General features: G+C 32.0%; 5 protein-coding genes and 1 pseudogene across 8 annotated transcripts in view; 4 read left to right on the top strand and 2 right to left on the bottom strand.

The window, feature by feature from the left end:
• The window catches only part of LOC137813518 (amino acid permease 3-like), an 8,898-nt gene extending 2,727 nt beyond the window's left edge, over nucleotides 1-6,171 (top strand). For 2 of the 4 annotated variants that reach the window (XM_068615831.1, XM_068615832.1), the window contains exons 2-8: nucleotides 490-565; nucleotides 3,596-3,800; nucleotides 3,984-4,217; nucleotides 4,479-4,572; nucleotides 4,663-4,877; nucleotides 4,982-5,121; nucleotides 5,316-6,171. In XM_068615831.1, coding sequence (XP_068471932.1) covers nucleotides 3,686-3,800; nucleotides 3,984-4,217; nucleotides 4,479-4,572; nucleotides 4,663-4,877; nucleotides 4,982-5,121; nucleotides 5,316-5,969 — 1,452 coding nt within the window. In that variant the 5' untranslated portion in view covers nucleotides 490-565; nucleotides 3,596-3,685 and the 3' untranslated portion in view covers nucleotides 5,970-6,171. Of the gene's footprint in view, nucleotides 1-489; nucleotides 566-3,245; nucleotides 3,801-3,983; nucleotides 4,218-4,478; nucleotides 4,573-4,662; nucleotides 4,878-4,981; nucleotides 5,122-5,315 lie in introns of those variants that run through there. The other 2 variants (XM_068615830.1, XM_068615829.1) reach the window with 2 other exon arrangements.
• Nucleotides 6,172-17,792: 11,621 nt separating this feature from the next.
• LOC137813515 (probable receptor-like protein kinase At1g11050) lies at nucleotides 17,793-20,225 on the top strand. Its single transcript, XM_068615825.1, has one exon. It carries the CDS (start codon nucleotides 17,991-17,993, stop codon nucleotides 19,914-19,916), a length of 1,926 nt encoding a protein of 641 aa, XP_068471926.1. The 5' UTR covers nucleotides 17,793-17,990; the 3' UTR covers nucleotides 19,917-20,225.
• Nucleotides 20,226-27,522: 7,297 nt separating this feature from the next.
• LOC137813514 (probable receptor-like protein kinase At1g11050) lies at nucleotides 27,523-29,573 on the top strand. Its single transcript, XM_068615824.1, has one exon. The coding sequence runs from the start codon at nucleotides 27,556-27,558 to the stop codon at nucleotides 29,338-29,340; it is 1,785 nt and encodes a 594-aa protein (XP_068471925.1). The 5' UTR covers nucleotides 27,523-27,555; the 3' UTR covers nucleotides 29,341-29,573.
• Nucleotides 29,574-43,471: 13,898 nt separating this feature from the next.
• Nucleotides 43,472-45,680, top strand: LOC137813512 (probable receptor-like protein kinase At1g11050). The gene has a single exon (XM_068615823.1). It carries the CDS (start codon nucleotides 43,530-43,532, stop codon nucleotides 45,354-45,356), a length of 1,827 nt encoding a protein of 608 aa, XP_068471924.1. The 5' UTR covers nucleotides 43,472-43,529; the 3' UTR covers nucleotides 45,357-45,680.
• A 12,774-nt stretch (nucleotides 45,681-58,454) lies between these two features.
• LOC137816783 (small nucleolar RNA R71) lies at nucleotides 58,455-58,560 on the bottom strand (annotated as a pseudogene).
• Nucleotides 58,561-69,172: 10,612 nt separating this feature from the next.
• Nucleotides 69,173-71,403, bottom strand: LOC137813511 (probable receptor-like protein kinase At1g11050). Its single transcript, XM_068615822.1, has one exon. The coding sequence runs from the start codon at nucleotides 71,353-71,355 to the stop codon at nucleotides 69,463-69,465; it is 1,893 nt and encodes a 630-aa protein (XP_068471923.1). The 5' UTR covers nucleotides 71,356-71,403; the 3' UTR covers nucleotides 69,173-69,462.
• Between the last annotated feature and the right edge of the window lie 686 nt (nucleotides 71,404-72,089).

Here is a 72,089-nt window from a genome sequence, read left to right as displayed (position 1 = left end):
ATAAAATGTCGTAGAATCTTTAACTCATTTTTTTTTATATCGAGACTAGTTTGTTGGTGATCTCACATCGACTAGAGATAAGGATAATTCATTGTATATAATTGGGTGCAAATTTCACCTCATGAGCCGGTTTTATGAAGTTGAATTAGACTTAAAGTTCACTCTGTAATATACTATCATAGTCATTTCGAATCTGTCCTAACAAGTGTTTGTTGGGCTTAAAGTCTACTTTATAATATAGTCAAGTTTCTGCCATTAATGTTAAAAAAATTATTTTTGTAAAGTGTTTCTTAAAAGTGAAGTTATTATAATGATATTTTGTAGGTATATAATGCATTTTGGTCCACTATATAAGGTTGATAGAGTAGTTGAAGAGAGGCACGATAGCCACTTTTGAATAAACAGTGGAGCTTCTTCTATTCTCTATATATACTATATGCGATAGGTCTCTTTCTGATTATTATTTTTATTATATTGTTTTTTATATAGCTGCTGTTTAAAGTAGAGTGGTACTGAAAAAAGACAAGGAAGCATACAGAGAGAGACAAGGCCCTTGTAGCTGAAGGTACCACAACATAAATATACTTTCAATTCATTTGTTAAGAAATTTTATTCTTGTTAATTGTTTTCTTTTCAAATACATAACTGTTGCATTGTCTTTGAAACATTTCAGAAAAAGGAAAAGGTGTTACTGTCTTTTTTATTATTATTATTATTAATATTTCTTGACTTATATTCTAATAGACAATATAGTTGAAGATAACCCAAACTAACATTAACAAAAAATAATATCTTATCATGATTAAAAAAATCATGTTTGATATTAATTGAAAAATATATTACAAATTGAATTTAACCCTAACCCAATCCCATAAAACTAGTTATGGGATGAAGTTTACACTCACTTATATACAATGAAATATTTTCATTTCTAATCGATGTGGAATCTCTAACAAAATATTATTAGTATTAAGAGAAGAAAAAAACTCTATCAGTTAAAAAATAATATCAATTTTTATTTTATTTTAAGTAATTTCTATCCATAAATTCTTAAAGTTTATTTATTTTTTAAAATTTGTTCGACTAAATAACCTATTTTGTTATAAAATGAGTTACTTCCATTCGAACATAAAATATTTAGGTAATAATATTAATGTAAAAAAATATGTATTTACCCCAAAGTTATTCATGGTTAGATAAATCAAAAGTCTGAAATATAATTAATGAAAAATGAAATGATAATAGGTTGCCTAAATGAAAGCATTTTTATAAAAAAAATGATAATAGGTTAAAAATATTCCATTACATTTGATCAAATAAATTTCTCTTACATTTCATTTTACTCTGAAGGTATGTGATTTCATCAATCTTAGGTATGAGATTCCATCAATCTTTTTCCTTCCTATATAGTCCCTTTCCATTCTACTTCATTCCTTATAATCTGTTATTTTGAAGATACTTTGCGTCTAATCTTCTTATATTTTATTTTTCTTAATAAATCCATATTCAAATATTGCAAAGTTTTCTTACAATATTACTTTCAAGTGTCGATAATTCTAAACTTTCTTAATAAATCTAATACTTTAGTTTCCAATGTACTAAAAAAAATATTTCGTAGTAATTAGTATTTTCATTTTCAAGAATGTTATGGATATATTTTCATAATATGTGATAGTGCTAATTAATTTTATAAAAGTTACCATCTTCTTAGCCACAAGTACAATTATGACTTGTAACTTACAGTGTTTAATTGCGTAACATATTGTTAATACCTAGTTTCTATAAAAAACAATAATGTTCAAATTAGGTATTGCTTTTACAATTTGTGTTTGGCAATAGCCTAAGAATGGCCAAATCATGTTGATTTAGAAGATGTTTCTCATTGAACAATGTTTATTTGACAATCATAATAGTAGAAAATATCACTAAAAAAAATGAAAATCATAAAATAAAAATCAATTTTAGAGACTAAAAATAATTAGTTGTTATAATAACTAAATTAGAGATATTTTATAGACTAATTTTTTTTTTCTAAATTAGTTTATATTATTGTCAAGTAGTTTCTAAATTGGTATCTAATTATTTAGATTCTAAATTTGGTAGCAAAAATCTTGGTACATAATTAGATACCAATTTAAAAATCATTTAACATTAATAGAAATTAATTTAGAAATCATTTTTTTTTAAAATATCTCTAATTTAGTCACCTAACACCTAATTAGTCGTTAAAATTGATTTTTATTTCATGATTTTTTTTATTACATCCCTCCATAACTACTTATAATAGTATTTTAAATTAAAAAATAAATTAAATATTAATTTATTAAGATGATAAGGAGATGTTTTTCACTGTAGAGAAAATTAATGTTGTCCAAAAGAAAAAAAATTCCTGAAGAATAAAGGGAAAAAGGAAAGTAAAAACGAAATGAGAAGGAAAAAACGAGAAAGTGGGAGAGATTTTCACATATAAATTAATAACAATAGTACAGTGGCAGGTGCCCAAAGGATTCAGTCAAAGCTGCAATAGTTGAACCTAAAGTTTACACACATCATTACACTTCTAGAATTCAGAAATCCCCTTTTTCTCTTCAATTTTAGGGATTAATTTAATAAAAAAATAGATCCATTATTATAGGTAAGATTTATATTGTTTTTCAATTAGATTTGAAGTTATCCTCAAGTAAAATTCCAACTCTAACTAAAAAAACAACACAAAACAACATTTATTATATTATATATAAGAGCATTTTTAATTAAAGTTTTTGTAAATAATCCTCCTTTTGTTACTTTAAATAGTTACATGAAATTAAACAATTCACTCTTAATTAAGCACCCAACAACAGTAATTAAATTTAAGCAATTCGTCCTACTGTGTATAGCTCTACTTTAATGGACATTTTCTTGTAAGAAGTTTATTGCCTATAATTTAATTTAAAAAGTATGTACAAACTTATGGTTAAGAGTTAACTTAATTTTTTTATGGATTAATTTAATTTTAGTTGTATCCATATGAGCATGTGTTTTGAAAATGGTCAAATTTGACTCTCATGTTTCATGACTTTTTGAACTCATAGTGCCTTGTGGGGCTGTAACTGCACTCATTGCCCAAAATATTTTTTTCAAGTTGTTAGACTCTTTTCCTTCCAACACTTCATATATATATATATATATATATATATATATATATATATATATATATATATATATATATATATATATATATATATATATATATATATATATATACCCCCACACACCTCTTGTTCCATGCACAAGTACAACCCTTCTAAACCAAATTATTCAGAACTTGGAGCATTTTCTGAATTTTGAAGATCATCACATAAGCACACACAGATACTTCCTAGCTCTTTCAAGCCCAAACACCATTTTCTCCTTTCAGAAGCTCTTGTGAGAGCTAGAGGTGTGTGTGTGTGTGGAGAACACTTGAAATTTGTTAAACTCTCACAAAATCCACCACCTCATAACAATGCTTAAATCCATGTTTGAGTGACACACATCTTTGCATTTTTATTTTCTTTAAGTTGACTGGTAACTATTTGATTATAATCATACATAACTCAATCCTACTGAACAGTGATTGCAATCTCTGAGGTTGCATATTAGACTCTGAGTCTTGACTCTGAAGCCTAATTTGGGTTGGTGTCTCTCTCTCTCTCAAAGCAAGATGATGGAAAACAGTGGAAGCAGAACTTATGAACAGGCATTTGATGTCTCCTATGACACGACTCAACCAGCAGGTTCCAAGTTCTTTGATGATGATGGGCATCCCAAAAGAACTGGTAATCAAATAACCTCCAAAATCCAAGTATTTTGAAGTTCACTACAATTTCACTTCATCTCATGGACTTGTTATTTTGCAAATAACTCTCTTCTTTTTTTCTCTAAAACAAGCAGAACCAATTGTGTTGGTTATTGGTAATTAGTCATTTGAAAAGCACTGACTTTTGTGTTTTACAAAACAGGAACTCTTTGGACTGCAAGTGCCCACATAATAACTGCTGTTATTGGTTCTGGGGTTCTATCTTTGGCTTGGGCTATTGCTCAGCTTGGTTGGGTTGCTGGTCCTGCTGTGATGATTGTCTTCTCTGGCGTAACTTATTACACCTCAATTCTTCTATCTGCTTGTTACCGCACTGGTGACCAAGTCACTGGCAAGAGAAACTACACCTACACGCAAGCTGTTAGCTCCTACCTAGGTATGCATGCACCCCAACTCAATTATGGTATTTTTGGAAACTTTTTTCATAACATTTCAACAAAATTATTAAGAGATACGAAATAGTTTATGTATAAACTAATATGAACTTAACCGAACTCATTTTATATTGTCTCTCCCAAAAATACCTACTTATAAGTTTGTCCAAAAGGACCATAAAATCAAAACCAGAGTCTTTTCATCAAGAAAAGAATTTTGGGTGCTTCATGTTTCTAAATAAAATCATTCTTGGGTTTTGCAGGTGGTGCGAATGTGAAGTTTTGTGCGTGGGTTCAGTATCTGAACCTTTTTGGTGTGGCAATTGGATACACCATAGCAGCTTCCATAAGCATGATGTGAGTTTTGAAAAATGCAATTGTTGTTGTGTGCATGAAAGTGTAAGAAGAAATGTGCTAATTGGGTGTTTTGGGTTGTTGATGAAACAGGGCAGTTAAAAGGTCTAATTGTTATCACAGTAGCGGAGGAAAAGATCCATGCAAAATGAACAGCAATGTTTACATGATTTCATTTGCAATTGCGGAAATTGTTTTATCCCAGATTCCAGATTTCAACGACTTATGGTGGCTCTCTATTCTGGCTGCGGTCATGTCCTTCACATACTCAATAATTGGACTTGGTCTTGGAATTGCTAAAACTATAGGTATGATTCTATTCATGTTATGTTATAGAATTGTTATCATCATTATGAGTTCTGGATTGGACTACTACAGGGTAGAAATTTGACTTGAATTGCTCATGTATCAGGAAATGGAGTAGTTAAAGGAAGCTTAACTGGTGTAACTATTGGTACTGTCACAGCAACACAAAAGATTTGGAGGACCTTCCAAGCTCTTGGTAACATAGCCTTTGCCTACTCCTACTCAATGATCCTTATAGAAATTCAGGTACATCTACTTTTGCTGAATTTTGTCACACTCAAATGAGCTGCACTGTTCAAAACATAATTGTATATGTAGTTTCTTAGGTATTATTTGTATGGTTTTGGAATCAGAATTGATATTTTACATCAACAATCTGTGTAATTCTTAATGTGAACATTTATTATATGGTTTATGTTTTTGTCTATATTATGAAACAGGACACAGTCAAATCCCCTCCTCAAGAGTCAAAGACAATGTCCAAGGCTACTTTAGTCAGTGTCTTAGTGACAAGCATTTTCTATGTACTATGTGGTGGCTTTGGCTATGCTGGTTTTGGAGATGCAAGCCCTGGAAACCTGCTCACTGGTTTTGGCTTCTTTAACCCATATTGGCTCCTTGACATAGCCAATGTTGCCATTGTTGTCCACCTAGTTGGTGCATACCAAGTTTACTGCCAACCCCTTTTCCAATTTATTGAAAACAATGCATCAAAAAAATTCCCAGAAAGTGACTTTATGAGCAAGGAATTTGAAGTACCATTCCCTGGCTGCAAACCCTTCAAGCTCAACCTCTTCAGGTTGGTGTGGAGGACAATGTTTGTGATCTTCTGTACAGTGATGGCTATGCTGCTACCATTCTTCAATGACATTGTGGGGCTTATTGGAGCCATTGGATTTTGGCCCCTCACTGTGTATTTCCCAGTGGAGATGTATATAGTTCAAACCAAAATGCCAAAGTGGAGCAAAAAATGGATTTGGTTGCAGATTCTTAGTGGTTCATGCTGCATCATTACTGTGATAGCTGCAGTAGGTTCCATTGCTGGGATTGTTGATGATCTTAAAGTTTACAAGCCATTCCAGACCAGTTACTAGTTGGGTAGATTTACTCAGTTAATTAACATCATTGTAATTGTAAGAGATTCCATTAGCAATTTACAAAAAAAAATAATGTAAATTTGTGCTAATTTGAAATCTGTAGGAGGTGGTCTTGTTTATTCCTTACTGTGATCATACTTTGTAATTTCAGTTCTGCTTCCTAATTTCCAATGAGAAAAAAGGAGTACATGATTTCAAACTATCGGTTTTAAGAACTTTCTTTCTCCTCATAATATCCAGTTTTTTTTTACTTAAAATAACCTATTTTTGAATTAATTTACCAAGGTAACCTCTATCTTCCAAAGGTCAGAAATCGATTATTTCCAAATAAATTTCACAGCATCACGAATCTCATTTTTTTTAATTGCACATAAGAAATCGGTAAGAGTTGATTAATTAATTTTTTTTAAGAATATGTTTTGATTTAATTTTCAGGGTTTTTAATTTTTTAAAATATTTTAGTTAAAATTAAAATTTTAATTATTTTTAAAATCTGCTTTTAACATTTTTTATTCTTAAATAAAAAGAAATGTTTTAATATGTGTAATTAGCTTCATTATTTAATTTCTATTTAATAAGTATGGATATTTTAATATTCTTAATTATTTTATTTTTATATTTGTAAGTAATATTATTTTATTTTATTTTTGAAAATTATTTTTAAAATAATGATTATTTTCTTTTTTGAATTATTTTTGTCTTAATTTCATTTTTAAGTATCTATATTTTATATTTTTAATTAATTCAATCATTTAAAATAAATACATATATTTTAATATTTCTAATTAATTTAATTAATTAATTTCTATTCAATAAATATAGGTATTTTTGTTTTTTAATTATTTAATTTAAAAATATATATTTTATTTCAATTTTAGAAAAAAATATTAAATAGTATTCAAAATGGTTATTATTAATTTTAAATAATGATAATTTTAAGTTAATAATATTGAGTTGTAATTAATTTAAATATTTTATGTTAGAAATGAAATCTTAAAAAACTTATAATTTACATATTGAAATATAATAAAATAGTTAAAATAATTAAAATTTATAACAAACATACATAATTGATATTAAAAGAAAACACACTATAACAAAAAGTATAGAGAAGACTTAGGTCTCAACGAGAACATAGATATATAGTCAAATAGTGCAATAATTATCACTCATGTCCATCTTGGTAACCTAAAGCAAAAGTCATTTAAGTGTGATATTTGCAAAATATTAAAACCTCATGTCAAATTAATCTATGATTAACTATGATATTCATACTAATTTAGGCTCATCGGCGCAAGGTCCTAACAAATCTCTATAAATGAGTTGGTCAATGCCAATGTCAAGTTAAATTACGTATTTAATAGCATTTATTACTCTCAGTTATCAAATATCGAATATTGACTTGAGCGTCGAAAGATCTTTTGCCAAACACCAACACCGAGTAGTAGAAGTAACATAAGAGAGACATGACCTTTTCGACCTATACAAGATCAGGAACCCATCATTAAATATTGTTAATTTAAACTTTCAGTTAGATTTACTTAGTTTGAACTCATGATAAGGTAAAAACATTTATTATTCAAATGACACGGTGTTCGATTTAATGGGTTGAGTTCAAGATGAGAGTCGTCTAAAATTTTAGTAAAACTTAGAAGACATCCTTAGTAAACCATTCAGTTGCTTTCAATTTTATACACATAACTAAAATAATAATAATAATATATATATATATATATATATATATATATAGAGAGAGAGAGAGAGAGAGAGAGAGAGAGAGAGAGAGAGAGAGAGAGAGAGAGAGAGAGAGAGAGAGAGAGAGAGAGAGAGAGAGAGAGAGAGAGAGAGAGAGAGAGAGAGAGAGAGAGAGAGAGAGGAGAGAGAGAGAGATGTATATTCAAGCAAAAAACAGATTTAAATAGATAAGGGATAGAAAGATTCACACAATAGATTTATACTGGTTCACTCTTAGCCAAGAGCTACATCTAGTCCCCTGAAAACCTATGAGTATTGCACTAAGCAATCAAAACACCTTGATTACAACACACACACCAAAGTGGTGATCTTGAACCCTTCAAGAACACACACCACCTTTCGCAATCACACCACAAAATTCAGAACATCCTCTAAATCTGCACACCAACAATTCTTACAAAAATACAATTGTTAAGAGAGAAAAAGAATAATAACACCTGATACAATCACAAATTGAAAAGAAGAAATACAATGCAATCCTATTCGACTCTTAGAAAGAAAAGCTTGAAGCAATCTTGGAAAAAAATTGATTTGAAAGCAATAATCTGAATCAATAACAACCAGGAGTGTAAAAACAGATTATATATACTTCAATCAGTTGTTAAAAACATTTATCCCCTGTTTGCTTCTACGGATGTACAACTATTTGGATATGTGGTTGTGTGGGGAAGAGAGGGGGAGGATATACCTGTGAACGCCATGTTCCTCTCCTCTCAAAATGAAGAGATGTAGAGGGAAAACCATGTCAACATCCCTTATTTCCAAATTTATCCTCATTTAAATGTGTCACAGTGCTTCATTTGAATGTATTAGTATTTAAAAAAATTTATTGTACAATGTTTAATATATATATATATATATATATGTGTGTGTGTGTGTGTAATATTTAAAATGAAGAAACAAATTATCATAAATTTTAAGGAAGTTTTAAGTTTGTTTATTATTTTCTAAAATATAAATTATGTAAATAATGATAAACTAATGTAAAAAAATATAGTTAAATAAAATCTTCCATTTATATATTAGTTATTAGAGTAAATCAGGTTATACCTATTTTTCAAGTTCTAATAAGATATTTTATTAAATGTGGTTGAATTTAGTTTTGTTTATAAAAAAGAATATACTATATCTAATTAACATTGAAAATATTACTTGGGTTGGATCATGGGCATCACCAATACTAAACATTTTCCATTTTATTTTATCCTTATTTTTTATTATAATTTTTTATGAAATTCTTTTCTATGGTTAATTAAGTTATATTTTTGTTGATGTAGTATTTTTTAGATTGCTTTATTGTGAGGTTTTTTAATATTAAAAAATAGTAATTTTCTATTTATATAAAATGTGATTTATTTTCTAATTTTATAGTATATGTTTAATATTTAAAGAAATTATTTGAAGTTATGTTTTTATTTAATTTGTTGTTGTGTTTATATTAATATATTTCTATGTATAGTTATTATGTTTATGAGTTATAATTTATTTATTATGACTTTTTTTCTATTAATATATTTTTTTTAGTATTTTTTATTTTTCATACTACAGGGTTTATAATATTTTTTTATTTATATAAGATTTGATTTATTTTTCAATTTTATAGCACATAGCACATGTTTAATATTTTAAATAAATTACTTGAAGTTCTGTTTTTATTTAATTTGGTGAATACATATTATTTCTTAATTATAATTTTTATATTTATTACAAAGTAACACTAACTTATATACAATGAAAGACTCTAATCTCTAGTCGATGTGAGATCTCCAACAATATTATACATATTTACATTTAACATATATTTTTTTCTATTTATAATTTTTAAATCTACAAAATATGTGAAAATTGTTCATTTTCAAACAAAAACAACTCATTTTATTATTAATTTTTTTAATAGGCTAGGGTAAATCTGTAAAGTAACATTTCATACCTTTAAAAAAAATTAAAATTCTCTCACAACTATCACATCACTCACAAACTCCCATAAACTTTCCTCACACATCCACCCTAACATACCCCAATCTAAACAACATCACTTTCTTCACACTTTCCTCACACATCCACTCCCTCAAATCCCCACACATCTTCTCCCTAATCCAAACAAAGTCTTAATGCAAGAGCCAAATCAGTTTTAAAACAATTAAAACAGATTGAACTAACTTAACAGAATTCTGTTAAGAAATTCAAAAATCAATCGATTGAATTTCCAAAACAACCGATTGAATTGATTTGAAAGCAAACTCTACCAAACACAAGCTATCTCAAATCCTTTTCAAAAACCTCTAAGTGTAACACAATCGGTTGAAACGACAATTCAACAGGTTGATTTTCCACTTCTTTGAATACACATTTTTTTCAAAAGGATTAAAATCAAGCAATCTTGGATCAAATCTATGAGTGCATTACAAATTCAAACTACCAAAAACCTACACACACAAGTAGCAGAAAAGTCTTCAAGCAATCTTCACAAATTTGGAGACATCAAAGCCTATGTTATTATATAGTAACCAGATCTGATCTGATCTTGAACCCTACAATATTGATTTACATAACCTGTTATTATATAGTAACACCTTGTTATTATATTATAAGAACTCAAAAACTAATATAGAGAATGAAAAAATATCACTTGAAACATGGTAACCACAAAATAAAAGAATGAACTAGGTGATTTTTTTTTCTCTTCAAACACATATTGATATCATATTTTGCATAAAAAAAGCTTCAAGAATAGTTTTCATAAACTTTTCTTTTGATTTCATCTAAAATTATTTCGAAACGAGAGACTTATATAGATATAAAATTATTTGTTTCAATGGATTAAAATTGCATTTTAATCCGTTAACTTCAAAATTAATTTATCATTGTAACATATTAAAATATAAGAGTTCAAAGTCTTTAGAGAGCTTAAGAGATTTCAATCTATTAAAGAAACATTTTAACATATTAAAACAAAGAATTTGTAACTACTCATGTTTCTAAGGAATTTAATCGATTAAAACGATTATCTAATCAATTAAAATGTTTCTTGCAGGCATTTTAGACAAGCTAAGAATATTTTAATATATTAAAAACATCTTTTAATCAATTAAAACATATCCTATCACCAAGACAAGCTCTAATACATTTTTGAAAAACTTTCAAACTGAAATTTTAAGATCAAATCATAAAAGAGAAACTCACAATCGATCCTAGACAGTCTAACTCTATAAGCCACACTAGAAATTCTAACACTAGCAGACCATTCATGAATTTTGGTGATAACAAACACTCTAAGTGTATTTATTTGAATGTAAATTAATTATTTGAACATTCTAACATGTGTTTTTTTTTTATAATTAAAGGATACATTAGTCAATCTAGTGCTTATATTCAAATCTCACAATATATGATCTAATAAACCACATGAATTCTTAACTTGAATTTAACTTTCTAGATAAACATTAAGTGTTTGAAACATTATTCTCGATGTCTATAATAATCATGTTTGAAAATATCTTATTACAAATGGTCTTATAATCAACTACTTATGGAAACAAAGAAAAACCTATGTGTTTATGGTTAAATGTGATTAACTCTTATATATGCAAATTTTTTTTGAAATAACGTTTGAATTATTTCTATAAATAGAATAGAGGCAGAAGCCCTTTGAATATTCAAATCAAAACTTTCCTTATCAAATTTTTAAACCAAGAAAGATATAGATTCTTCTTATCAACAAAGATCAATTGTTATATAATCAAAGTTGTAATGATCATCTTCCAAGTTTATGTAAAGAGTTCAAGTTGAATATGAAGAACACAACAACGACAATATACAATTCTTCCAATATTATAAGTGATCTTATAATATTCTTTGTGGGAGATCAATAACCTTTATAATTCTTCATATTGTGAAGTAAACCTAATGAGCTTTATATCTGAGAGTATTATTTTCTTTTGAGAGGCCTCAATATTAAATTTAATAGAAAAGATTAAAAGAAACATGGAATAAAAACTCTAAAGTTGAAAATAACATTTGTTTGCATCATATTATTTATTTATTTTATTAAATAAATATTTTATAAAAAAATGCATTTATCATTTTACTTAATTGGGGATATAATCTCTTTTGGTACAAATTATTATTTAAAATAACTACAACCATAACAACAATATAAATTTTATGAAAAAAAAAATCATTGAGAACTTTAAGCAAATGTAAAAATGTATTAAGATTAAAAAAAATTATTAATGTTCTCAGATTGGCCAAAGTGTAGGCTAAGATATAGGCCGACATCATAGGTTAAGAGGTATAATCGATGCCTTGCATAGTCAGTCCCCGAACACATTTGCCTGAAATCAAAATGAACATTAATAACATAAAAAAGCTTATTAAAGAATTTAATCAATCTGCATTGTAAGTAATTAACCTAAAAAGAAGAGATAATTTGGGCCCAAAATGAACAATGTTCTCAAAAGACTATAAATATATGAACATCATCTGATCAAATATATGTTTTCGCTTTTCAATGCTTATTAGTCTGAATATCGAACACCGACTTAAGCATTGAAGAACCTTTTGCACATATACTCTCCACTTTCATTGAAGACATTATAGAACACCGAGAGTCCGAGGAGTATCATATCAATATTTGAAGATTATACAAGAGTTCCACATTTAATAATTGTACATCTTTGTTGACTACACCTTGGGTTTACTTTTCTTTTTCAAGAATTTGCCAAATTTCTTGGTCAATAAATTTAGTGTCTCAGCGTCGCTGTAATCACTTTATTCTCCCTCACTTTTCAGAACTAGGGATTTTAATGCTATCCCTTTGACCTTATTGTCTCCCTTTTCATTCCCACTCAGTCTATTAATTTCAATTTCATGTTCCCTCAAATTGCCAAACAAAGCAACTGTAGTTAGGATGGTTAGATCTCTTGATTTTGAAATAACTGACTTTGGGTTGCCATGACCTGTCCAAACACTTCAAGACATTGATGTTCAATTATTCCTTTTCAAAGATCTTCTAAAGGCCAATGACATGCTTTACAATATGTGTAACCCATTTTTGCACCTTTGCGATTGTCTGTCCCTCTGCATTCTAAAGAGTTCATATTCTTATAAAAGAGCATGTTTCATGACATGTTTAATATCTGAAGTTCCATCATGAGTAACTTCCAAAATGTCTCACATTTCTTTAGTCGATAAACATTGTGATACCCTAAAAAACTCATCAAGATTCAATGCATAGGTTATAATGTTCTTTGTCATACAATCATATCGAGTTTTTTTAATTTTCAGAATCTGACCAATCAGCCCAAGGTTTTTCAACAAGTTCATTTTTATAACATGTTTAGGAACAAAAGGACCATTGATAATAGCATCCCAAATACCCCAATCAATTGATTATATAAAAAATCTTCATTTTAACTTTCCAGAATAATTTTAAAAAACCATCTTTAGATACTAATTTTTTGAAATAATAGGCCGAGTTTAAGAGGTGGTGGATTGAACTTTAAAAAAAATTCTTTGCAATCTGGATTAGAATGAAGTTTTTTTAAGAAAAATCAATCGATTAGAATATAGAGCAAATGATTAAAAATTTTGTTAACTAGCAGAAATTATAAAAAATTAACCAGTTGAATTTTATCAAGTTAGACAATTAATCAGTTGAATTTATGAAGACACAAGAATCACTTCAAATTATAAATACATAAATGTAAGAAGAGTGAAAGAGAATCACACACACAATTTTATATTGGTTCACTCTTTCTCAAGAGTTACATTCAGTTTCTCAGCCACACCAACTAAGATTACACTAAATACATAATATTTACAACACAAGACTCTAAAGAATACCACTCTTGCACTACAAGAAAAAAAGGTTTTAGTGGAGGTTAACATAACCTTAGGATTGATTTAATTAATGGAGGTTTTTTTCTAAAACCTCAACAAAATAACAGAGGTTTTTTAACCTTATTTAAATTCCAAAAGTTTATTCTAAAACCTCGGCAAAATGACGGAGGTTTTTTTAACCTTCATTAATTTCCATAGGTTTATTTCAAAACCTCTACAAAATAACGGAGGTTTTTTAACCTTAGTTAATTTTCAAAGGTTTACTTTAAAACCTCTGCAAAATAGTTGAGGCTTTTTAACCTTTGTTAAGTTTCATTAATTTATTCTAAAATCTCATCAAAATAATGGAGTTTTTTAATTTTCATTAAGTTTGAAATGTTTATTGTAAAACATCAATAAAATATTTTAAATTTTCTCAAATTTCAATAAATAAATATAATTAAACTTTTTAAAAAAAATAATTTTAATATATTTGATAACTAAATTCTTAAACTTTTTGAAAGTGTAAGTTTAAACATATAATTTTTTTAAAAAATATTCTTAATTTTAAATATTTATTTAATTAAAATTAATTAATTTTTTATTTATTTTATATAAATATTTTTAATAAAAAAAGAAAAATTATCTTTTTTTTTAACTTTTCCAAAGATGTATTTTCAAACCTCAGGAAAATACTCACACTTTTTCCAACTTTTGACTAAAAAACTCATTATTGTTCTCCTCCTCCACCGTAGAGCTATTGTCCTCTTCCATCAGAGAGCTACTTCTCATCCTCTACCACAGAGCTTCTCCTCCTCCGCCACGGACCTGCTTCTGCTGCTCCACCACGGACCTGTTTTTACTGCTTCACCACGGTAATTGGTTTCTTCTTCCTCTTCTCAGTACATATTCTCTCTCTCACGGCCCTATACGCTCCACCACCATTGTTCTCTCCGGCGAACGCAACACCACCGTCATCACCATCGATTTTGCTCTTTTTTTCATTATCCTTTCTCTGTTTCCATTGTTGATTTCTTCAGTTGACATTGATTTTCTGAGTTGCTCATGTCGCAAATGCTTATTTGAATCAATAGTTGAAGCATAATCCCTAACGCTTGACCGAAATAAAAATGTTGAGGATTTTGTTAAATCTAGGGTCTAGTAACTTCGTTTGGATTGTGACATTTTACGCTTTCGATACTATCAACTTTATTTTTAGATATGTGCTTCTTGGCTCATTGTGTTTTCTCTGGATGAAGTGTACGCATTGACAAAATTATTGTAGGGTAGAATTATACATATAGAATGGGTAAAATAATGAAAAATGAATTGAATAGTATGAGAGGGATGGTCTGGGTGGATTGGAAGAAGTAAGGCTGGGGAAAGGGCTCTTTTTATGTTGACACCAATTCAGACTGAAGGGGGCGGTGTGGCCTTTGTAGGTGCAGTATGTGGCTCTCCTATCTTTGGTGGTACTAAAGTTCAAAGCTTTGGCCAAAGGGTGAGGAAAGGTGGATGGTCTGGTTGTTATGCAGGCTATTTTGGAATAGATTGGAGGTTCCTGGTGCGGTCCGGAAGTTGGTGATGGGAGTAGGGTGTTGGCAGGAGAGGTAAGGCTTAATTGGAGTGGTGGTTCTGCTGGTGTGTTGTTGTCCTACTTGTAAGGTTGCCTTTGTTGGAGGAACAAAAGTTTGGTATGTCAAGTTCTGGTGGCTTGAAAGAGGGGAGTGCAGGGTCAAAGGTGAGTTAAGTTTATGTTAGCATGGAGCTGGTTTATGGTACTTGGAATAAGAGAGGCTTGGAGATGTTAGAATCTGAGTCCAAATAGTACATGTGTAAGAAAGGGTCTGCTTGCTGCTCATGACGCTATGGTGGCTTGAGTCCAAAAGTTGCTAGATTTCTAGTAACTTTATACTGCAGGTTCAAGTCCTTTAGAGCAACATTTATGTAGGAAGTAATTCTAACCTATTGATCATAGGCTACAGTAAAGGATGGTTTATGTGTGGAGGCCCGGGAGCTTTGAAAAGCTTATAGCCAGTACGGTTATTAGCTTTATAATCTGTTTGGTTTTAGCTGTTGAATAGGCAGCCCTGTAGGCTCCTTTTGATGGTCTTTGTTTGATCTATGGTTAGCTATGTGTACAAGGGTTGCTATAGGTTCATAGTTAAATCTGCTCCAGCTAAAAAAAAAGAAAAAAGGATCCCAACCATTTGTTTTCATTCACTGTTTTTGATCCAGTTTTTCCAGTCATTATGTTATCACATTTGTTTTCAATTATGCACTATTTGCTTCAGTCTTCTCAGGATTCCAATTCAAGTTCCAGTTAAATTTTACTTTCAAAATTTTGTATTTTCTGATTTTGTTTCTCATTTCTGCAGTTAATATACGGTTTTCAATATAATCCATTTCATTTTCTGATTTACTTGCTTTTCAATTTTTGTTTTCTTAAATCTTTCTATTAGATTCAATTTCTTCATGTTTTCAATTCTATTTTCAATGCATTCGTGCCATTCAAGATTTTTATTTCTTAGCATTCATTTCCTTTCATATATGCATTCAGATTCTCTTATGCTTTAGCCTTTCTGTCTTAATTTTCTTACGTTCATTTCACTGTTTCTGGTTTCTTAAATTCCGATATCTCCAATTCAATTTCATGGTGATTCTGATTCAATTGCAACTCAAATTTCAAATTGATAAAATTCTGCTTTGGTTGTGACGGATAATATGGTTTTTCTAGTCGATGATGATTTCAATACTTGATTTTCTTTAATGCTCTTCATTTCTGATTACATTTACTATTCGAATTTTCAATTTAGATTACTGTAAATTCAATTGTGTTTACATTTTATATTAGTTTTAAAGTGTAATTTAATGTTCTTTATAGAAAAAGAAAGGAATATATTTTCTCATAAACCTTATATAAACCTCTGAAAGTTGAAGCATCTTCAATTCATCCAAACTTGGGTTCTGTTAGAGAATCAGTGATCGCAAAGTTATTTTACGGAGGTTTTGAAACCCATGGTATTTTACGGAGGTTTTGAAACCTGTGGTATTTTACGGAGGTTTTGAAACCTGTGGTATTTTACGGAGGTTTTGAAACCTATGGTATTTTACGGAGGTTTTGAAACCCATGGTATTTTACGGAGGTTCTTAAACCCATGGTATTTAACAAGAGTTTTGAAAGGCTTTTCCTGAGGTTTAAAAAAACCCTGGGGAACACATTCCCTAAAGATGGTTTAGCGGGGGAAACTACAACCCTGGGTAAATGACTTAATGGAGGTTTTAACCCTGGATAATGTAAAAATAAACCCTCGTTAAAACAATTTTTTCTTGTAGTGTTGAAATTAGAAACACTATCTAATTTCAATACAAGAACTCATAAACAAAAGAATAAAGGAATAACTACACCTCAATTACAACAAAAGTAATCAGGTTCTAGAAATTCAGGAAAAAAAAATTCTTTAATCAAAATATGTAATCCAAGAATACCAGAAGAAAGCTCGAAGAATAAAAACTTTCGCTCAAAGTAAAATGTGGTCTCAAAAATCAATAAGCTCTCTCTTTGAAAATGTTAAAATTGCTTGTTGAATGATTTTCAAAAAGATATGTTTATAAATCTAATAGAAAAAACTGTTATGTTATTTTTAATGGATTCCAAAATTCATTTCAACTTATTGATTTCACTTACATCAAAAGTAGTGGATTAATTTGAATCTCTAATTTATTAAAAACATAATTAAAGAGATTTCAACATGTTAAATTACAAATTTTAACACAATAAAATTCACTGAAATTTCAATCCATTGAAATTTCTTTAATACCAATAATAAGTTCTATTCGACTAAAACATTTTTAAAACATTATTCTTGGATCTTCATGAATTATTTATCTTAATATGAAAAAACATACACACCATATATAATACAATACACTAGTACACATTTGTTATCTCCTTCGGATGATAAGATCTTTCATTTACAAAAGTGGATTAGATTCATCAAATACAAGTTTCATCTCCAACATATTGAAGACATTATTTTTTGTCAAAATTGCAAATCCAAATTTGGTAAAGGTATACCCTTTTATTTCTCACTTCCATTGTTGATTTCACTAGTTCGAACTTAATATACTATATTTTATTTATTTTCTTTTTCATTTTCCTTGTTTGTTTACAAATTCTTCTTCTCTAACAAACTAGGCTTTTGGAGTATAGAGCATTGAAAAGTTTACAAAATTTGGTTAGAGTTCGCTTTCCCATGATAATAATAGCTTAACACGCTTACAGTTTGAACCCACCGCCCACCACACTTCATCCGCTTTTACAATTCTATTGGAAAACAAACCTGATACGTTCCTTACCCAAAGATTACTCCATGTTTCATCTATACAGTAAACACATGACTTTTGAGTGAAGCACACATTTTGTAACGCGGCTTTTGATTAATGCAAGAAGCACGCGCCTGCATAGAAAAAAAAAAAAAAAAAACTCTGCATCAAAAAAATTTCTACCTTCTATTAAGGTTCCAATGGGTCCAAAATCAGTGTTTGTTCTCCACCACAAACTCAACTAAGGATAAGCAAGTGATGCTATTCCTTCCTCATTTGCTGTTCCTCTTCACCATGTTGACACATGAAGCAGCATCTTCCACATGTCCCATGGATCTCTCTTACGTTGGTTCCATTCCCTGGAACACTGAGATCTGCAAAGACCCTATTGACAAGGATCACTGTTGCGACACACTATTGAGTGTCTTTGCCATTGCCCTCGCTGAGCGCCTCAAAGATACTCACATATTTTACCTTCCCGATGCAAACACTTCCTCCACTTGCTTACATGACTTCACACTCAGGCTTTCAGCCTTGTCCATCAACCAAAACATGGTCCCTCTTTGCTTCCCTAACCCAACACGCTTTGTTTTCAACTCTTCGGCTTGTGCAGGTATCAGAACCATCCAAGATTGGATTAACAAGGTGGGCCCAGATACCCCTTTGAACTCAACTTGCAATAGGGACCTCAAAGACAATACTCGCTGCAGACTTTGCTCTGATGCTGCCTCCACACTCAATTCCACGCTCTCAACTATTTACCCAGATGCTGACCCCACAAAGTGTTTTTACTACATAGTGTTGTATGCTGCAGCTGCTGTTAACCCGTACGGTACAACCGATTTAAGCACCACGAGTTGCATACTGGACCTGGAGCATAGTGTTGTAATACAAGGGTCAAGTCATAGAGAAAAAGTGTGGAAGCTGGGTTTTGCGTTGTTGGGTGCTGTTATTGGTGTTGTGCTTGCTTTTGTTATGATAGTTGCGTACAGGAAGTGGGATAAGAGAAGGAGGCAGAGTGTTTATCACAGGGAGATTGAGAACAAGGTCAGGGCATGTGTTTTGCCTAATGCTGGTGTAAAATGGTTTCACGTAGCGGAGCTTGAGCGTGCCACTGAGCGATTTTCAAGGACGAATGTGGTTGGTCAAGGTGGTCATGGAGTTGTGTATAAAGGTACTCTTTCTGATGGTGCTGTGGTTGCTGTTAAGGACATTTTTTATTTGGAGGGTAAAGGAGATGAAGAGTTCTGCTATGAAGTGGAGATCATAAGCAAAATAAAGCACAGGAATCTTCTTGCTCTTCGGGGCTGTTGCATTTCAAGTGATGATTTGGAAGGTAAGAGGAGGTTTTTGGTTTATGATTTTATGCCTAATGGAAGTCTCAGTGACCAATTGTGTTCTGATGGTGCTAACAGGCTAACATGGCCACAAAGGAAGAACATAATCCTTGATGTGGCTAAGGGGCTTGCTTATTTGCATTATGAAATCAAACCTCCAATTTATCATCGTGACATAAAGGCTACCAACATACTTTTGGACTCTAAAATGAATGCTAAATTGGCTGATTTTGGGTTGGCCATGCAAGGTTGTGAGGATCAGTCTCATCTCACCACAAGGGTGGCTGGCACATATGGTTATGTAGCACCAGAGTATGCTCTGTATGGACAGCTAACTGAGAAAACTGATGTCTATAGTTTCGGTATTGTTATTCTTGAAATCATGAGTGGAAGGAAAGTGCTTGATACTTTGGATTCATCTGCTGGTTCAATTACGGATTGGGCATGGACAATGACAGAATCTGGAAAGATTGAGGAAGTTTTTGATGAGTCAATAAGAGAAGGGCAAGAAAAAATTATGGAAAGGTTTGTTCATGTTGGAATGCTATGTGCTCATGTGGCAGTGGCGTTAAGGCCTACTATTGTTGAGGCCCTCAAGATGTTAGAAGGTGCCATTGACATTCCCCAATTACCTGACAGACCAGTGCCACTGGGTCATGAGTCCTTCCAATCTTCTTTGTTGCATGGTTTACCCAGAAGTGGTTGAACATGTAAGCCACTTGTTTACCTTATTTGAGTATGGGCAAAATGTAAATACAGGTTTGTTTCTTTATGAATTAGGTAGCACTGTTACTAGTAAAGTTCAAAGAAAAAATCATATTGAAAAATATTTGTATATTTAAGAGTAGGAAAATTAGTTATAAGGACTAAATATATTTTAGGTTCCTCAAACCTTGCTTTATTTTAGTCTTCCAAAATTAGTTCTCAGAATTTCAAAATGCTACCAGAAGTATCTGTCGAATCTATAGAAGGCTTGCTTATGGTATACAATATGTGATTGTTTTTTAGCATCAAATTCTGGTTTCAGAATTTAATTTGTACATATGATGCTTTGTTATGTAAAACCGCCAGAATATATAAATAGAAACCAAAATTGATTCTTCAAAAAAGTGAAATACCATAATTTGTTAGTGTATGTTATCTGTCATGATATGGTAATGGCTTTTCATGATAATTGAAGCTTCCAAGTTGTAGCATGTCCAAATAAGTAAAACAAAACGTCAAACATTTTAGTTTAGCAGTGATTTAGAAACAGAAATGGATAACTTTTCACCTCAACTCGATTTAGCATTCTGGAATTGACGATTATTTAAGTATTTTTATTTTGTACACTAGCTCTATTCATTCCTGAGAATTAGAATGCTGTCCATATTCAAAGATTTTATATGAAATAGTAAAAATTCCTCATGAAATTTCATTACCCTGTGTGTGACTTTCCTTGCTTTCCATTGTTCATCTCCTTTGAAGAGCTCGTTACTCTGCGAGTTTGGTTTCTTTCCTTGATTACTCATTCATAAAAAGATTATTGGCAGTTTCAGACCAAAATTTCTTTTACATAAAAATGTAGTGTTTCGATGTTGACAAAGAACTAGTGATGGAATGGAAGATTATTTCAATCTCAAACAAGTCAAAACTTTTGATTTCATGTGTGTGAGGTGTTAGTTAGGATCCATCTCTACAGTTGTGGTGGTGTCACTGACACTGTCATTGGTATGACTCAAAGAAGGATCTTAATCACCCTTTCCCACTTAAATTGTAAAGCCTGCTAGTGAACAAGTTGCAATGATCATCTCAATTGTGTCCTCCTATTTTATATACATAGCAAATAGGCTATTATAGTTTGTTTTAATTGTGCTAATTCTGTTGACCCCTTGATTGCAATTAGTATTGATCAATACTATTATAGCATTAGTTTATGAATGTACCTAATAATACAACTTGGTTGTGCAAGTTTTTTACTAGCCAAGTTATGTTGGTGGGAACTGGATGAAGTTGAAGAAAGGAGGTGCAGATTGGCAAGACTTCACTGCTTTTGCCATCTGCTTTACCAATAAGCACTTCCCACGTAGATTATTTGATACTTATTTGCTATTAATTATTTGATATACATAGCTGATTCTGCATCCTACTCATGTCATGCCCTGGATCTCGGCTATGTTCAAACCATTCCATGGAACACTTCAGTCTGCAAAGACTCAATAGATAAGAAGCCTAATACGGATCCCTGTTGCTTAATTCTCCTTTCTATATTCATGATAGGCCTTGCTAAACGCCTCAAATACACTCCCTACACTTGCTTATCTGACTTCAAACATAACCTTGCAGCCTTGTCCATCTAGTTACATGTCATCCAGACACAACAAAAACCTACTGTAATAGGTATAATGGTTTGAACTCAGTCTATTATAACCAAGGCTAATAATGAAATAATCAAATCCCTTGTACCCACATTTGGGCCCTTGCTTTAAACCGTATAGAGATTTGGTCAACTTGCAAATCAAGTTTTCTTGTTCTTAAAGCCTTCTGGTTGGAACATATATATTTTCCCTTAAAGTTCTCTATGAAGAAAAGCAATGTTTACATTTAATTTCTAAAGATGTTAATCAAATGCAGTACACAAGGTCAAAATAACTATAGTTGTTGTCAATCTAACATTTGACGAGAATATCGTGAAGTCAGTGTCTTCTTTTTTAGCATATCCCTTTACTATTAATCTAGCATGATATTGTTTCACTTGATCATTGTCATGTTATTTGATCTTACATAGATCCATTTGCAACCAATAGATTTCTAATCTTTTGGAAGTTCAACAAGCTTTCATGTCTTGTTTATGTGAAGAGGCTCTATTTCTTCTTGCATCATTGTTGTCCAAATGAAGCATTTAAACCACTCATAACCTTTTGAAAAGTTGAAGGCTTTCCTTCTTGATTTAGAAGACAACACACATCATGGCTTATCATAGCATATTCTAAGTGTCAAGATGGTTTAACCTTTTCTTATGTTGATCATCAGAGTCCTCCATTACTAACCTCATTTGGCTATTGTTCTTCATGCTCCTATTCTGCCTCAAAAGAATCATCCACATGCTTCTTTTCTATCTATATTATGGCAATGTTCTTTGTAAAATTATCATTTTTTTGCTTATTTTTCAGTTCATTTTTTGCAAAAATTATATCCCTGCTTACAACATCCTTGTGGGTAGTGGGATCCCACAGTCGATACCCGTTCACATTATCAGCAAAGTCCAAGAATATACATATCCTAGATTTTGGATCCAACTTTGTTCTTTCTTGGGAGTTTTACATTGCATAACAAGACAACCAAACACATGTAAGAAAGAATAATTAGGTGGTTTTCCATTCCACATCTCCATTGGTGTCTTTAAACTTATTGTTGTTGACAATGATCGTTTTATCACACAATAAGCAATTTTAACTGCTTTTGCTTTGAATGACTTGGTCACTCCCACTGTTCTCAACATAGCTCTTGTTTTATCAAGAGAGTTTTATTTATCCACTTTGCCACACCATTCTGTTGAGGTGTATGTGGAATAAAAAAGTGTTTCATAATATCCTTTTGTTTGTAAAAGGCTAAAAAATCTCCATCTACGTATTCTCCTCCATTATTTATCCTCAAACACTTAATTCTTTTTGTAGATTCAAGTTCTACTCGTGCTTTGAATTTCTTGAATACTAAAAACACATCGGACTTCCTCTTTTAATAGGGTACACCACATTCTCCTGGAGTAATCATTAATGATTGATATAAAATATTTTGCTCCTCCGAGGGATAATACTAGTGATTCCCACACATAAGAATAAATCAAATCTAATATATGTTTGCTTCTATTAGCTACTCTAGCAAACTTCAACTATGTTGCTTTCTTATCACATAATGCTCGTAGAAAAGTAAAACAACCTTTTTGGGCTTGGGTAAGAAATTATGTTTTTCAATAATTTTTAGACCTTTCTCTAACATATGCCAAAATCTACAAGACCACATCATCACCACTTCTTCTTAACTTGTTAATGCAATATTGTTGAACATGCTTTTGCAACGCATCCCCCAAAATGCCATGATCTTCTTTGCTTTCATCACTACCAAATTACCTCTCACCACCTTTAAGATTCCAACTTCAATATGGATCTTACATCCGATGTCAACTAATTGTTCAATAGATTTTTTTTCAAGTCATTTACATTTCACCCCCTTTGAAATACCAACATTTTTTTATTTTATTTTGATAATACTGACAACAACAATCTTTATGGTATGATCATTTTCCATTAAAACGGATCCAACTATGATAGGTTCATAAGTGTAGAACCAATCCCTGTGTGAACTTCCCAACTTGCTTGCTTTGAACTTTTCACCATATCTGATGGTAGAGGCCTTAACTCAAGACCAACCATTAGAGCTATGGCAAGAAGAAGATAATAAGATTGAAACTCTACTACTGATGGTAGAGATACCCTTTTATACATGTTTAAAGGTGCCATAACCTAGTGTAATTTCTAGAGTAGGACTTTAATTTTCTTACTTAAAAGTATAGTAGGATTTTGGCTTGTGTTTGGCCTTGAGTAGATTAGGGAAAGGGTTAGGTTTCTAAAACCTACCTAGAGTATAATTGGACTTAATTGCAACCCACATTAAAACCTAGGTTGGTCATTAGACCTAATTAGGTCACATGGTGCACACCTTACTCATGCTTGCCTTGTGACTTGATTTAGGCGCCTAATTCAAACCTTTTTGCATATGAATTTTCCCACCAATTGCTTGTAGCTTGGTCGATCCTCTCATTTATAAATTGAGGTGCTTGGATCATGAATTGGTAGATCAAATATATGAGTGTTATGCTGTCAAATTTCAAGCTTATGCACTCTCTTGTCTAGCCTCTCTAGGATAGACATCTTTTGGTCTCTTCTCTCATTCTCCCAGTGATTTGGCCGAACCAATCACTCTCCCCACACATCACGAAAACTCCAAGGAATCCATGGCTCCAATGGAGCTCTCCTAGACTCATCTACTTCATTTGGTTCCGCCAACTCCAACCTATGTCCAAGAAAACTCCAACTGGATAAAGAGGATGTTATCACTATCCACCTTACTTTCTTCCTGGATTCTTCTTCAAGAATAACTCTAGCAACATCCTCAAAGTGTAGGTATCCATCAATATTGTTATTTGTAGTATTAATGATGAGTTCACCACATGAATTACGTAAACTCTAAACTAGAAGTTGTGCATGTTGATTTTTAACTATGTTGAAATTTACTAGTAAAAGTTGGGCAAATATCGTATTCAGATTATTGTACTCAGTCATTTGAAGAGTATAGAGTTTCTTCTTCAAGAATATTCTTATGGGAAGTGACTTAGCCTCATATATTTGATGAGAGTGTCCCAAATTTCTTTTGCAATAGCATTCTGCGCAACGATAAATAAAACTGAATTTTTCATTGCTAAGTACAAATTTGTGATAGCATTCTCGTTAATTTCTTTCCACCTTTGATCTATGATGTCCACAAGTATTTCTTCAATTGCATCTGCACAATTCCTTTTCTCTCAAACTTGTCTTTATCTTTAGTTTTCACAACAAGAAATTATTCTCATTGAACTTCTCTATCTCATACTATTGTCATGACTTTAAAATCGACTTATGCACATTTTACTATAAATACTACTATTTACTAGAACTGTGAAAATAAATCGTGAACTAGTAAACCATGTAAATTCCAAGAGAGGTGGGTTATTAATGGACACACTTAAATACTAAGTCTTTCATTCGTCAAACCTTTCCTTGACATGTACTTTCAGACTACCACACTCTATATCGAGTAACAATAGTAATTATTTTTTGATGTGGAAATCGCACTAGCTGCATTCACAAAGCATACTCAATTTTTTTTCTACAAGATTATTCTAGTGACAATAGCAATGGAATGCAATCATGAAAACACACAAATAAAACAAGATGAGAAAAAATGAGCAAAACATACAATAGGCAATAATATAATTTGACTAAAGGAAAGAAAATTACAACACCTTTTTTCTAAGTTCAAAGAGAAAAATAATCTCTTTTAGAAATAGGAAAAACAACTACTAAGTTGACCTTAAAAGAGAAACTCTTTTTCCTCTTTTCATTTTTTCTTTTAAGTACTAAAGCAGTAGAAAAACAAACAAATTTTGGTAGGTCTTAGTCTTCTTATCACAGATAAAATACTTTTTAAAGTAAGTTTTCTCTAATACAAAAATTCAATTCTCACACTCCAGATGATACAAAAAGAAATGCAACGGTTAAGTCTGATGTGGAGACCTCTCTGTTTCACGAGCTTAACCAAGTCTGCAGGTAAATTTAAAAGCACCTTTGAAGATCTGATGATGTTTTCATTCGTGAAGGATTCTAAATGTAAATAAGATACTTTAATGAAAGGATTAAAATCATCTCATCAAACTTAAAAAATATCGTTAAAGAAAGAAAGCAAAACACCATTGCTTCACGGAATAGAATATCTACCACCCTTTAATTCTGATACATACAAAAAATAAAGGATTAGAAAAAAGAAATATTTTTTGCATTCCATTAATCAACCCCAAAGAAAAGTAGTAATCAGAATTGACGTTAGTATCTTTACATTGACTTTTCAGCATTTTCTAAACCAGCTGAAAAGCTAATTCTCACATTGTTGCTAGGAAATAAAGTTATAGAAAAAAGTGAAAAAGAAAAAAAAAAACAAATATGTGAAAAATGTACAGAAAATATTTTATTATGATATTGTTTATTTGATATTTTGTTAAAACTTAAATTCATTTTAGAAACCTATATAAGCAGTTGCATTCATCCATCCAAATCATCAAATATACATCAATTTTATATTGAAAGTACTATACTACAATATTAACTTGAGTTTCGGAGAATATTTTATATATGTATTTCTTAGTTTAAATTGAAGATTAAATACCAAAAATTAAAAATTAATTATTAAAGATTGGTTTTAAAGAGGAATAATTGTTAGTATCTCGACTCTAAAAATCAATTTTGTCAGTTTTCTATTTAAAATATACTAATTCTGATAGTGATTAGTTCTTAACTGAACCTTATTTGTAATATTTTTTTATTAAGTTATTTTAGAGAAAACAAACTTTTTTTATTGCATTGGTACGCCTGTTTTGTGTTTAACCAAAGCCACAAAAAATACACTTTTTAAATATAAATAATAAGAAAAGAAGAAAAGTTCTTTAGATAAATCACTTATAAGAAACATACATTTTCGATGTTATTTTCAACATAACGTGTCTTTTGGCCAAAGCAAGCTAAGGTTGACCCGTAAAACATAGGTATACGCATAGAAAAAAATACTCCTAAATACTTCCTAAAAAAAAGCTATTTAAAATTATTTTATAAATTAAAATTAATCCATAGAAAATATTTTTTATTAAATTTTTCAAGATCTAAATTTTAACTTATTCAATAAAGGCTTAATTATTTTTTTTTATCTATTATTTATATATTTTGTTTAATTTAGTTCTTCTATTAACAAAAGTTTCAATAAAAATTCTTAATTTAAAAAGGAAGTAATATAATTTTTTTAAATACTCAATCAAATCTCTTAATTTTAAAAATTTGTAGCGGTTCAAATTAATATTATTAATTTTATAAACTGTCACTGCATAATGGTTATAATACATTATGCATAAATATAAAATTGTTAATATTTATTTGTTAACTATTTTCCCAATTAATTGAATGCAAATTGAATAAAAATAAATAATGAAATCTAATTGAAAACTTAATTGAACTTTAAATTAATATATAAACCAAATAAATAAATGAATAATAAGACTAAAAATGTATTCAAGCCTATAATAAATACTTTTAAAAAAAATATTTTATTTTTTCTTCATATTTTTCATTTAAAACTTCTAATAAAAATGTTTATTTATGCTTCTCGTTTATTTACGAATATATTTGAACAAAGTTTTCTACAAACATTTCTAAGAGAGAAAATAAAAATATATTTGAACAAATTATTCCACAAAATACTCATAAGAAAATAAAATAAATGAATGATATATTTATTTATTTTTTTCTTATAGGAAAAGTTTTTCCAATGATATCCTTAAAAGAAAAAAAAAGGAAATAAAAATTTAATTCTTATTATTAAGTTTGACTTAATTTTAACTTATTAAAAATCATTTAATCTTTTTTCTTTGTATTATTATTAGTATTAATATTTTTCATTATCTTTTAAAAATGTTAAAATGATCTTGTGTGTTGCTGTTATATAATAATACAGAGGCTCGAATACGCATACAAAGAAGAAAAGGAGAAGAGTCTGCTTTAAACAAGATGATTCTTACCTTCATGTTGCTCTTCACCATTCTCATAGCTGCTGCATCTTCTTCATGCCCCATGGATCTCACCTATGTTCAGACCATTCCCTGGAACACTTCAATCTGCAAAGACCCTATTAACAAAAGTCCCTGCTGCCTAACACTCTCCAGCATCTTCGGCATAGGCCTTGCTGAACATCTCAAACAAACATCCATATTTTACCTTCCTGATGTAAACACTTCCTCCGCTTGCTTATCTGATTTCAAAGACCACCTTGCAGCCATCTCAGTAAAACCAACCATAGTCCCTCTTTGTTTCCCTCACCCAACCCAATTTGTCACTAACTCTTCAGCTTGTGCAGGGATTAGAACTCTACAAGATTGGAACCAAAAGGTGGGCATGGATAGCCCTGTCAAAACATCATGCAAAGGGGACCTAAAGGACCAAAATCTCTGCAGAATTTGCTCAGACGTTGCTATAGAATTGAAGTCCAATCTGACACTTATTGACCCAAATGCTAATGCTGTCGAATGTTTTTACTACATAGTTTTATATGCTGCAGCTGTCGCTAATCCGTTTGGTACAACAGATCTAAGCACTACTGGATGCATATTTAACCTGCCAGAACCATCTAATGTAGTAACAAGAGGGTCATCAAACAAAAGAAGGAAAGTGATCATGCTTGTTTTTACGTTGTTGGGTGTTGTTATTAGTGTTGTGCTTGCTTTTGCTCTGATGGTCGTGTACAGGAAGTGGGATAAGAGAAGGAAGGAAAATGTTCATCGCAGGGAAGTTGAAAACGAGGTTAGGGCTGGTGTTTTGCCTGGCACAGGTGCTAAATGGCTGCACATATCAGAGCTTGAACGTGCCACGAGTAAATTTTCAGAGAGTAATGTGATTGGGAAAGGTGGTGATGGGGTGGTGTACAAAGGGACTCTTTCAGATGGCACTGTGGTTGGTGTTAAGGAAATTTTAGATTTGGAAACTAAAGGGGATGAAGAGTTCTGCTATGAAGTGGAGATCATAAGCAAAATAAAGCACAGGAATCTTCTTGCTCTTCGGGGTTGTTGTGTTACAAGTGATAATTTGAAAGGTAAGAGGAGGTTTTTGATTTATGAGTTTATGCCTAATGGCAGCCTGAGTGACAGATTGTGTTGTGATGGTGCTAATAAGCTAACATGGCCACAAAGGAAGAACATAATCCTTGATGTGGCTAAGGGGCTTGCTTATTTGCATTATGAAATCAAACCCCCAATTTATCATCGTGACATAAAAGCTACCAACATACTTTTGGATTCCAAAATGCATGCTAAATTGGCAGATTTTGGGTTGGCCAAGCAGGGTAATGATGGCCAATCTCATCTCACTACAGGGGTTGTTGGCACATATGGTTATGTAGCACCAGAATATGCGTTATATGGGCAACTAAGTGAGAAAAGTGATGTGTACAGTTTCGGTATTGTGATTCTAGAAATCATGAGTGGAAGAAAAGTGCTTGATAGTTTGAATTCATCCACGGATTCATTTACAGATTGGGTATGGGCACTTGCAGAATCTGGAAAGATGGAGGAAATTTTAGAGGAATCAGTAAGAGAAGGGTCAGTAAAAATTATGGAAAGGTTTGTTCATGTTGGAATGCTATGTGCTCATTTTGTAGTGGCGTTAAGACCTACTATTGTTGAGGCCCTTAAGATGTTAGAAGGTGACATTGACATTCCCAAATTACCTGACAGACCAGTGCCACTAGGTCATGCGTCATTTCAATCTTCTCTGTTGCATGGTTTGCAGAGAAGTGGTTGAAGATCAAAGCCACTTGTTTCATCTTAATCAAGCTTACTATACAAAATTTGATTCAAACTCTACTCTAGTTTCTTAAGTAGGTACCTGGTTAAGTTGACAATTCTTTTATATATACAACATTCAAATTTGAGATATTATTTAACAAATCATATATTAAAAAAGTTATTTTCACAAATTTACATATGTGATACAATATAATTTTAAAATTGTTCAATTACAATTGGAACTAAAAACTTGCCTTTCTTGTTTGGTTGCTTGAGATTTAACCCAGCGTCTATCATGATCAAGGTTATCAAACTCTAAGGTTAACTCGTAAATCCTTATAAGTATAAGAGTCAGGTGAAGGTTGGCGAGTCAACTCGGAAGTAAACTTGTTTTTTATTAAGCCCGAAGTTGACTCTGTCAAACTCGACCAAACTCGCGAGTTTAAGGCTGAGTCACCGAGTTGCGTAAAATGGGCCCAAAATGGTGTGTTTCCTTGTGATTAGGTTAGATTTTATAGGGTTTTACCGTTCGTCGCATTGCACCGCTGGTTGTTGCACCTCGCCTCGCCGCGATACTCGTCACACTGTGCCGTTCGCGAAGCACTTCGATAGGTAAGTCCTGCTGCAACGGTAAGGACAGATTGGATTAGGATTTTTTAAATTAGGTTTGAGCTTTTAAAAATGGGTTGGGGCTTTTTTGTTCAATGGGTTTGAGATAGATTTTTGGGCATCCTGAAGTTTTTTTATTGCTTTGCACATATTGAATTTTTGTTTAATTTTATAGCAGATTGACTAATTGGTTGTTTATTTTTAGGGTTAGATGATTTCCTTAGAGAATTAGATGAACGAGACTTTTAAACTATAATATTTGTGTTGTTTTAGTTATTTTATTGGTATATGAACTTGTTTATTTCAATATTATGGATTTGGTATCATGAATTATTTTATTTTTATTAAATTTTTTATGTGAAATAGACTCTTACAAGTCTGCAAGTCGAGTTTACGAATCGAGTTTACTGGACTCCCACAAATCAGAGAGAAGAGTCTCGAGTCTGATAACCTTAATCATGATGAAATTAGAAAAGCACTCTTCCATACATCACAAAGGAAAAACATTGTCCAAAAATAGGAGTTTAACGTAGGAGAGATCAAGAAGAATTTGTGTCCTGGCAATCTTAAACAAATTTCGGTGCCACGAGTTCCAAGATTCATGAATAACATGATTTGAGTCTCGGAATCTCTATATAATTTATAAATAAAAAGAAAATAGTTTATGAATTTCTTTTGTCAAAAAATGCTTGATTTTATATAGTTATGATTATATGAATTTCATTTATGGTTAAGGATAGCTTATTGTTAAGTATAAGATACCCATACGCAACTTTATGTCTATTAAGGATACTCATATGTAACTCTATCTATATTCTTTCTACTACTCTCTCAGTATATATAAGTAAGTGGAGTACTCTGTTAGCATTATACAATAATATCACTTCTCTATGAAAATATTTTCTCTTTTCTCTCATCTTTATCATATTCATTGTTTTTTTTATAAAACTAATTAAAATATATTATTTTTTCTAAGCTTTAAAGAGATTTTTATAAATAATTAAATAAATTAAAATGAAATATCGTAAACATTTGGAAGGAAGTGGTAAGTAAGTTGCAGTCACAAATAGAAAAAAGAAGTAAATGTTGGTGACCAAAAATATCATCCCAATTGATATTGTAATTTTTCTTGTTCTAGGCATTAGATTGTTTTCAATGAAAGTAAAAATTTGATCGTCTATAATAAATTTAGACAATATGCTTAAAGCAATTGTTAAACAACACTAATAATAAATTATGTTAAACCTAATTTTGTAGTTATTGACTTTTTCTTCAATTTTTTCTCAACCCAACGGATGTGGTTTGTGACTTGTGACTCTAGTGTATTGATAACAATGACTCCACCGATACTTTGCTTTCAATACTTTTCTTCTTTGATGTTTTACCTTTATACCACTTCATGACCTTTGCATATCCATCACATCTTGACATGTCTCTTTATAATTTCTCCACCTTCTCTAAGTAGATTTACTTTTCCTCTTCGTTGGAATTAATATCTTATATGTCATGAAATCAAACGAAATTTTTTTCTTGACAACCAAAGACGGAAATGCACCGCTATACAATCCTAAAAAACCTTCCAAATTCAATACTCAATTCAATGAAAAAAAGAAATGGAGACAAAAACGAAACCAAGTGTGATACAAACCACCTTGACAAACAAATGACTAAGGACACAACAAACACTTCACAATTAGGTTAGTCATCTTAGCATACAAGACCAGACCCTACCAAACCTTAAGAGAGTCTCAGCAAAAGAAGAACCAGACATAAACCAGAATATCATATGTTCTTCTTCTAGTCTTTTCACAAGACAAGTTTATGTAAATAAATTGGACTCACTTTGGGGGTCCAAATAGAAGAATAAGCTAGAGTAAGGTTCAATTAGGATAAATTGGGGAGTACTTAGCATAAATTAAGCTTGTGCCAAGTCTATCTTTCATGACGAGTGCACCTAGGTTTAGGATTTTTTTGATCTACCTTCTAGAAGACTTCTCACAAATTACGCCCCTACCCCTCTCACTCTTGCTTCCTAACTCACTCTCTCCTATATAAAGGGTGTTTTGCCTCATGTATTTTCACCTTGAATTTTGAATAGAAAATAAACCTTGTCAAAGTGTTTAGTGATCTGAGTCTCCTAATATTTTGGGTCTTATCTTGAGTGCATAACACCTCAAATGACTACTCTTTACCACTTATCTTGGAGTCTCTCCCACCACTCCATGTGGCATTACCACCATCTTCATCCATAAGCTTTCTCTAACTCTTCATCTCTTTCTTTCTTTCCTTGCGCCATTTCCATTCCTTTTTATGTTCTTGTGTTCTTCCTTTTCTATTTTTGTTTCCATCTTGTTCTTTCCATTATATGATATTTATTTTCGCACCTCATCATCATCCACACCATATAATTGTGTTTTCTCTTTGCCCTATAGAAGAGAACCTTCACACTTACTTAACCACTTGGTTAAGTTCGTGTCCAGTGGCAATCTTCTTTGGGTTCTCACTATATTTTGCTTAAATCCAAAAACTCATAAACAAAGTGAAAACCATAAAATGTGCAATCCTAAAATCAACTCATATCAAAATGTCTACATTCTGATGCCACAACCAAAAGCGAAACTCCACACCCATATCCAAAGTGCAGATACAAAAATCTGAAATGGAAGACAATACCCAATACCAAAAATATTAGTAAAAATTGATGAAATTTTCCCAAAATTTCCACCTCCGCAAAAAATGTGCATTAAACGTAAATCATTGTTTACAAAATCCTTACATGCAACAATTTATCCATGAAACTTGCCATGTGGTATTTTTTTTTTATCAAACTAAAAATAAATTAATTTCTTTAAAAATCCTTCTTCTTCTTCTTCTACTTTTTCATAAATCTCACTCATTTTTTTTCTCTTTTTTTTTATAACTTTTCCATATTTCCTCAAGCTTTGTTTAGCTTTTACAAATGGCAATTCCCTCACCATCTAGCAAAAAAAAATGGCTAAACCAATTTCTTCCGCAACAAAAAATAATTAATCATCTTCTCATTCTCATTCCCCTCCTCCTATCACCAAAGTAGATTTATTGTATTTCAATGTACAAAGTTCACCCATATTATGAAATTGTAAAGGAAAAAAATAAAATATAAGAAGTGTAGGTATCAATCCATATTCCTCACTAGATACTCAATATGCCTTTAAGGTCTTATAAGGTCTCATCCTCCCTTAGATGCTTTCAAATATTTTTTCCTTTCAACTAAAGAAGGAATGACTTTAATCCATGGTTATAAAGTTAGGATCGATTTTGTCAGCATATCTTTTAAAGTTTATAGGATTGAACTTGCAAGTAAAAGAACCAACTATTTGAACTGGCAAGAGAAAGTACAAAAATCTAATAGTAATGAATGGAAAAAAATTGGCATTTTTTATCTCATCAAACTCTCTCAATTAATTAACATTTTTATTTCGATATGTCCATATTTTTAGTAGTAGTTCACTTGTTGAATCGAGATTTGAACGCCTTGGAATTATCTCATGGTCTGTTAGACCCAACTCTATTGGATACAACAATTATCAGTGGTTTGAAACTTATTGTGGTTCAATATGTCATCAATAGATACGAATTTGATAAAGACCTTAAAGTTACATTAAATTGGAGAGAAGAGTCTTATGATCATCTTTTGAAAAACCATTTTATCAACGATAACAATGTAATTGCATAAAAAAGACACGCTAAAGGTACTCCATGCCATTAACCATACTGCACACGAGCTTTGTCAACTCTAGAAAGGCTATTAGTGTTATATGATCTCATATTTTTGTTCAAACAAAGAAAAAGCTCTTTGACTAATGCCTAATTTGCCCTTCCAACTTTCGAAGTCGTTTGAAAAGGAGAATTGCATTTAAAGATGCACATCTTGAATTTAATGCTTCTCCAAGCTTGAAAGAGGGAAAATGCAAAAAGAAGAATTTTTTCAAGACACCCACAATAACTACAAAAGATGTGTTACAACTATTTCTTCTCACACTCTTTATATAGAATATTTCTTTGAAGAAGGAAGTTTGACGACAACAATGGAAGTCTTGCTTCAAGAACATTGATGACTCTTTTACTGTACTGAGTCAGAAGTAATAATTTGTTTCTAAGAACGAATATTGAATCCACAAGGAAAAATTATTTAAAATCCTAATTGTAGCATTCACTAAGTATAAGAATATGTATAATAATTTGATTTGAGAGATATTGACACAAGTTTGCCTGAAAATTAAATATAAGCAAAATAAATGATTTGGATGAGTCAATTGGGAAAATTAGGAATGAGGTTAATCCTTTTTTTTTCGTCTGTAGTTTCAATGAGTAAAAACATATAACATTCCATCTTAATTGATATTGATGCATATATAAAAATCATTGATGTCAATTCCTCATACAAAATTATTAAGAGAGTCTCTTAAATATTGAATCCTCAAATATTTATAAAAACTTCTTATCATTAAGAAAAAATGTTATAAAGCAGTTAACATTTCAAATATATTCCTAACATTCAAATATGTTAAGCATTATCATTTAGGTCAAATACTCAGAAGTACTTGTTGAACCAAGTGGTGTTCATGTTTTGAAGAACCCAAATCCTTTGAAGGATGTTGAAGCCTCTGCTATGCTTGATGTTGCTGTGCTGGTTTAAGCTTTGTTCTGGGATAGTTTATATGTTGTAATCCACCCTTTGATTAAATCTAAAGCATTAGCATTCTCAATCTTTGTGAAAGTAAAATGTTTTCAAACTAAGTTAAAACAACCGATTGTTTTGTCGAAACAACCGATTGTTTATACTTAGGTGTTTTGAGAAAAAGATTGAAAACTGTTTTGAATGGTTGAACTGTTAAAGTACCAAAACAACCGATTGATTCGAGGAAACAACCGATTGTTTGTTTTGGGACCATAACAGAAAAACTGTTTTCTTGTTGACTGAGCTTTAAATGTTTTAACTGCTTACGCTCCAGTCATTAAATGCTTTGACCTATCTTTTAATGCAATTTAAGAGTTTGTTAAGATTTGATAACAAACTACATCTTTGAATAAATTCAGAAAAACAGATTTGACAATTAAGAATCTTTGACAAAGTTTTTCCAAAGAGTTTTTCAAAGTGCTGAGATTGCTAAGAGTTTGCGATTGATCAAAGTGTTGGAATATGATTATGCTTGTATTGATTTTAGATTATCTTCTGTAGCAAGTGTAATCCTTGTACTCTGTTGAACAATTCGTTTGTGTTTGCTGAGATTGGCTATGTGTTCTTGAGGTGTTCAAGATCAGCAATCTTAGTGTTGGCCAAGGAGAGTGTGTTTCTTGAGGTGTTCAAGGTCATTCTCTTGGTTGTGGTGTAAGTGATCAAGTGGTGATTGCTTAGTGGATTTCCTCAGGGTTTCTGAGGAGACTGGATGTAGCTTTGGTTTGGAGTGAACCAGTGTAAACAAATGTGTACAATCTCTCTATCTCTAACTCTTTAAATTCAGTTTATTTGTTGTTTGCTGGTATAAACAACCGATTGTTTCTACGAAACAACCGATTGTTTTTCTGGTACTACAGCTTTTGCTTGCTGTTTTGGGAATTGCTGAATCAATTGGTTCCTGAGATAAATTCATTCTAGTTTTGAAAAGTTTGTGAAAACCCTCTTTAAACAATTCACCCCCCTTTAGTTTAAAGCCATATTTTCTAACAGTACTTTTCAGTCAAATCTAAGAATCAAAATCATGAATAGTTTCAAGCTTCGAGAATAAAATGATAATACCAATCATTAATAAAAAACTAAATATTATAAATAAATATCATCTCAATACATAAGAGTTTGAACAAATTACTCTCAATCTCCAAAGGAAAGAATTAGCCACTCATATTGGCCATTACAAGCATGTAAAACAAGAAAAGAGGATCCAAGATGTTTCTCCTTGATGAATGCCTCCTTTAGGATTTTCTATCTCTCCATATCCTCCCAATGATGTCTAGGGTTTTGCCTCATGCTTTCTATTTAACCTAATTGGACTTAGGCTAAGTGACATCTCGCTTAGGCTAAGTGACATCTCGTTTAAGTGAGTTTTACGAGAAAAAGCCTAACTTCACTAGAGTGAAGTCGCTAAAGCGAGCCTTGGGCGAGTTCCTTTAGAAGATCTTACTTGAACAAGTTTGGGCGAGTTTTCAATGTTACAACTTTGTCTTTTCATCTTGTCTTTAACTTGTCCATTCTCATTTAGCTCTTTTATCTCCAATTTCTCCTAAATTCCTGAAATTAACACAAATTTAGGAATAAATCGTTTATATTCATCTTATAATCCAAAAATGTATAAAAAGGTTCAAATTCGTAAGTTAGAGGTTTAATTATAAATATTTTATCAATTAAAGTCCATAAGTGTCTATCTTTTTGTAAGAAATATTACTGAATTATGACACTTATCGAACATGCACAAGATCCCAAGCTTCTGAGGATTGTAGTTGTGAGAAAGAACATTTTTTGTGTTCATTAGAAATCGAGAATAATGTTTAAGCTTTCTATACATCATAAGACGCTACCCCTCTTTCTAGTGAGTAAATGTTTGATCTTTTAGATCACATTCTTTGTAAACATTTTTGTTTTAGCTAGGTAGTGGTTGCATTCCAAACAATATTCGATCTTTGCCAAAAATGGCTATGTTCCAAGTAATACTTTATGTCTTAGCTATGAGTGGTTGCAGTTCAAATAATACTTAGGCTTGGCAAGGAGTAGATGCAATTTAAATAATACTCACACTTAGTCAGAAGTGGTTGCGGTCCAAATAATACTCATATGTGTCTTGCAATAGTGGTTTGCCTAATGAACTCAATTTATGGATTGAGAACTAGACGTAGTATGTACTATCAAACAAACTAGTATAAACATCATAACATAAATCTTTCTTTCTCTTAATCTCTTATTCATTACATTTTATTTAACTGTAATTAATATTAGAAGTATAGATTTGTCGAAACAAGTTTTAGCATTTTTAAATAGTCCATATGTCAAACTCGAAATTACGTCTTTTCTCCCTAGACACAATCTCTTAAGAAAAACACTTGATAATGCATTTATCAAGTAAAGTTATCGTCTGTCTTAACATCATCCGACGATATCTTCCAAATTTTTTAAAAAGTCTTTAAAAAACAATTCAACCTTCTTATGTTTTATTATGCTTGTTTTCTCAAACTTTTTTAGAAATAAAAATTGTACCTCAATCTATCGTGATTGACTTCAGTATATCAAATCAACATACAATATGTTCCTCTATAATATCAATCTCATATTTTTTATCGACATCTTTTAGTGGAAATTCCTCAACCCATTTTGTAAAATAATTACACAACTACTATAATATATTTATGACCTTTCAATGAATGTGGATAAACTTGACCTATCAAATCAATTACCAAAATTTTAAAGGCCATGATTTTACAACAAAATGTAGTTAAGTAGCTGGTACTTTCTAGATAGAGTTGAATTTTTTACATTCTTCACAAGATCGAGCATACTCAACACAATCTTTTAACATCGAACGCTAATAATAACCTTGTTGTAAATAACCCATTTAATTTGTTATATCGTATCATATGAGCACAACAAATTCCATTATGTACTTTCCTAATGGTTAAATAGACATATGTACACACATCAAGAAAAATTCCATAAATTTCATTGATACTTTTTTTATACAATTCATTACTCGAATAGTATAGTCTATAGCTCAATACTTAATCCCTTTATGAACTTGGTTATTTGATTCCTTTGAATATTTTACCATTGGTTCTCTCCAATCACATATCAATAAATCATCAACGAGTTATGTTCCATGTTGATTCTCCAATTTACCTCTAACTTGAATGATTTCTTCAAAATTTTCTTTTGAAAATTTATACTTAGAAACAATTTGTACTAGGATTTTGCTTCTATGTTGAATTCTTGAGACACATATTCCAAACAAATTTCTTCAAAATTTTCCATCAATTCATGCACTTTAAAAAAATACCTAAACAAATTTAGATTTGCATATTTATATTTCTTTTTACTTATTTTATAATAAATTGAGAACTTTCTTGAGCTAACACATTTTTTTCTCTGAATAATAATAATGTTTTGAAAACACGTGCAAAATACCAAAAAATAAGGGTTGAATTGTGTATGTAAAACTTTTTGAAGATTTTTTGTAAAATGAAAATCTAATGAAAACAATCAGACAAAGTTTTAACTTGATAGACACTATCAAGAGGCTTTCGTAAATCAATGTCAAATAAAGATAGTGAGACACAACTTTAAGTTGACAAACGCACTATAAAAAACAAGTTTCATAAAGATTGTTTTAGGAAAACTCTCCTTTTTTGTTTGTTGGTTCATAATATGCAACTTAAAGAGATTAAAGTAGAGTGAGATTTACACTTTAGGTTTTTATACTAGTTTATCTAAAAAAACTTGTACTATGTTTAGTTATTGATCTACACAATCATGTTTTACTATGAAGAATATTGATGCAAAATACAAGATAAGTATTCTTTGGACCCCAATCACTTTTGGTTAAGAAAGATTATTATTTGGAACACCACTCCTGGCTAAGATGAATTATTATTTGAAATGTGACTGCTCCTAGCTAAATAACTTTGTTTTCACAAAAGGTGGATCTAAACAATCACATATTTGCTAACTAAATAAGGGTAACATTCTAAGACAAATACAAGATTAAGATACACTACAAGAAAAAATGGTTTTAACGGGGACTTATTTTTACATTATCCAAGGTTAAAACTTCTATAAGTCATTTACCCGAGGTTGCAGATTCCCCTACTAAACCATCCATGGGGAATGTGTTCCCCGGGGTTTTTTTTAAACCTTAGGAAAAGCCTTTCAAAACCCATGGGTTTAAGAACCTTCATAAAATACCATAAGTTTCAAAAACCTCCATAAAATACTATGGGTTTAAAAACCTTCGTAAAATACCATGAGTTTCGAAATTTTCGTAAAATGACTTGTTGTTTGAAATAACCTTCAACCCCATTTTTCACCATGTCTAACGATCCTCCTGACTTCTCTCTTCCACCGTAGACACATTGCTCTCTGGCACAAGCTCAATGGCCACCAACGACAGTCCTAACAAAGAATCACAATTCAACTACACTTTTGTTTATTATATTTAAGGAGAAAAACAGTAATAAGGCACTATCTTCTTTTTACAACAACATTGCTTCTTCCATCACCTTATTTCTCCAACTTGGGTCACAAGCCACTGTTACCTAACTTGACAAGAACTAGTATTTATCACTGCTTTATATATCCTAAATAATGCATTATCTATCAGATGTGGGCTTCAAAGCCATGTGTGTTCTTGGCCAAAGATTGCAAGAACATATTGCAATGAGAAATTAACTTGATCACTTCTCACTATCACAGTGAATTAATTATTATATGCATTTTAAAATAAAGACCTTAATTTAAAATATTTCAAAATTATGATAATTAAATATTAAAAATTATAAGTAAAATTACAACTGCACATAAAATATAGGTACATCAAAACCTAAACCAAAATAAGTCATGTTTTTGTAGTATTAGCTCGTAACAAAAAAAAGAAGGAATTATATAAACCAACTACCATCAATCATAAAAAATATGCAAATATTGTTGAAACACTTATTATCCAAGATTAGTTGTTGATATACTTATTATCCAAGGTTATTTTGCTGAATTTTTAAAATAAATTTTTGAAACTTTACAAAACTTATTTGTAATATAAAGTTACACTCTCAAAATTTTAGAGAATTTAGTTATAAAATATATTAAAACTATGTAGTTTTAAATTATTTGTTTATAAATAGATTTAATTATATTTATTTATTAAAGTTTGACAAATCTGGAGTGTTTTATTGAGGTTCTACAATAAATCTTTGGAATTTAACAAAGGTTAAAAAATCTCTGTTATTTTGTTGATGTTTTAGAAAAAAACCTTTGGAATTTAACAAAGGTTAAAAAAACCTCTGTTATTTTGCTAAGGTTTTTTAATAAACCTTTGAAATTTAACGAAGGTTAAAAAACCTCCGTTATTTTGCTTAAGTTTTAAAATAAACCTTTAGAATTTAACGAAGATTAAAATACCTCAGTTATTTTGTTGAGGTTTTAAAATAAACCTTTGAAATTTAACGAAGGTTAAAAAAACCTTCTTTATTTTGCTGAGGTTTTAGAAAAAATCTTTGGAATTTAACAAAGGTTAAAAAACCTCAGTTATTTTGCTAAGGTTTTAGAATAAACATTTGGAATTTAATGAAGGTTAAAAAACCTCGGTTATTTTTCTAATGTTTTAGAATAAACATTTGGAATTTAACGAAGGTTAAAAAACCTCTGTATTTTGCTAAGATTTTAGAATAAACCTTTGGAATTTAACGAAAGTTAAAAAAACCTCTGTTATTTTGCTAAGGTTTTTTAATAACATTTGGAACTTAAAGAAGGTTAAAAAAACCTTCATTAATTAAATCAATTCTTAGGGTTATATCAACCTCCGCTAAATAACCTTCGTTAAAACCCTTTTTTCTTATAGTGATAATTGTTTTGTGTTGCAAAGGAATACACACAATGTTCTTAGCTTATAGTTAGAGCACAACGATTGCTTAAAGATTGCAAGAGCATTAAATTGTATGTTTGTTGTTAACCTTTCTTCTTCAAGAGATCTTCTATATATAAAGACTGAGAAGAAAGAGTTCTTTGCAAACTCTTCCTAGGTGTTGAGATCTTCAGAGAAAGTTTTCTTCTTCAAGTTTGTGTCTAACCACATTCAAACAACACTTATCAAGCTTAGATTAGATAACCTTTATTCAAACTAGACAATACAAGAAAAATGCATTTTAACTGCCAACTGAAAGTGTAGGTTATAAAACCCCTCTAAGTGATGGAGGTTTCAAAAATCCTTATAAGTGACGAAGGTTTACAGAACTGTCGGAAAATAATTGTCATTCCAAGAATTACTAAAAATCGTCAGTAATTTATTAACGATCCTGGATGTTCCAGAAAAAAAATAAATTGCAGGTAACACACTTAACAAGAGTTAAAACCGCTAAATACGCTAAATATAACTCCATTAAAAATAATATTTTTATAATGCTTGTGAATCACTTCCTATTTAAATTCAATCTCTTTCTTCAACTTTAAAAAAAAAAAATATTAGTCTTTCTTAAATTTAGAATAAATCTTCTAAAATAATTGATTTTTCCTTATAAGATTTGCTTTATTTTTATTAACTTCAATCCCTTTTTTATAAACAATAAAACCTAAAACTTGCCTTACCATGCGAAAAACACATTTCAAAGGATTAATCTTTAATATATGTTTTCTCATTCTTCCTTTCAAAGGATAACTCAAAGTTATATGAATGATTATCCTTTGACCTGTTATGTAATTTGTTGTCGTCAAATAATTTATTATATTAAATCATGTACATCTTACAACAAAAAATATCTAGTATGCATTCAAAAATTGAGTCAAAAGTTTTCAAAATATTCGAACAATAATGAGTTACGAAATTCAAGCATGAGTATTTCATCGATCTATGTACCCTAGTTTGTCTCCATGCCTATTTTCTTATATTTATGTTTTTTTTTGTTTAAATGCATTACAAATGTTTGATGTAGACCTAGCTTTGTCCAATGTGATTTCCTTTGCACATAACTTTTGTCAAAACGTAGTGTTTGAGCAAGGTCAAATGAAGTAGTGTTTTATTTTAACCATATTTAAGAAAATATCAAATATCGAAAATATAACATTTGTTTATTCAAAAATAAATAAATAAATATTTCTATTTGATAATTTTATTTTCTAAAGGTTTATCAAGATTAATTTGTGGTTCTAAGAATTTATTATTTTGCATTAAACTATCGTATTAACGGGAAGCATAATCATTTCATATTTTTATTTAAAAAATAATTTGTTTTACTTTTTAATTATTTATTTCTAGTTTAATCACATGTGTTCCAACATATTAATGATTTCGTTATCACTTTAAGAAACAAATGAAACTTCAAACAGGCTTTGTATATTCCTATGAGCGGAAAAGAAGACTTGTATAAACTAAGGACCAATTTGTTGCACGTGATAGAATAAGGTCTAATATAACACTTATAAGACTTAAACAATAAATATTGTTAATATTGTACATTATTTAATGTAACATTAATATAAGATTTTGTGTTGCATAGGATTAAGCTGGAAATATGTGTGGACTCGTTCGATTTTTATCTGTCTTAAATTTGACTTAATAAAAATAATAGTTGGAATGGATGATCATATAAGACTTGTATATTAATATAATTATTGGTTTGTAGGTTTATGAGAAGTTCACATAAATTTTAAAAACTATTTTTTATAATTTTTTAATGTTAAAATTGAGTATTTTGTAAAACTAAATTTATATAAATTATAATAATTAAAAAAATAAATTTAATAATTTTCTATTGACTAAAATGTCAAGTCCACACTACAATTTTCGTAGTGGACTATCCTTTAATATCATAATATTATCTTATTTGTTATGCTAAAAGATGAAGTAAATTTGACTACTCTCATCCAAAATCTCTTTTTTTGTTCATTTATAGTATAAAAGTTTGAATACTTAACCTTGATATTGAAAGTGATATATATTATCCGATAGCTTATTATATAGTTTTATTAAATTCCTTTAACATTCAATTAGTTAGATCACTTATAAGCTTCATTTTTTCATCTTTTGACTTCTAATTAATTATAAGCTTTTATATAACTTATAAATTCTTAGCTAATATTGAGTATTTTATTTTGGCATTCCAGTTCGAGAGTATACAGCTAATAGTCGTAAATTCAAAATTCACCAACTAAAATATCAGATTCATACAAAATAATAAATTTTTAAAACTTTTTCTTTTATAAAGCTATCGTCAAACATCGTATACCTTTCAAATATCATCAACTTTTCTAGCTTTTAAACGTTTGACATTATTATTCATGTTCAAATTTGTATTAACGCACACTATAGTATTTGCAGAGAAAAACGTTAACAAAGGAACTTAGTAATAACAATTAAAAAAAGTTTAAAAGATTGAATTTAAGAAAAAAAAGGTTAAAAAATCGTTAAAATTAAAATTAATCATAATAAAAGCATCCAAGCATTGTCAAAAGTTAAAATTCTTTGCAGAATAATGAAAAATAGTTTTCATTATGTGAATTCTTTGATGAGATTACTCTTCTTAAAGTTACCTTTTCCATTATGTTTGTTTTTAGTTTTCATTTTCATTTTCTTTTCAATATTGATACATATATTTAAAAAATATTTCACGAAAAAGACTAAGTACCACTCTTAACCAATAACAAAAAAGTCAAAGGCGACCATGAAGACCATAAAAAAGCACGGGTGATTTAACCGCCAGAAGCGACTTTTAAATGAAAACTGTAGGTTTTGGAAGTGGCTTTAGACCCGCTGCACTGACCAAAGCAATCTAAGTTTGACTGGTACAACATTGTTTCTCAGATATCTTATGTTAAAATGCTTCAAATCTAATGTTTCAAAAACCATTGTTTAAACACCATAGATCTCAATGGAAAACCACGTCACATTACTCCTTCTGTTCCTCTTCATTACCATTCTCATACCCGCTGCTTCTCCTTCATCTTGCCCAATCAACTTCACCTACGTTAAAACCTTCCCTTGGAACACTTCAACTTGCACAAACCCACCCAACAAACAACCCTGTTGCTCAACCCTCAACGCCATCTTCCACATAGGCCTCTCCCAACACCTCAAACAAACCTCGTTTTTTCAACTTCCCAATGAAAACACTTCCTCCATTTGCCTGTCAGATTTCCAAGAAAAACTCACAACCTTGTCAATTCACCCATCTTTCGTCCCTTCTTGCTTCCCTGATCCCTCTCAGCTCGTTACAAACTTTTCCACCTGTGCTGGTGTTGTAACTTCTCGAGATTGGGAACAGAAGGTGGACTCTATTAGACTTAGCCCGGTACAAACTTTCTGCAAAGACTTTGACGACCAAATTAGCTGCACGAATTGCATAGCAGCAAACTTGAAAGTGGCTCTTCAGCTTACTAGTGGTAACCCAAATTCTAGTGAGACGGATTGTTTTTCGTTCGCATCGCTGTATGCTTCAGCTTTTGTTAATCCAGAAGGCACAACTGATTTCACCACGATTGGTTGCATATTGGGCGTGCCACTTTCTAGAGAAGTGGCAAAAAGGTCATCAAATAAGAGAGGAAAAGTTATGAAGGTGGTTTTTACGTTATTGGGTGCTGTTGTTGGGGTTATTATTGTTTTTGTGCTGATGGTGGTTATGTACAGGAAGTGGGACAAGAGAAGGAAGGAAAATGTTTATCACATGGAAATTGAAAACGGTGTCAGGAACAGTATTTTGACGAACACTGGTGCAAAATGGTTTCACATATCGGAGCTTGAACGTGCCACTAACAGATTTTCAAGGAGGAATATGGTTGGCCAAGGTAGTGATGGGGTTGTGTACAAAGGGAAGCTCGGGGATGGAACTTTGATTGCTGTGAAGGAGAATTTGAATGTGGAAAGTAAAGGGGATGAAGAGTTCTGCTATGAGGTGGATATCATAAGCAAAATAAAGCACAGGAATCTTCTTGCTCTTCGGGGCTGTTGCATTTCTAGTGAGAGTTTGAAAGGTAAGAGGAGGTTTCTGGTTTATGATTTCATGCCTAGTGGCAACCTCAGTTACCAACTTTCACATGGTGGATTAACATGGACACAAAGGAAGAACGTAATCCTTGATGTGGCTAAGGGGCTTGCTTATTTGCATTATGAAATCAAACCTCCAATTTATCATCGTGACATAAAGGCTACCAACATACTTTTGGACTCCAAAATGAATGCTAAATTAGCTGATTTTGGGCTGGCCATGGAAGGTAGTGAGGACCAGTCTCCTCTCACCACAAGGGTGGCTGGAACATATGGTTATGTGGCACCCGAGTATGCTTTATATGGGAAACTCACTGAGAAGAGTGATGTATACAGTTTTGGTATTGTGGTTCTGGAAATCATGAGTGGAAGAAAAGTGCTTGATACATTGAATTCATCTGCGGATGCAATCACTGATTGGGTGTGGACACTAGCAGAATCGGGAAAGATGATGGAAATATTTGATGAGTCAATAAGAGAAGGGCCAGTGAAAATCATGGAAAGGTTTGTACATGTTGGAATGCTTTGTGCTCATGCAATGGCGGCTTTAAGGCCTACTATTGCTGAGGCCCTTAAGATGTTAGAGGGTGACACTGACGTTCCCAAACTACCAGATAGGCCTGTGCCTTTGGGTCATGCGTCCTTTCAATCTTCTCTGTTGCACGGTTTGCAAGAAAGTGGAAGATCTATACAACGTGTTTCATCCTATTCATGAGTACAATATTCATTCAACCTTTTTTTTGTATAGCCAACTTTGGTTTATACTAATGACATTTTCTTAGGCGTAGGATTAACCCTTTGGTGAGAGTTTTTTGTACAACAACTTTAATTTGAAACATGAAAAATTAAATTTGTATCACTTGAATTAAAGTGTAATTAATAAGTATATATGTTAAAGATATTATTAATTGTAAGTAGGAAAACATAATATATTTTTTCCTTTTATCAACTGCCTCCTTCATATATGTTATTTTGTGCTTATGTACTACAAATTATGATGTGAGTGAAATCATATATTATTGTAATTAGTTCTATGTGTTATGAGAATGGTTGAATCTCTCTTCTTCATCCTTATTAAAACTATTGCTTATGTACTATAAATTATGATGTGAGTGAAATCATATATTTTTGTAATTAGTTCTATGTGTTATGAGAATGGTTGAATCTCTCTTCTTCACCCTTATTAAAACTAGGGAAGGGTGAGTGATTCGACTTGTTACAAGGTCCTATTGGTAGAAAGCCCACGTTTTATATAGGTTCAACTTGTTTAAGGTATGAAAGAAATGTTTTTTTTAAGCTTGTATTCGATTAGCAAAGAAACTACGGATATATAAGTGTCAGGTCAAAATTATTGTTGGGATTTGAGGCAACCGGGTGACAGTGAGGGAGAGGACAGAGGAGGATATGAGAAGTATAGGAAGTAGTAGTGGAGGTCAATGGAGGGACGTAAGTTGTGAAGTGGTGGTGTTGTCACGTTCTTTTTCTCTAACTTCCCAGCTACTCACATGGAGTACGACATGATTAGGGTTTTTCAGAAGTGGACAAGGTTGAAGGAGGTATTCATCTCGTGTAGGCCAAATAGATGGGGAAGAAGGTACGGGTTTGTGAGGTTCTTTGATGTTGTAAATCTTGGAAGACTTCAGAAGAAACTGGACCGAATATACATAGGGAACATGAAGCTTCAAGTCGATGTTCTGAGATTTAGTAGAGATGGTTTAGAAGAAGGTGGCCAGACTAGAGGGGGAAGAAGTCAAAATAGTAAAGTTCCTACAAAGATTACAAGGGTGGAGGTTCGGAAGGAGAAGCTTCGGAAGGAAGTATGGAACTTAAGCAAAGACAAACAATCTTATGCTGATGCAGTGAGAACTTCTCAAATCGTGAAATGGAAAAGAGCTGGTTTTGGAACCAAGCCGCAGGTCCTTCCGTGGATGGTTAGTAGCGTGGTTGGAAAAATGCTGCCAGATCTTGATTTCTATCAACTTCGAGAAGAATTCTTCAAAGGTGGGATGAGTATGGTTAGGGTGAGGTATATGGGGGATAATCTAGTTTTATTAACACCAAAAGAGGGTGAATGCATGGACGATAATATCAATCTCAACAAAGAGTGGTTTGATAGTGTTCTTGGTGACTTTAAGCCTTGGTCTGAATCCCTTGATGCTAGTCATAGATTAGTGTGTTAGATGCTACGGTTTGCCCTTCTGTGTGTGGAATAAGGATTGTCTTACAAATGTGGTTGGAGAAGTGGCCACGTTGGTGTCCATTGATGACGGTACTGTTCTGTGGGATAACTTGAAATACGCTAGAATTCAAGTGAGAATCCGGAAGTCCAACAATGCATCTTTGTCCAAAAAATTGCGGATAAATGGAAAAGTATTTCGTGCTCGTATTATAGAGGAGATTCCTAGCCAAGGTGGAGATTTCTGCAAGTGTAAGTGCATACATTATGCTTCTTCAGATAGTGTGTCTTCAAGGGACTCTTTTGTCAAAGAAACCATCTTCTTCGTGCGGAAGAGCGATGAGGGGGAAGGATGTGGAGGAGAGGGGTTGTGGCAGGAGAACACAAGCAAGAGGAACGGTCAAGATTTCTATCCGAAAGAGACAAAAGGGGGTCTAAATGATGAATGTTCTTCAGGCAGGGGGAATGGAGTACAAAAGGAAGGTTTTTCGTCTTCCCCAAAAGAAGTATTGCCTGTGCAGATGGATTCAGAAGGAGAGGCAGGTTTATTTGTGGTGGAGTAGGTCAACCGTGTGTGTCAGACTTTCCACAAAGTTGTTTTTCAATATTATGGAGTGTTCTGAGGTTTCTAACAGCTTGAGCAGGCCCAATTCGGGATGGCCCATTTGCAGGGCAGCGAAGCCCAACCCACAGTGAGAGGTTCAGGGGATGTGACGAGAGGCCCAATATCAGTGTATGCAGGGGGTGCATGGGACGTTGACGAAGATAGACGTTGTGAGAAGGGTTTTTCCAGTAGTGAGGGAGAGTTAGGGGCACCGAAACTTGCTCTGAGAACAAAGGAACCACCAAGGGCAACAGAGGCATGACGGTAAACAAAATCCTTTGCTAGCGCTGGCGGAGCTGAAATAGATCATCTGGATGCTTGTGAAGGCCCACAAACAAGCCTAATCAATCGGATTTGTGAAGAAGGAGTGGGCGGTAGCGGTAGCGCTATTGCAGATCTGTTAATGGGGCATAAGCAGTGCGATGCCCAGGGAGTTTCGTTGGTGGATAATTTCAACACTTCCCTGCAGGTGCGTAGGTTACGAGATGTGTGGGGAATGGGGAAACCAGTCTGAGACTGCGGTGGAGATCCAAAGGGGGAGCAGGATCCTTACATTATGGGAACAACTCATCATTCAGGTTCAGTTTTAATTCAAATGATGCTTCTGAAGGAGACATTTTATTATGCAACAGTAGATTGAGGAAGAAGGGTAACCCAAATGATCCTTCTAAAATTTGGGAGGTGGGTAAACTTTTATGGTCGTCATGTTGCAGGAATGAGGAGGAGATAATTGAAGAATTTAGAAGGATGAAGGATAGAGATAAGGGGATTAGGAAGAAGTTAGAGGAGGGTATCCAAGATGAGTTGTTATGATTATTGTCAATCTTAATATAAGAGGGCTGGGAGGGGGAACAAAAGCAAATTATATTAGGCATATTATTGCTAAGGAGGGAGCGAATTTATTGTGCCTTCAAGAGGTTAAAGCATTTGCGCTTTCAAACTCTAGATGTTATTCGTTATAGGGAGATAATAAGGTTGGTTGGATTCACAATGAAGGCGAAAATGGAGCAGGGAGTACGTTAACTGTGTGGCATAAGGATGCGTTTGAATATGATAGGCATGTGGTGGGAAAGGGATACATAGCTACCTTTGGGCAGCATATAGCATCGAAATGCCATTGTGCAGTGTTAAATATTTATGCTCCTTGCAACTTGCTTGAAAAGGAGTGTTTATGGGCGGAGTTGTCTTATATCAAGAGTGCACATCAAAACCCGGCATGGTGTTTCTGTGTAGATTTTAATGTTGTCAAAAATGAAAATGAAAGAAAAGGGTCTAGCGTCAGGGGTAACCAAAAAATCAAAATCAGGAGTTTTAACTACTTTCACTACAAAAAAAACTTGTAAGTTGTGACGGTTTTAATATGGTGGTTATTAAAAATCGCCACAATTATCCGTATATTATGACATCTTAATAACTGTCACAATTCTCCTTCAAAATGCGTCATTTAGAAACGCCACAAATTTCCTTTCATTCCCTCCATCATATTTATTTTATTTCCCTCTCATAAAATTTCATTTCCCACATTTACTCAAAAAATTTCCTTTCCAAAATCTTATTTCCTCATTTCATTCTCCAAAATTTGCCAACCCCCTCTCCTTCCGCTAAACCCCGCCCCTCTCGCAAGCACAAACTCTCCTCAGAGAATGACCTTCCCTCCGATCCCAATCTCGTTGTCCCTTCCCCTCCTAAGTTCAAGAGCCCTTTGTCCCCGAGACCACCCTCTTCCAACCCTCTGAAGCGCAAGCTCGCCATCGCCATCGATGCCCCAACCAACAATTTACTCCTGGTGCCCTCCGATTCCGGTGTCAAGGTTGGTTTCTCTTATTAGGGTTTTCTACTTTCCAATGCCTTCTATCTAACTCTGATTTCTCTCTTCTTGCCTTTGTCGCAGGTTATTGTGAGGATGAGGCCGCTCTGTCCCGACAAGGACGAAGGAGATCCCACTGTTCAGAAGGTTTCCAATTCGTTGTCCATCAATGGCCACAACTTCACCTTTGATTCTGTTGCTGAGCAACGGCATGTGGACTGCGTGTTACGTTGTTGTTGCTGCAGTGCCGGTCTCCAACCTCACTACAACCGCGACCTGATCGTCGCCATTGGAATGGCTTCTAGTAGGTGAGTTTCTTGAGAGAAAGAATAAAAGATGGGAGATGGTTCTGCACGTTTTCACGCACACCAGGTGTTTGGTCTTGTTTCATTGATTAGGTAACCATACTTTTTTTATATTCTTTATTATAGCTTATGATGGTACCATCTATTTGTTTTCATAGTTTCTTCTTTCAATTTGCTTTCTTCTTTCAATTTGTCTTTAATGGTGTCTTGTTTATGAATTGGTATAGAAAAATGTTTATAATGTCTTTTTTAATGAATTGGGAGGAAAAATTAAACTGATGGACTTTTTGGTCATTTGAACTGATCCTCACTCTGAATGTTTGAATTTTGTTTTATGTTTCGGCAAGTGTGAATGGGTTATTGATGTGAATTTTGTTGTGGTTTAAGCGATTGGGTTTGAGGGGGATGAGCAGAAGCAAGAGGATGCAGAGAGGGCAGTGGAATAAACCTTTAAGCATTTTGGAAGGATTGATATACTTGTGAATGTTGGGGCTAGGAACTTCCTATTGTCGACAGAGGATCTCTCCCCAAATGGCTTTTGAACAGGTTTTGTCTGTGTCGCCTTTTCTTTTCTTTCTTTTTTAAGGCAAATGATAATTGGGATATTGGTTAAAGAATTAAAAAGAAAAATAGTATATTGAAAAGTGTTATTAATAATATATGATTTCCAATGCATCTTCATGATTATGTTGAAGGGTTGTCTAACTTATCTCATGTTAGATGATTGGTGCAATTCCCTGTGTACTTAAATCTGATTGGTAGAATTTTTACTCGAGATAATTTTTTAATGTAGTTTCCTAAGGTACTTTAGACTTCAGTGATACTCTCCAATCAAAATTAAAGTTTCACTCGATCACTAATGTTGATTTTGTATACGAAACTTCTAGTATGGGCATTGCTGAAGGGAGCAGAGGAGTTTGAAAAACAATTCACTGTTCAATGGAAAGAAATTTTGGGTAATGAGATACTCTTACCTTCTCTCAAATTACATTGGTAATTAATAATCGTGCATACTAAGAATATTTAAGTTGGATGTTGGTTGCTAAAGTTGAAAATTAAGATTTCCCAGTATGTGCCAAATGATGTATGCTTGTTGATACTTTAAAAGCTCATTTACAGATTACTGACATAACCCACAATCAAGGTTTTATGCGTGTCCTTAAACTACTCTTCTCACTATATTAGTGATTGAAAAAATAATACCATAAATTGTATTTAATATGTAATTTAGAGGTCTTTTTTAGTAATGCGTACTAGTTGTATAAATTTAAAATATGGTCATCTTTTCATATTCAAACAAGATCTTGTCTTGGATTTTTGAATTCATCTTTATAGAGTAGTAGTTTCGCAACACCCAATTTTAACATTATCTCACTATAACTTAAATTTTTTTATTTGAATCTCTTAGGTTTACCGGGAATTGTATTTGGCTCTTTGATATTATTAGTTGAGGAATTTATTTAAAACTTAATGTGTTCACCAACAAGGACATGTCACATGTCAATTGCATCATTAAGAAAAAGAAAACTAATTAGTTGATAATTGTCATGGTACATTACGTTTTGTTTCATTATATCAGGAACAATATTGGCTCGTGTTACCATTTTAAGGCTCAATATGGGTAAAAGATTGGGTGAACTTTATCTTTATAAACAAGTTCTTGGATGACTTTTACTTGTTTTAGTAGTTTTCCATTTACTTTACTTGTTTAATAATAGAACTTCTTTTCATAATTTAATTATTATTGCCATTAGTAACTTCCTTTGTTTTATGTGAAACCGTTCAAGTTCCTATACAAACTTTTTATTTGATGGACTAATTATTTCTTTTGTTATTGTTCAAAATCTCTTTGCACTATTAGCTTTGTCTATAGTTGACGTGCTTATGTTTCCCCCTAATTGCACCTCAAAGGTGACATACATGCTTCTCATACAATTAGGATGCCTTCGTCTATATCTTCGTTAGTCATCCTTTTTCCCTGTTAAATTATCTACTTGACATGTATCTTCAATTGAATATGGTTGAGTTTTTATTATTTTATGTAATTTATTGTGAGTTTGACACTAGTTTGGTGTCACTTCAGTTTGATGAACAGTACTTTCTAGCAAGCTCGATGGATCGGTTAGTACACTCTCCAGGAAAATTGTTACCTATATTTTTCATTGATTCTTATAATTTTAGTCTATTTGATTATCATGCAGGGGTCTAATCTTACCACATTACCTCATCCAGATAGTGTCTTTGAAGTGCTTTTCATCAATTGTTAGTATACATTATTGTATTGGAGTTGTTTATATTTGATTTTTCTTTGTTTGTTTCAGACACTGATTTCAATTATTATGTGTTTTTATTATAATATTGTTTTCATTTATTTTTAAAAATTGTTAATTAACTTTAAATATATTTTAACTTATTCCACGCATAGGATTTTGGCAGTGATGCTCCCATCACCAACCAGAATATAAGATCAAGTGGAGGCAGGAAGATTAATTAGGATTGAGAATTTAGTTGTAATATGTTTAGAAAGTTAAACAATTTATATTTTGACAATTTAATTTACTTGTTGTTTGGATTAGTTCTTTGAATGAATGAAGTCATATTTTGATTATTATATTTCTCAATTTTAATTATATTATGAAGTAATTATATTATAATTTAATTATATCATGAAACTTAATTGTGTATTGAAATTTAATTATAATATGAAATTAAATAATAATATGAAATTTAATTGTAATATGAAATTTAATTATAATATGAAATTAAATTATAAAACAGAATTAAATAAATTATTATAAATATTAAAAATAAAATTAAATATTTAATATTTTGAATTGTGACATTCATAAAGGTTATCATAAACGCCATACTATATTGTATTAAGTGGCGTTTATAATTGCCACAATTTACGTTGGAATTGGTTTACCAGTTTGAAAATTACGACATTTATAACTAACGTAAATTACACGCTTAAAACCACCACTTTATACAATGCATAATATGACGTCTACTACAACGGTTCTTAATTGACCGCCACATTAAACTTTGTGGCGGCAAGAATTATGGTGGTACGCGATACCGCCACAGACGTATAATGCGGCGGTTAAAAACGTTAGTTTTTACGAAAATAACCGCCGCATTATACACGTTTTTTTGTAGTGTTTATTGAGAGGAATGTTTTGGTGGAATTACTAGTTGTAGGTAAGAAATACACCTGGTTCAAAGCTAATGGATCAACGAAGAGCAGACTTGATAGGGTGATGGTGTCGAAGGAGTGGATCCAAAAATGGCTCGGTTGTAAACACATGTTGAATCGAGAGTGGTTTCAGACCACTCTCCCATAGTGGTGAAATCTTTAGTCAGAGACTGGGGCCCAAAACCTTTTAGATCCAATGATGCTTGGTTGTTGGAGCCAGGGTTTAAGGAGATGGTGGGGGTTAAATGGAGGTCATACAATGTTCAAGGTAATAATATGACCAAATTGAAAGATAAATTGAAGTTTCTTAAGGTTAACCTAAAGATTTGGAATCAAGATGTGTTTGGATGTATGGATACAAGTAAGAAGAGGTTCGTGAAGGAAATTGAGGTTATTGACAACCTTGATGACACCACTTCTATTTGTGAAAATGCGAAGTTGAGAAGAATGGTGCTTATAAGCCAGTTGAGGCTACTCGATTCTAAGATTGAATCCCTTTGTAGGAAAAAAGCGAAAGCAAAATGGCTCAAGTTTGGCGATACTAATTCAAGGTACTACCACTCTGTGCTCGGGTGGAAAGACTAAAAGGAAGAACATCTGTTATTCTGGTTTATGTCTGGTTCTTCTTCTGCTGAGGCTCTCTTGAGGTTTGGTGGGGCCTGATCTTGTATGCTAAGATGAATGACCAATTATGAAGTGTTTGTTGTGTCCTTAGTCATCTGCTTCTCAATGTGGTTTGTGTCATGGAGTCTGTTGAGTTTTTTGTTGGGTCTGTGGGGGTTGGTAAAATGGTGTAGCAGTGTAAGGTTGTTATTGTTGTGTTCCCCCACCTCAGATTAGGATGATTCCTCCATCCTCAATTATATTTTTTGGATGAGAGGTCATGATTATACTGGTATTCCTCATTAAATGGTTTACTGCTGATAGGAAATTTAGTAGACAATCTACCATTACTGTAGATGTTAGCAATAAAAGCTTGAGGACACTCAATAATGGTTCCTCCTCCATCTTCATGTAATATAGGACAAGAATCGGTATAATGGTTATTAGAAGTACAAATCTCACATACCTTAGTAACCGTTTTGCTAGCTACTTTACTAGAGATGTTAGATCGTTTAGCTTGTTCTCTACTTTTGAGCGTTCAACAACATGAGTCTTTCCCATCTCATAGGCCTTTAACCACGGTAAGAAAGTTGCCCCTGGTATGAATTTCTAGTTGTTGAAGGCCATGTTCTCTATTAATTGCCTCGTTGCAGTTGGAGTTTTTTCCACCAAACCTCCTCCAATAGTAGCGTCTACCATTTGCCTGTCCGTTGAAAATAGGCCTCATAAAAGTGTTGGATAAACAATTGCTCATGAATATGATGATATGAGCAGCTTGCATAGAGTCTTTTAAATCTTTCGTAGTAATTATACAAAATCTCTTTGTCTAGCTACTTGATGCCACATATCTGTTTTCTTACTGCAGTCACTCTAGACGAAGGGAAAAATTTCTCTAGAGAAATTCTCTTCAAGTTCTCCAACTCGTGATTAATCATGGTGGAAGGTGGTCTAACCAGTATTTTGTTGTGTCTTGCAAAGAGAAAGGGAATGCCCTGAGCTTAATATCTTTCTCAAGCACTCCAGACGATCTCGTGGCGATTCAGATGATATGAAATTTCTTCAGATGCTTATGTGGGTGTTCACCTTCAATACCATTAAACTTGGGTAACAAGTGTATTAAACTAGATTTTAATCCACATTGCACATCTAAACCATAATATTGAATACATAAGGTTTAAATGGAAAAAATCCATGAACAAGTTATTGTACTCAACCAGGACAATAACAAGTTATTTAAAAATAAAAAACCATCACAGTAATTCGAAGTCGTCTGAAAATAAATGGCCATCACGTCAGATCAAAGTAGTACGAAGTCATTTGAAAATAAGCGACCATCAACGTAATGTAAAGTTGTTTGAAAATAAATTATCATCACATCAAATCAACACAATTCGATAATTCATTGAAAATAAATAACCATCTCAAATTATTCCAACTCACAACAAATAAAATATCACCGTATCAAAATAATCCAATGAACACTTGTGAGACACATTGAGTTGAGTTGAAATTATTTGGCGTATAAAACTCAACCAAGTCAATTTGGTTCTTAAAGGTGTTCAATAATGATTCCATGCAATAAAAAACAATTTAGTATTAAATAATCATGTAGCATTCAATAATCATGTTAAATACTAATTCGCCATTGAAAACATCCCTAGCTAAATCAAAATTGAACAAACTTGGATACATGAAAGGTTGCAAAGCACCAACCACAAATGATGGTTGTGAAAATAGAACCTAAAAACTAATTAATCAAGCAGAAAACTGAAACTCGTTCATCCATTAAATTGATCTACCTGAAAATGTAGTTGGCTCCAGATGAGAGGGGGGGAGGGGGGGCGGTGTGAATAAAGCCTAAATATATTCAAAAACCTAAAAAATAAACAAACACGTTGGTGTTTTAAAACTAAATGAACGGGTGATCGCTTTTATCACTGCTCTAATGCTCACACTGAGGGGGACCACTCATGTTGTCCTCTCTGAAGAAGATCTTGTGTTGATTTACTGTATTATGAACAAGGTAAAATTCAATGGGAGATATGTTATGAAGGAGCATATGCTGAAATGTATTAGACTGTTTGACTATAGGTTTCCCTGTCATTCTAGTCTAAAAAATTACAGTATCTTGAGGTTGTTCTTAAAGGTGAACTTTCATAATATATAAAACCAAGCCATGAAATCAATAATAGCTCAATACTTAAAATGAGTTTTATTAAGAAAGAAGATAAATTGGTCAGCAAAGATGAAGAAAACTGCTCTGCTGCTAGACCAAATCGTATGGCTATAGATGATTAAGGTATGAATGCTTTAGTATCCTATTTCCCATTGGAAGACAGTGGTGAACCCTTGTCTCATTTTAAAAAAGATAGTGCTCAACCATATGGATACAATGACCAGTGATCAAAAGGATCATTATGAGTTTTGTGCTACACGTTTTCAACATCTTGATGGTCAAATTGAAGTTGTTTCTCAACAGCTTTCTAACTTTCAGTATGGGAAGGAGGCATAACATTTACATGCGTTCTTTATTTTTTTCACTAAGAAATTTTTTAATATTTTTGCTTTTTGGTATGCTTGTTTCTCAGTCTTCAATTTTGTGTTCTATTTATTGAAGAAAAATTATGTGTGTTGTTTGTTTATGTATTATTGTTCTTTTTCTTATTGATAAGTATCTAATTTCAGTAATATTTCATATTAAAATATAGGCACTTATGAGGATTTATTGCTAATTTACATATAAAATAATCCCTAATTTATGAATTTATACCTTTTTACATTTTTTATGATCTTTATTTGAATAAGAGTATTTTATTCTCAAATTTGGTGTTAATTGCAGATTTCTAAGGAAGATTGGAGATTTGGATTAAAGATGAATGATTTGAGCTAAAAAGATAAAGATAGAAGGTCCCAGAATGGAAAAAGATGCAAAGAAAGATTGGGCCTTTTTTATGTTTTATCATTTAGCCCATTAGCGCGACATAGGAAACAACCTAACCCTAGAAAACTAGGATAAATAGAGGGCTAGAGGCTCAACCTTAGTGTGCCAGATTGAGAGGAAAACACCATAGAGTGAATTGTAACCCAATTGGGAGAATGGAAGGTGATAGAAGTATGCGTGGCTAATTCTACCCTTTGGGATTGGGAGTAATCTGCTCAAACTCTTATGTATTGAGGTGATATTTTATATATTAATATTCAGTTCTTGATTGATTATTGGTATTGTTGTTTTACTTTTAATTTTCCGTGACAAATTGAGAATCTTAAATCTGACCGGGAGGTATTTTTAGGGTTCGGACCTAAACAACAATACTTAACATATTTGAGTGCTAGGAATAGACTTGAAATGTTAATTGCTATTAAACGTCTGAGCTTCGTTCTAAGTTGTTCTTATAAGTATGCGAGGGATCGATAGTTAGGGAACATTCTTAAGGATTTTATATGCGAGGAATCGATATAAATGATTTTTATACGGGCATCAATTTCAATTAAAGAACTTAATATTAACATGCTAATCAAAATACATGAGAGTGAGAGAGATGAAACTTAATCCCAATTTTTCCAATTGAAGCAACTAATTCTTTGTTTGTTTTCTTATTGATCAGTGCCAACATAATCACTTCAAACTCTTTTTTATTGTTCTGTTGTTATATTTAGCGAATATTGTACTCGATAATTCACTGTTCTTTGTGGGATCGATATCCGTCCTTAGGGACAATTATTACTTCTGACAAACGCGGTGCACTTGCCGTAAAAAGTCATCAAGTTTTTGGCGCCGTTGCCGGGGACAGGTTTGATTTGTTGAGTATAATTTCCTAAATATTGTGAATATTTTAATTGTTTTGATTTGTTTTAATTTTTTTTTTTTTTACAGATTCTTTTTTATTTTATTTGATTTTATTTTAGTTTGCTGATTTGCTGTTATTATTTTAATTCTTATTTTGATTTTAGTTATTTCTATTTATTTTCAGATTTAGTTTGATTTTTGTTTTGATTTTATTTTATTTTAGTTCTTTTTAGGTTTAGTTACGTAGTTTTATTTAGGTTTAGGTAGTTTTTATTTATTTGTTTTAATTATTTATCTATTATTAGTTTTAGCTTGTATTTTTACGTTAGTTTACGTAGTATCTTTAAAATAAGTTAGTTAGTTGTTTACGTTTTGTTTTATCTGTTTATTCTATTTTTTTTTATTTCTAGTATTTATTTTATTCTGTTTTTATTTCTTGATTTTAGTTATTTCTCGTTTTCATTGTTTTCTTCTATTCTGTTTTAGTTTTTATTTTATTTATATATTTTTATTTTTATTTTGTTATATTTTTTATTTTTATTTTTTTCTGAATATCTTTGTTTTATTTTCTTAGTGTTATTTTAGTGTTTTGTTTTTGTTTTATTTTATCTTTAAGTTTTAATTTGTAGTTTATTGATTTTATTTTAGTTAGCTATTTAAATTCTTGTTTATTTTTGAATTTTTGAATAAAAAAAATTAAATAATAATATAAAATATAAAATTGGGGTTACTACTTGTGATTTTTTCCTTCTAACCCTTGCATTAGTTGTTTTTATATGATATTGAGAGGTCAAGTTCCAGAAGACCACTTGCTATTTGAAGCAGAAATTGAGAAGATGGCCAGAAAAAATCGAAAATCAAAGACAAAAGAGAATCAAGAAGATAATAGAGAGTATTCTTCAACATCTTCTTTTTCCATTGATATTTTTCAGGAGAATAACAACATGGCGGGGGAGGAAACACCACCTCCTAGGAGAACTCTTGGAGATTACGCCATACATCAAGGGCCTAGACACTTTTCTAGCATTGCAGTGCCTGCAACTAACAGGGCCTTGGAGATGAAGCCTGCATTCCTTACCCTCATTAGTACCAATCAATTCACGGCGATGGATCATGAGGATCCTCATACACACTTGGCTACTTTTTATGAATTGGTGGGAACTATGGGTTTCCAATCAGGTGATCTTGAGAGTATATACATGCGTTTATTTCCTTTTTCTTTGGCAGGGAAAGCAAAGGAGTGGCTTATATCTCATCCTAATCAGAGTTTAACCAAATGGAAGGATGTGGAGGAAAAATTTTTGCAAAGATTTTTCCCAATCTCTCGCTACATCAATGCTAAGTCTGAAATATCTATGTTCAGACAAGGGGTAGAAGAGTCTTTCTGTGAGGCATGGGAGAGATTCAAGAGGATGTTGAGAAAATGCCCAAACCATGGGTTTGAAGATATTGCTCAACTGAGCATATTTATTAATGGTCTCAGATCAAATACAAAGATGCTCCTAGATGCCGCGGCTGGTGGCACAATGATGGCTGTTGATGCAGATCAAGCAACGAGGATTATAGAAGCTTTGGCCACAACTGACTATCAAGCTCAACATGATAGACAAAATCATCAAAAAAGAGGAGTATTGGAGTTAAACACTGCAGATGCATTGCTAGCTCAAAACAAAATTCTGACACAGCAACTTGAGCAACTGACCGCACATATGACCCAATTACCCCAAAAGTTGCATGTTGTTCAATCACTCCAAAGTCAGAATGTACCTCTCAGGTGTGATTTTTGTGGAGGTGATCATCCTAATGGTCACTGTTCTTATCAGAACAACGCATCCGAAGTTGAGGTGAATTATATGGGCAATCAAGGAAGGCAAGGCGATTTTTCTAACAATTATCCTCAAGGTTGGAAAAATAATCAAAATCAGAATTTTGGATGGAAGCAAGACTATAATTCATCCAACAAGCAAGGGCCTTTCCAACAGCAGCATCAATCGAATTCTCCATCTATTCCTGACAGGATGAATAAAGTGGAAGATGTTTTGTCAAAGATTGTGAGTACACAGGAAAATAGTATGGCTACGATTAGGAGCATGGAAACTCAGATAGGACAGCTAGCTAAACAAATGTCACAACTCACACAAACTGTAGAAGGGAAAATTGGCCAATTCTCAGCTAACACTACCACCAACCCCAAGGAGCAGTGCAATAACATCACTACTGAAGGTGATGAGAAAACTAGAGAAGAAAATGGTGAGATGGTGAAGGTTGAAAAAGAAAAGGAGAAAAATAAGGAAGAGGGAGAAAATTGTGAAATTGTAGAAATCGCAAAAGAAATATCCCAGAGGAACATAAAAAAAGAAAAGGAAGGATTATTTTCTGACAATTTGCTTCCAAAAAATTATTTTGCAGGATGGCCAGAGAAAAAGACATATTTTGATGAAGTTAGAAGGAAGATATGTTGTTTTAAAAATAAATATGGAGAGAAGGAAGCAGGGAGCAGTTTCTCAAAAACTTTGCCAAATAAATTCAGGGATCCAGGGAGTTTTACTATTTCTGTGTCAATTGGTAATTTATTTGTGTATAATGCTTTATTGGACTTAGGGTCAAGTGTAAATTTGATGCCTTTATCCATGTTAAGACAGATAGGTAACTTGGAGGTTAAACCCACCAAGATGCAGTTACAATTGCCTGACAGAACAGTGAAGTATCCCTATGGTGTGGTTGAAGATGTCCTTATGCAAATAGACAAATTCATATTTCCGGTGGATTTTGTTATCCTGGACATGAAAGAAGATGAGGATGTCCCTTTGATTCTCGGCAGACCTTTAATGAAAACTGCTAAAGTCATAGTTGATATTGACAAGGGAGAAATTCTTGTAAGGTCTCATGATGAAGAGGTAAAATTTAATCTTTTTAATGATGTAACCAAGTGTACTGTAGATGAGACTGGGAAACGAGAGGAAATTCCAAGAAATAGTGAAAAGATGAAGAGTTCAAAGTCAAAGGAGAAAGTTATACGTCATGAAAAGTTAGAGGCAAAAGGAGACAATCAAGGAAAGCTAGTGGAAGGAGAGGAGTATCGTCCAGGACAACCTATCATGCTCAACGCAGGTAGGGGTAGAGGAAGGAAGAAAACAAGAAAATTATGGGTCATCAAGGAATTGAAGAAAGACGGAAAAATTGAAGTTGAAGAGCCATATTCAAGACGGATAAAAGTGATAACAAAAGCACGAGTGGAACAAGATAAATATCCTCCTTGAAATAAACAGGCATCAAGCTAGATGACGTTAAATGAGTGCTTACTGGGAGGCAACCCAGTCCACATTTTAGTTTTATGTTGTTACCTTTGTTTATTTTATTTTTCAAAAAAATAAAAAATAAAAAAAATAAATAAAAAATCTTGTATGCCTCCTAATCATTTTGCAGGTTATGTATTTTGACTTGAGGACAGGTTCTATTAGTCAAGGGGGCAGATCCAGCAAATGAAGCAAGACTATAGATAAATTTTTTAACAAAAAGCTAGATGACTTCTTAAGAAGAGAGGATTGAGCAAAAATATGGTTCTATCTCTCTAATTCTCTTTTCTTTTCAATTATTTAAATTTTATTTTCTGTTTAGTTTTTATTTATTTTATTTTATTTTTCGGTTATTTTGTTTTTTTATTTGTTTATTTTTTAGTTTGTTTTAATTGCTTATTTTGTGTTTTGAATAAATTTGTTGTTTTTGTTAGTTTGTTAGTTTTAGGTTTTGAATTATCGTTCTTGAATAAATTTTCAGTTTTAATTTGTTTGCTTTCTAGTTTATTTTTCTCAAATAAAAAAGAACTAGAATATTAATTTTGAATTGTGGAAAAAAGAATTTGTGTTTAGATATTAAACAGTGAGATGAATTAGACACAGGTTAGAAAAGAAAATATGATTGAATCCCTATTCAAATGTAGTTAAAATTATGATACATGAAAATTTAACAGGATGATTGATTAGGACAAATAATGACAAGACAAAAAGGAATGAGACCATTTAAACCAAGTGAGTGTGTGAACCTTAAACAGTTTTGAGAGTTTTACTGATGAATTGACAGTTGTGGTTGCTTAATTTTTATTTTTGTTGCATCATAAAAGATCATGAAGATGATTGAGGCATTTGTTTGTGTTAATTAGGAGCCAGGGCCAAAAAGCCAACCTTTATATTAGAATTCCAATTTTTTTATATCCCCTTTGGGCTAAGAAATTTTTTGTTAATATTGCACCTTAACCTTTATTGATATAATTTTCTACCCTTTAGCATGTCTAAGGAGGGAGAACATAGATGCAATACATATAGAAAAGGGAATGGTTGGTTCTGATTTTGAAAGTTCAAAAAGTTGAAAATAGGAAGAATCTTTTCCTATTATTGAAAAAAAAACAGAAACAGAAGAAGCAAAAGAAATAAAAAAAAAAAAAAGATAGAAAAAAATTTCATGAAAATCATGAAAAGAAAGAAAATGAGGAAAAATGTGACATCGAAAGAAAGTGGTAATTAGATAGCATATATGTTCTCTATAATTGAATTGTAGGTATGTTCTTCTTCTTTAAGATGTGCATTTTGTTATCTAAGAAAAACCAATATTTTTTGGAAGCCCAGCCTCATTACAACCCTGTAAAAGACCTCAAGATTCATGTTTCTAATATGTTTGTGATTTGAAGATGAAATGAAAAGCAACTGTGATTTTGTTATGATTCAGTGAAAATAGAGAGAAACACTTACCCGTGAGCATATGAGAAGATATTCCTTGATGAATTTTCATTTATTTGTTTTGATTTTATCCTGGAAATTGATTGTGTCTATAATTTTCTATATTTGAAATTGGAAGCATCATAAGTCTCTAATTTGATTTGTTGTTTAGTGAATTAAGCTGTTTGATATTTAAATTCAAATATATTCATTTACTTTGCTTGAGGACAAGCAAGATTTTAAGTTGGGGAGAGTGATAAGTGTCTAATTTCAGTAATATTTCATATTAAAATATAGGCACTTATGAGGATTTATTGCTAATTTACATATAAAATAATCCCTAATTTATGAATTTATACCTTTTTACATTTTTTATGATCTTTATTTGAATAAGAGTATTTTATTCTCAAATTTGGTGTTAATTGCAGATTTCTAAGGAAGATTGGAGATTTGGATTAAAGATGAATGATTTGAGCTAAAAAGATAAAGATAGAAGGTCCCAGAATGGAAAAAGATGCAAAGAAAGATTGGGCCTTTTTTATGTTTTATCATTTAGCCCATTAGCGCGACATAGGAAACAACCTAACCCTAGAAAACTAGGATAAATAGAGGGCTAGAGGCTCAACCTTAGTGTGCCAGATTGAGAGGAAAACACCATAGAGTGAATTGTAACCCAATTGGGAGAATGGAAGGTGATAGAAGTATGCGTGGCTAATTCTACCCTTTGGGATTGGGAGTAATCTGCTCAAACTCTTATGTATTGAGGTGATATTTTATATATTAATATTCAGTTCTTGATTGATTATTGGTATTGTTGTTTTACTTTTAATTTTCCGTGACAAATTGAGAATCTTAAATCTGACCGGGAGGTATTTTTAGGGTTCGGACCTAAACAACAATACTTAACATATTTGAGTGCTAGGAATAGACTTGAAATGTTAATTGCTATTAAACGTCTGAGCTTCGTTCTAAGTTGTTCTTATAAGTATGCGAGGGATCGATAGTTAGGGAACATTCTTAAGGATTTTATATGCGAGGAATCGATATAAATGATTTTTATACGGGCATCAATTTCAATTAAAGAACTTAATATTAACATGCTAATCAAAATACATGAGAGTGAGAGAGATGAAACTTAATCCCAATTTTTCCAATTGAAGCAACTAATTCTTTGTTTGTTTTCTTATTGATCAGTGCCAACATAATCACTTCAAACTCTTTTTTATTGTTCTGTTGTTATATTTAGCGAATATTGTACTCGATAATTCACTGTTCTTTGTGGGATCGATATCCGTCCTTAGGGACAATTATTACTTCTGACAAACGCGGTGCACTTGCCGTAAAAAGTCATCACTTATGCTACAATGTACTAGTTTTATATTGTATGATTTGTATGGTCATGTGGATCTTGTATTACATGTTCTTTCATTTTGCAGAGCTTTCTCGTAAAAATCTGTCACATTATCACTAGAGCTTTGTCTTCATAAAATAAGAGGAGTTTGTTGACCTTGAAGATCAAAGTCACTCCTTTATTTGATGTTTCCAAATTCTACATTGAAGATTCGAAAGCACAATGTGTGTGTGAGTGTGTTTAGGTAGATTTTGATGTATGTTTGTTCATCTCTTTACAATACATTATTATTCAAGTCCACTTTAAGAACCGTTTTAGTTTTTATATCTAATGATTTTTTTCATTGGTTAATTGAGATATTAATCTATTAAAATTACCTCTATTGAAGTATTCTGGACTAAAGTAAGTATTTTCAACTGATATATTTATCGTATCAACATGTTAAAATTACTTAAGCTTTTCTCCTGTTTAAAAAGCTTTTTATTTTAAAATTGCTACTTTTAGTTTAGTAAAATCAATAAGTTATTTTGAAAACTCAATGTGTTTAAAAATTGTTGATTTCTATTGTTAAGTGAAATCAACTTGTTTTTTAGAAAAGTCAATATGTCTCAACTTTGTTTGATTTCTACCGTTAAGTGAAATCAACTTGTTATTTCGAGAAAACAACTTGCTGAAATTTATCTGATTTATTTATTTTATAGCAGAATTGTTTCAATGATTAGACCGATTTTGTTTTTCATAGAAAACTTATAAAAATAGTTTATCTGAATATTACATGTAACGAATTAAAAATCAAAAAGACAAAAAGACTTGTTTTTTAAATCTTGGATAAGTTTTTTGGGATTTTTGGATTATTCTTGTGTTAAAAAGAAGGTGCATTTGTGATTTTACATGTTGGTGTTAACTATTGTTTCTCGTGTGTTTTCCATCTTTTTTCCACATTTTTTGTATGTTGTTAGACAAATTCAAATAGAGTTTTTGTTAATTTGCAATGAGTTGTTTTGGGTTAAAGAACTAGTCATTTGATTGTATAAGTCAGTAACCATGTGTGTTTCTTTAGTGAATTCTCAACTGGTTAGGTTGAGGACTGGATGTAGCTCTTGTGGTAAGAGTGAATCAGTATAAATATTTGTGTGATTATCTTTATCGCTCTTTATTGCTTTAATTCTCATTGTGTCAAATATTCATTGTATTTCAATTGATTGAATAAATATAAAACAAGTTGATATATTTTATATTTGCTTGTTAATCACCTTTATAATCGGTTGAACAAAATAATCAATCAATTGCTTTTATCAGAATTTTTAATCTGACTTTTAGTTTTGCGAAAATATTTTGAAAAACAATTTACCCCCCTCTTATTTTCGGCCTACTATTCTAACATTTAGAACATTACTCAAATCTCATATGTTGCTCCATACTAGCTGATATGAAATTCTATAAGCACAATTCTAAACACAATTACAACATCTTTTGTGTACAGTTAAATCTTTCGTATGATGTTCATATGTACTTTGTTGTTGTGTTCTTCACCCTTGATGTCTTTATACAGACTTCTGAAATATGGACGTTGCAACTTTAGAATTTTTTCAAATCTTCATATAGTCGTTGGACGCTTGATATAGAAACCATTGCTCTGAATGTTCTTCGCGTTTAAGGTTTTTCAAGTTCTTTCTTTATCTTCTTCAAATATGAATGTCGACACTCGAATCTTCATAACTTCAGTATCTTCTCAATCTGCCATATTGCTCTTCCTTCTTTAATGTGCTAAACGCTGGATATGGAAACTTTTGTTCTTGTGAAATCTGCACTTCTTAAATCTTATAAAACATTTCAAAATGTTTCTTTGATCATATTTGATGTGAACGTTGAGGATTGAATCACTTCTGCCATTGGATATTCTCTTTCTGGTTCTCTTCACCATCTTCTATGTGTTAGAAACAAGATAAGAAAATGTTTAATTTTATGTGATCTTCGCATCTTTAAGTTGTATTTGATTTTCAAATACTTTATGAACTCTTTACTTTGAGCTTTGACCAACTCTAGACTTGGATATTTCTACTTAGCATTGTTTATATTCTTTTTTGTGCTAGACGCTCAACTTGAAATGTTCTTATATAAGCTTTTAATGTGTATTGCTAAGTGTTTGTACTTCAAATAATCTTTCTTTTTGAATATTTTCATTCATATATCCTTGATATTGCTTTACTCTTTATTTGCACAAATCTCTCTTGTCAGCTCGATCGTTCTTTTATTAGACACCAAGAAAGAAACTTCTACTTTTGGCTTTATGCGCATCTTTAATTCCATTTGACAATTTATGGGAACAAAATAAGTATCGTTGAACAACTATAATATATGATTTAAATAATGGGTATTACTGATACAATATGTTTGAATATTTGTGAATTATTTAAACTTTTTTCTCCTAGATATTTCACATTTAAACCTCATTTAAATTCTTCATTTAAAAACTTTCCAAGTTAATATTGATTAGAGTGTTCAAGCATAATTATTTTTAACCTGGATATTATCCCATTAATTATATTTTGAAAAACCTTTGATATAGAAATAATTCAAACATTGTTTTTTTGAAATCTTCACATTGTTATACTATTTCTTCAAACCCATTAATTATATTTCAAAAAATCTCTAATATAGAAATAATTCAAACTCTATTTTTTGAAAGCTTCACGACGTTATACTCTTTGTTCAAATCCATTAATCTTATTTTCTAATAATGTTTTTAGTAATTTAGAAATGCCAAATAAAATTTGCAAAATGTAAACGTAGTGTCATAAAACATTATAAGAATGTAAAGATCAAGCAATGATACTTTCCTGTTATCGTGTTCCATTTGACGCTTGGATGATTCTTGTATTATTTGATATGTATAGTTTCCAACGTGCGTCTGATGCTTATGAACTTGTATATCCTCCTTGTGTTGCCCAAAGGGTTTCGTCTGATGTGGCCTTCTAAAGTGTTCATCAAAACTTGAATCGTCTAATGTGATCATTCTCAGTTACATCATCTAAACCTTCATCTAATGTGCTCTTCTTGTGAGTTTCGCCTGATGTATCTTTTGTTTGACGAACACTTTGTCTTATGTGATGTTTTTTCATTTGATGTGCTCTTCTTGTGAGTTTCGCCTGATGTATCCTTTGTTTGACGAGCGTTTTTTCTTATGTGATGTTTTTTCATCTAATTGACCTATTTGGACAATGCTCCTTCTTTTCTATGTTCTCTTTGAATATTGTATTCATTTAAAGAATGAACACAAAGACTGAATTATCTCATGAGCATATATCAATATTTTTGTCAACCAACTTTTCTCTTGTTGTATTGTCTAGTTAGTCTTTGCTCGTTTACTCTTTTTATTTTTATTTTTTGATCTTGTACTGCACATGAGTGAGAATTGTCATATCACAACACACCTTATAGGGTTCATGAGATCGTTTGATGAGAATTGGTGTCTACTGACTCAACATTACTTGCACCTGATTTACGGATTTCAGGTTTAGGGGGCTTATGTACCTTCCTGTATATCCAAGATATACTGAGATGTATCACAACATAATAATATAAAATTTTCCTGATTGTTGTTGTTCTTAACCAAATTAAAATAGTTTCAATGTAGATTGCATAACACAGTGTTAGAATGTCTAACGCCAGAAAGATGATAGTATATATATGGTCAGTTGACCCCAAGTCGTCTTCCAACAAATCCAAGAGTTAATTCAATTAAAACAATGTTCAAAACTTATATGCAAAAAGAAAAATTTAGCAAACATAGTGAATTAAAAAGGGGTTGAGGTTATTTAGAGAGAATGTAAAAGATGACATAAAATGATTAAGAAAGCAAGTTGACTGTCTAGTTCTTTCACCACTAGATCCTTCATTAGTTAACATAAGATTATCATTCATTCAATTTTCAAACAACCTTTAATCAAATTTAATATAACCTAATCAACAAAACAAATGTTTACTGGTAATATGCTTATCTTCTACCTCTAGAATTAAGCAAACAAAAGATTGATTATAATTAAGCAAACCAACCAAGAGTTCCAATTAAAGAAAAGAATTGAATTATCAACAAGTATTAAAAAAACAATTTGATGGAGGTGTGCCTTCATCCGTAGCTTTTCTTTGGTGGAAATGGCGGAAGCATTCATGGAAGAAGATGAGCAAGGAACTCACGTAGAGTTGTGGACTCCTTGAAGGTGCATGTTAGGTGTGGAGAGTGAGTGGTGAGGCCATCTCACTTGGCAAAGATGAAGAATGAAGATTAAAATGTCTATCCTAGAGAGGTAAGAGACAAGGAGCAAAATTGGCACAATATTGGCAGCAATTTGCTCTAGAATAATCTTCCATTACATGAGCCAAGCCCTCTTATTTATAGTGTTTAGAGGGCTGGAAATTCAAATGAAAGTGGAGGGAAATTCAAATGAGTGGAGCCAATTTTCTAATCACAAGGGAAGTGTGACTTGGTTTCTTTCTTTGGCACCTCTTAAATCTACACCTACACCTTTTTTTTTATGTCACATGTAAGGTGTGACTTATCTTTATACATTTGCACCTCTTATATCTATATCTACACCTCCCTTTATGTTCTACTAAAAATTACTCAAAAGTAATTACAAAAAGAGACATCCAATGATGCTTAGTTGGCTCATATCTTCTATGTGTTGGGCTTGAGCTGAAGCTTGAACTTGTAATTGGACTTGGTCTTGGGCTTCTTTTGTCATGGGCTTGGCCTCTGCCATCACAATTCCTTAACAGAAACTAGAATTCAAAAAGATTAGACCCTCTAGTAAAATCTTCGACAAAAAATTTAAGAACAAAATTTTACTAAATAGAAACCTCATAATTCATTGAGAAATTACAAAGGATTTAACTAGAAAGGTTTAGTCTGCTATGACAAAAACAAAAAATAAGAAAAATATTCAAAAGAATATAAAACTAAGTCTAGAGTTTGTTATGTCCTTCTTTCTTCCACAGAGACTTTATTTAAAGGTTTTTTTTCTTCATGGATTTGAGACTTTATTTAAAGGTCTCTTTTCTTCATGGATTTCGGATCTAGATTTCATCCCAAATATTTTTTTTAAATCCTCTTTAATATAATATTTTTTTCAATCCTCTTTAGATATGAGAATTGGATTTTTATTAACTAAGCACATAATAATTGAATTTATTACAAGAGATATTATAGAAGATTTTAAAAAAAATATTATTTTATTTATAACCATAGAAACATGGAAATAACTGAAAATTTTAGTTCTGATTCAATTATTAACAAACTCAAGAATTTGAAGGAATGAAGAACAATCCTTTAAATATATGTGTGATATTTTTATAATTATATATTAAATATATATATATATATATATATTTTAAGTATATTAATTGTTTTAACTGTCACAAAATTATTCATCATGATCCGCCACTCATACTATAATTTGAATATTCGAGAGAAAAAAACTTGTAAATTTTCATTTTGAACATAAGTTCACCACAACCTAGGCATCATTTACTATAGACCCAGACATCATTTATTATCATTAAAATTAAGAATATCCTAAAGTGTAAAGTGTGTAAACAATTGAGATAAAATCATTAAATAAGAACATCTAGCTTTGACAAATTCCTCTACTTTCTTTTATTAAATAATAGCAAACCAATTAAAATAATAACTCGTATTTTTCTTTCATTTCCTTATTCTCTCTTTTTTTCTTATCATATATTTTTTTGAGAAATATCATAATTAAATTACCATACATTAAATATAAATATTATGTTCTTTCCAAAGCTTCAAACTCAATTCATATTTTGTATAGATTAGTTCCTTTTTGTTTGACGAAATAAACAATTGGTATACTTGTCCTTTACTAATAACGTTAATGATTTGGAATTCGAATCTTAGCTGGACATAATTATTGAATTGGTTAACCACCAGAAAGCATGAATAACTTTTTGTATATACAAAGGGGTGGTGGGAACAAGAAAAAAACTTTGACATGTTTTGTATAAAAATATAAGAAAGAGAAAAGGATGAACAGTGCAAAGAGGGTTCCTTGCTTTCAAAGCATTAGACTATAGAAAAAGAAGACGCTATACAAATGAATAAACCAAATAACATAGTATACAAAATGAAAAAAGAATACGGCACAAGTTTGAAGGTCAAATTGAAGCTTCAAATGCCAAGTGGTGGCTGTGAATTGCTGACTGATACATAATTCTGATCACTTTCTTCACCACAAGCAAACTACTCTAGACTTGTAATCTATGTTGTTCTAGTATTTGTTGAATAAGATGCAAGGTATGATGAAAAGTATGCGGATGATCTTCCACTACTTTGCAAACCATGCAACAAAGAAGATTGGAAGGTCTCATGGCCCAGTGGTACTGGTCTGTCAGGTAATTGGGGTATGTCAATGTCACCCTCTAACATCTTAAGGGCCTCAGCAATAGTAGGCCTTAAAGCCACCATTGCATGAGCACACAGAATTCCCACAAGAACAAACCTTTCCATGATCTTCTCTGGCCCCTCTTCTCTTATTGACTGATCAAAAATGTCCTGTGTGTTCCCTGATTTTGCCAGTGTCCATGCCCAATCCGTGATTAAGACAACCGATGAATTCATGGTATCAAGCACTTTTCTTCCACTCATCATCTCAAGAATCACAATGCCAAAACTGTACACATCACTCTTCTCTGTTAGTTGCCCATAAAGAGCATACTCTGGTGCCAAATAACCATATGTGCCAGCAACCCTTGTAGTGAGATGAGACTGGCCATCATTCCCTTGCTTGGCCAACCCGAAATCTGAAACTTTGGCTTTCATTTTTGAATCCAAAAGTATGTTGGTAGCCTTTATGTCACGGTGATAAATTGGGGGTTTGATCTCATAATGCAAATAAGCAAGCCCCTTAGCCACATCAAGGATTATGTTCTTCCTTTGTGGCCATGTTAGCCTATTAGCCCCAGCAACTGACAATTGGTAACTCAGGCTTCCATTAGTCATGAAATCATAAACCAGAAACCTCCTCTTACCTTTCAAACTATCACTAGAAATGCAACAACCCCGAAGAGCAAGAAGATTCCTGTGCTTTATTTTGCTTATGATCTCCACTTCATAGCAGAAATCTTCATCCCCTTTCGTCTCCAAATCAAAAATTTCCTTCACCGCAACCACAGTGCCGTCTGAAAGAGTCCCTTTGTACACAACCCCATCACCACCTTGACCAAGCATATTCCTCTGAGAAAATTTATTAGTCGCTCGCTCAAGCTCCGATATGTGAAACCATTTGGCACCAGTATTAGGCAAAACACTGTTCCTCACACCGTTTTCAACCGACCTGTGATACCTATCTTCCTTCCTTCTCTTATCCCACTTCCTGTATATCACAATCAACACAAACCCCAGCACAACACCAGTAACAGCACCCACCAACCCAAAAACAATTTTCAGCACTTCTTTTTTATTCGATGACCCTTTTACAGACAGCGGCATGCCTAGTACGCAACCAGCTGTGCCCAAATTTGTTGGACCAAACTGGTTAACTATAGCTGAGGCATACAAAACTGTGAAGTAAAAGCACTTTGTGGCATTTGGGTCCAAACTATTGAGTTGGGAAGTCACTTTGAGGCCAGCATCAGTACAAATGCTGCAACGAGTTTGATCACTCAGGTCCCCATTACAAGAAGTGTCTAAAGGGCTAATCATGCCCACTTTTTGCTTCCAATCATCGATAGTTATAATTCCTGCGCAAGTTGAAGTGTTAGTAACAAACTCGGAAGCTCTAGGAAAACAATGAGGGACCAAAGAGGAGTTAATTGACAAGGCTGAGAGTTTGGTCTGGAAATTGGATAAGCAAAGGGAGGAAGTGTTTTCATCCGGAAGTTGAAACAAGGAAGTGTCTTTGAGGTGTTGGGACATCCCCAGGCCAATTACACTGAGCAGAGCTTGGCAACAGTGCTCCTTATCAACAGGGTCTCTGCAGGATGAAGTATCCCATGGAAAGGTCTCAACATAGCTGAGATCCATGGGACATGTGGTAGATGCAGCACCAGCTATAGAAACAGTGAAGATGAAAATTAGGAGAGAAAGGAGAACTCCTTGCTTATCCATTTTCAGGTGCAGACACAAACTTGAAACATTTGATTTTGTGACCATTGGACTTTTATAATTGCAAGTTTTACTAGTCAACCCTGGCTTGCGGTGGTCCAAAAGCACGTTTAGAATAGATGCATAGTAAAACTAAAATAAAAGATTGATTTTGAAGTCATTTTCAAAGTTCAGAAACAAACAGGGTTTGGTGTGTTTTTTTATGCTGACGGAGGTCAAATTGTTACTACCATTTTGAACTCACAAGTTTTTGGTTTTGGTTTCTGGACAAAGACATCTGCGGTTTCTTTCTTGTTTCCTTAGTCCCATAAGCAAGCTTTTTTAAATTATTATATATTAAGATATTTTTTTAATGTTAATTATAATATATTAAGATGTTAAATAAATAAAAAATGACAGCTGTGTTTATATTACTAAAAATTAAATTCCATAACTCGATACAAAATAGTCAACACATAAGTTCAACGACATCTAACCACACGAAAAAGATTGTTGTCATCCAGGGGGCGGCGGCATCCCAAACAAAATTATATCCATATACATATACTAAAAGTTATTTACATTTTTAATTTCATTCATAAATTTATATTATTTTAGAAAATATTTCTCAATTGGTAACAACTTAATTCGTGAAAGAGAGTATACAAAATTTGTTGTCAATAAAAGAGTATAAAAATGTCCTATTTAGTAATTTACTTATCTATTATCGAACGAAGTTGGAATTAAGAGAATAATTATCCTCCTTCTCGATCGATCGTTCTACTCTTTCCTTCTTCCTCTCA

The sequence above is a fragment of the Phaseolus vulgaris genome, chromosome 1, assembly GCF_000499845.2.
Source record: "Phaseolus vulgaris cultivar G19833 chromosome 1, P. vulgaris v2.0, whole genome shotgun sequence".
Lineage (NCBI taxonomy): Eukaryota > Viridiplantae > Streptophyta > Magnoliopsida > Fabales > Fabaceae > Phaseolus > Phaseolus vulgaris.
Note: the sequence above shows the minus strand (reverse complement) of the source record. Positions and strands in the feature narration are given on the sequence as shown.

Coding starts and splice junctions, on each gene's coding strand:
- LOC137813515 (XM_068615825.1), top strand. CDS start 17,991: ATGCAAGAAGCACGCGCCTGCATAGAAAAAAAAAAAAAAAAAACTCTG.
- LOC137813512 (XM_068615823.1), top strand. CDS start 43,530: ATGGAAAACCACGTCACATTACTCCTTCTGTTCCTCTTCATTACCATT.
- LOC137813514 (XM_068615824.1), top strand. CDS start 27,556: ATGATTCTTACCTTCATGTTGCTCTTCACCATTCTCATAGCTGCTGCA.
- LOC137813511 (XM_068615822.1), bottom strand. CDS start 71,355: ATGGTCACAAAATCAAATGTTTCAAGTTTGTGTCTGCACCTGAAAATG.